Source organism: Schistocerca cancellata, chromosome 3, assembly GCF_023864275.1.
Source record: "Schistocerca cancellata isolate TAMUIC-IGC-003103 chromosome 3, iqSchCanc2.1, whole genome shotgun sequence".
Lineage (NCBI taxonomy): Eukaryota > Metazoa > Arthropoda > Insecta > Orthoptera > Acrididae > Schistocerca > Schistocerca cancellata.
This window is the reverse complement of record NC_064628.1, coordinates 32,992,873-33,064,961: the sequence shown is the minus strand read 5'-3', so window position 1 is coordinate 33,064,961 and position 72,089 is coordinate 32,992,873. Positions and strand designations below refer to the sequence as shown.

Below are 72,089 nucleotides of genomic sequence, written 5' to 3'. Positions count from 1 at the left end.
TCCCTCAGAGCTACCCATTCTTCTTCTACTGTATTTCTTTCCCCCATTTGTGACAATTGTTCCCCTATGCTCTCCCTGAAACTCTGTACAACCTCTGGTTTAATCAGTTTGTCCAGATCCCATCTGCTTAAATTCCCACCTTTTTGCAATTTCTTCAGTTTTAATCTACAGCTCATAACCAATAGATTGTGGTCAGAGTCCACATTTGCCCCTGGCAATGTCTTACAATTTAATACCTGGTTCCTAAATCTCTGTCTTACCATTATATAATCTATCTGATACCTTCTAGTATTTCCAGGATTCTTCCTTGTGTACAACCTTCTTCTATGATTCTTGAACCAAGTATTACCTATGATTATGTTATGCTCTGTGAAATAGCCCATAAGTGAGACAAAACCCTCGTTTTACCGATTGCTCCCCGTTCTGGGGTCAGTACCGTGCGGGGCTGATAGGGAAAATTGGGAAGGTCCAAAGAAGACCAGTGCATTTGTCACTGCTTCGTTTAATAAGCGCCAAAAGCTCATCCAGCTGCAGTGGCTGGCCTTACAAAAGAGACTTTGTTCATCAGAGACTGGTTTACTTTCAGAGTTCTGAGAGTGTACATCCCTTGAAGAATGACCCAATGTATTGCTTTCTCGTTCGTGTATCTCTTGAAAATACTTTGAAAGTAAAATTAGAGAGATATGAACTCACACGGAAGTTAATCAAAAACGTCCTTCCCTTGCAGTATTCGCGACAGCGGTAGACAAAGTATCCTGAACCACACGCCACAAGGTATCTTACGGAGTATTGTAAGTAGGCTGTTTATGTTTTCTTATCGGCAACGTTACGTAGCGCTAGGTATGGAAATCACTGGCTGTGCTGTGTGCAGTCTGTAGCTAGTTTGCATTGTTGTCTGCCATTGTAGTGTTGGGCAGCGGCAGCTGGATGGGAACAGCGCGTGGCGTTGCGCAGTTGGAGATGAGCCGCCATTAGTGGTGGATGTGGGGAGAGAAACGGCGGAGACTTGAAATTTGTAAGACTGGATGGCATATATGTTATGATTATTAAGGTAAATACATTGTTTGCTCTCTATTAAAATCTTTCATTTGCTAACTATGCCTATCAGTAGTTAGTGCCTTCAGTAGTTTGAATCTTTTATTTAGCTGGCAGTAGTGGCGCTCGCTGTATTGCAGTAGTTCGAGTAACGAAGATTTTTGGTGAGGTAAGTGATTTGTGAAAGGTACAGGTTAATGTTAGTCAGGGCCATTCCTTTGTAGGGATTTCTGAAAGTCAGATTGCGTTGCGCTAAAAAATATTGTGTGTCAGTTTAAGCACATTCTTGTATAAATGTTCAAAAGGGGACGTTTCAGTATGAATGCTGATGTAGTAGACATAAAATGAGTATTAGCTTCCACTATTGCCATGTCACGCCTTCAAGAGCCTGTTTCTGAATTGAAAAGCGTTTGGCACGAAACATTGCTGTTGTAAATGTTCGTGATATCTTAGACTGTAGGAAGCATGCAACCACTAATATTGATCATTTTTATGTACAATATTTCCGAATAACAAACTTCTGTAATCTCTGTTTCGTTCTTGAATGATGTACCAGAAGTACAAGGCAATAATAGGTGTGAAGTTCCAGTGGCTTCCGCATTGCCACAGTACACTTTTATGAAGTCATAGTTATGACCAACTGTACATGAAAGATGTTAAAAGTTAGGTATCGTTATCGGCAACGCCGTAATAACGTAACCGACAACTGTAGTGTGTATGAGAGAGGGCGTCGACGCGAGAAGTTGTAGCAGCAATGTGCTCTTGGGCGATGTGTGTTATGCGATCGTAACGTCCTTCGACGTAAAAGAGATGAAATTACGAAATTCCTAATGCTGTTGCAACACTTAATACTTATCTCAGTCAAATTTAGTGGGTGCAGGAACTGCATCATCTACGGGTTTATTGCAGACCAGGAATAATGGCGGACAAATAGCAGTTATAAATTTACATGAACAGTGCATACGTTTAGGAGGTAGTGTCGCGAATCCCATATGAAGAGTTAATTGATGCATCCCCTGTGATACGGGCAATTGCCCAGAATAGATCTATGCCGTCAGAAGATGAAGATGCAGCGGAGCGGCGTGCAGCTGGGAAACCCTGTCAGAGGCACAGTGGCTGCTTGCTTAGCAAGCAGTCTCAGGAGAGCGCCCTCTCGAGCTCCAGGAAGACCGCGCTCCCTCGGGAACCGGCAGCTGGTACTGGTGTGCTGCACCCGCAGTGTATGCTGCCTGCGGCTCCGACCACATACCAGCACGTTCCAGTTGAAACGTCCCCTTAGAACAATTTATACATGTCTGTGCTTAAACTGACACACAATATTTTTTTAGCGCAACGCAATCTGACTTTCAAAAATCCCTGCAAAAGAATGGCCCTGACTAACATTAATCTATACCTTTCACAAATCACTTACCTCACCAAAAATCTCCGTTACTCGAACTACTGCAATACAGCGAGCGCCACTACTGCCAGCTAAATAAAAGATTCAAACTACGGAAGGCACTAACTACTGATAGGCATAGTTAGCAAATGAAAGATTTTGATAGAGAACAAACAATGTATTTACCTTAACAGTGTTGAAAAATCATAATATACATAGCAATTCATAATATCCAGTATTACGAATTTCAAAACTCCGCCATCTCTCTCCCCACATCCACCACTGCTGGCAGCTCACCTCCAACTGCGCAACGCTACGCGCTGTTCACATCCAGCTGCCCAACACTACAATGGCAGACAACAATGCAAACTAGCCACAGACTGCACACAGCACAGGCAGTGATTTTCGTACAGAGCGCTACGTAACGTTGCCAATAAGAAAACATAAACAGCCTACTTACATAGCCCCCATGCTCCCCACAAATAATTTTACAAATTGTTTTGGGCAGTGGCCAATACAGATTTGAAATAAAATTTTCATAATTACAATATCAAAGAAATCAAATGCACACACTTATTGATACAATGTTGGTCAAAATCTAAAATGTTCTCACAGTCCATAAAGACAGTCCAGGTTGTTCATTACAGTAAAATTGCAGTGTTTTTCTCAAAGTCTGAGCAGTAAAAGAAAATGCACACGGAAGTAGTGGATTTCCATGCAGTCTTGAAGAAGTAGTATTGTCCTTCCAACGGAAAGACAGTGCTGACTCTTGACATGCTGACAGGTAATGGGCCACAACAGAGCAAACCCACAGCAGAGTCATTCGACGGTTTGAAGAATATTGGTAGGTAGGTCATCGCAGAGCAGACCGACTGTAGTCCTGGTAGAGATTATGGTATTGGTGAGTCAGCAAAGGTGTAGACCCACTGTAGTCCTTGTAGAAATAATTGTATTGGTGGGTCATCAAAGGTGTAGGCCCACTTTAGTCCTTGTAGAGATGGCCAGCAGCCATCTGCTGCGACTGTACAGGTGCACAATCACCATCGAAGAGTCTTGCAGAGAAGATAGCAAGTCCATAAACCACCACTTGTGCACGCACAAAGTTTTTGGAATTGTCCTTAGAAGTCTTGCAGACAATATAGCAAACTAGTCACAGACTGCACACAGCACAGCCAGTGATTTTCGTACAGAGCGCTACGTAACGTTGCCAATAAGAAAACATAAACAGCCTACTTACACAGTTATTTCCTTCTGACAGTATCTTTATTTTATGATGGTTGCGTCGTACTGTATTCTAACCAACGATCAACTGAGCAGCATGAACTAGCCGGTGAGCCTTACCTAATAGTACTTTTTGTTATCACTTACCATTTCTGGCGAGTTTGGGACATCGTCGCATCACGCCAACAGTGCTTACAGTAACAAACTTGAAAAGTGAGTAGCGATTTTGGAGCGCATGAGTTAACGTCTGGGGAAAGAGTCGCGAGGAATGGACACGAAGTTAAAATCGGAGTGATTTAGCAGGTGTATTGAGGGTAGTATTTCGTTGACATATAAAAATTAATAAGGCAACATGAATTCGAGACTCTTTCTAGTTGAACAGAGGTGTATTTGCGGGACCAGATGCCAGTTAATGCGATTGATACGAATGCGTGTTGTTAATCTGAACTCCGGCACAGGGAATAATTTACAGCTGCTGTTACAAGACTTATCAGATTTGTAATGCACTAACGTGAACTGACAGAGGCTTCTATGGAATAAATGAACTTAAATTTGTGAATTAGATCGATGTGAATGAGAATAACAGACATATTTACTTGTTTGAAGACCAATAAACTAAGTAAGCGGACATAGTAACTTATTGTAGAGCATGGTTCTCATTGTCTATTATTAATTTTGTTTGGCTGTTAATTATGGACAAGTCGCGAACAGTTAAGTACGTGGTTTCTTTTCTGTGTTGGACGAAGGGTCTCGCTTAAGGGTCCGATCGCCAATATTAGGTACACGGAAATTAGGTTAGAATTTCTGACGGAGAGCTTACTGTGTGAAAAGTGCACAACAAATTCTACCGTCACCTTTACGATGTGGATAGGGCCACTGGTGGATTTGTCCCAGTAGTGACAGCTCACGTTTGGGAGGTAGTACATGTTAGTGGAGAGGTATTGCTGTTGTAGTAGCCTCCACCGAAATCTCGTAGGCCACTGTGTTATGTGGAGTTGTGAGGGGCCGTCAAGGACAGTGCAGGCCCAGAAATGATCTTATCCAATGTCGCTGATAAGGACTTGCGTTATCAGGTAGGTGATCCTGGGGAACATCCAAGCAACATAGGTAAGTGGACTACTTATATTCAAGGTCATAACGAACTTGATACGAGTAACGTGATACAAAATTGGTAGGAAACCTCTGGACCAATGGGAGCATATTAAGATGGTGGGAAACCGTATGGACCAAGACGATTATAATTATCATCCTCTATAACTGGCTCAGTCGTGTAGGGCTCTTCAGGAGAGAGAGGTTCAGGTTTGTTCTAAACAATAATTCCATAATGAAACAGTTTGGAAATAATAATAATGATATAACAAATTAACTAATAGTTTATTAGTAACAATTTTTTGTCCACGTTGTTTACAATCATTTGTTGTTTTCATTTTATTCTGCTTTTCTGGCCTCATTGGACAACTACAGTCAATCATTTTCTGGTCATTTTCTTCAATAAGTTTTCTTTCCGAATTTATCAGTATCTTTTCATTCATTCTGATCTTTTTCTTGTTGTTCACTATTTTTGTCGTTCCTCATCTGTAAATACCTTTTTCATCTTTCGTACTTTTGTGCTTAAATCTTACTTATGTTTTTCAGTTCCTTTAAATTTTTTGTTTTTGGCTTTGCAAAATCGTCTAGGGTTAATTCTAGCTCTTTCATATCCTTCTTGATTTCCTTTATTCCTACTGCTTGTTGCTTCATGTTTCAAAGTTTCTCTATATTTTTATTGGTAATTTGGTTTCTGGTATCCTCATAATGTGACCAAAAAAAGAGATCTGTAATGGTCTCCAGTTTTCTGTACGCCGTTTCATTTGGACTATCCACCATTGTACATCTTTTTGATAGTTCTTATTTTTCTCTGTACATGTGGGATTTTGTCGACTCTGTTTTTCTAGATGACTTTGAAAAGAGTTTCACTTCCGTGCCACCTCTGGTAGAATCACTGTCTTCCCATATTTTAATTTAATTTTGACTAATATAAATCTTTTATACTATGTAGACCATGTTAATTTTTTGAACTGTTTTCATTTTATTAGTTTTTTATTGCCAATCCAAGCTGTATGTTACAATTTCTCCTAGATATTTAAGTTGTTTTATGTTTTTCCTTCCCTGTTATTTACTGTTGTGTGGTTGATTACTAGTGGATCTGCTACCATTATCTCAGTCTTTACGAATATCTGGAGTCCTGTTTTTCGTGCTACGTTTTGCAGGTATGTTATTTGGTTTCTGGCTTCTTGAATGTTATTAGCTGGCAACGCTAAGTCATCTGCAAATTCAAAGCAGTTTACGTCTATGTGCTCTTTCTTACTTCCAACTGTTACGTTTCTTAGGGTTTTCCCTGTACCATTCCCTCATCACGACTCGAGAGCCCAGTTGAAAAGTAATGGTGATAAACCATCTTTTGTCTTAACACTGTGTTAATCGGAAATGGCTCAGTTAATCTCCTCTGAATTTTACTTTAGATTTAGTTTATCACTTTAGTTTTAGTTTATCACTTTTATGAATTTGGGGTGGAGGCCGAAATTCCTTAGTATCTTCAGCAATGAAGATCTATGAATACAATCATAAGCTTTTTTCCAATGTAGAAAGGTTAGGACTTGTTTTTGTCTTCTTTTGTCGTAATCCTTTGCCAGTTTCAAAGTAATTATCTGTTTCAGGTAGCTTATACAGGGCCTAAATTCTTTTTGACAGTTCCAGTTCAAGTTCGAGAGAGAGAGAAATATGTGCAGAGGGAGACCAAGCGATGAATACAGTAAGCAGGTTGAAAAGGATGCAGGTTGCAGTAGTTAGTGGGGGATGAAGAGGCTTGCACAGGATAGAGTTGCATCAAACCGGTCTTCGGACTAAAGAACAACGACAACAACGACATGTTTTGAAATACTTAGCCTTTTGTTGTCAGTGAAGGTTGAAATCTGAAAAAGAATGGGTGGACGTGCCTTCTATGAACTTATTATTGCTTACGCTGCATTCCTAATTTTTACACTCTACCTCAGTTCTGCAGACCTTATAACAAAAACAGCATTGCGGCTTTCCCGTGTTCCGTACTCAACACAGTATTTATGTCTGTTCATTTGTTTTCAGTGTAGGTTGTCCGTGTTGCCAACTTTGTGAAGCACTTTTGCTGTAGCTGTGCATGTGTGTGTGTGTGTGTGTGTGTGTATTTTCTGTTCATGTGTTTCAAGTAATCACCTTTTAAAAATCGCTAAAAAAATATATATAGATGGGCACGTTGTTTCGTTTCGTGAAGAGCACAATTTTACATTTTGGAGGATTTAAATCAAGTTACCAATATTAGTACTAGCTTGAAATCTTATCTAGATCTGAGTGTACTTTGTGCTTAATTAACTAAAATTCTGGAGTTAGTATTGACATTATAGCAAGGTCAATAATATAAAACTGAAAAGCAAGGATGCGAACACACTTCCCTGGATCATGCCTGAACTTATTTCTTCATCTGTCGATGAATCCTCATGCAAGATAATACGTTGAGTCCTCCCTCATTCCAGCTGAAAATTTCGCATTATTTCCCACATTACCGTACTTTCGTTAATAATCGATGGTCAAATACTTTTCGGAAACCAAGGAAGACTGTACCTGCCTCACTTCTTGGATCCATGGTTTTCGGGATATCTTGTGAGAAAAGCGCGGGTTGGCGTGGAGGAGTTCATTGGAAGGGCCGGGATTTAGTCTCCAGTGAGTCCAGTGTCGTACGACTGCGTCACATTGGTCGCTAAGTGAAGTGCATATCTCATGCGGTAGGACTGTACCTAGTAACGCAGAGTGGTGATGAAAACAATTTTCCGGTTTACGACTGACGCCCGTGCGGCATCCTACCCAGCGCAGCAGAAACAATGACCGTAAGGAACTGCGGGCGGAAAAGAGCGGAGTGTTACGACCCTGCGAGGTCGTACGCGGCTGGCGAAATGCGCTGCCACAATAGCTGGCAGTCCGACAAAGAGTGTAAAAAAGGAACCGCAATAAACGGCGGGATGCCTCCAGGGGGCTTTTCGACTGGAGCTGGAAGCGGAGCTTTGGCGCCAGGCGCGCCCCTGGAATGCAACGGGGAGAGCTCACAATGACCCGGCAGCGATAAATCAGCCAGCCAATCAGGCCTTATGCGCGACAAAAGGCCAGCAGAGTACAGCACAGGACGGCGCGCCGCCGCTCGTATTTCACCAGAGGTGGCGACGGCCGCGGCCGCGGCAGCACCTCGCGCTGTCGATGGGTTGTTCGCTGTCGCAAGCGCGGGGCCACAAATGCCGGCCTGCCAACACCCGAGTCGCTCGTTACGTCTAAAGCCGGTACTGCACCACTCACCTATACGCGTACAAGTCAGATGCAGCGACAGAATGTGCTGCGATTTCAGCTGATGCTTCGTTCATATGGAAGTATCAAGTGATATTTCTGACTGGGTTAAGGACTTTTTGGTAGGGAGGACACAGCATGTTATCTTGGTTGCAGAGTCATCTTCAGATCTTCAGGTGTCCCCAGGCAAGTACACTACTGGCCATTAAAATTACTACATCAAGAAGAAATGCAGATGATAAACGGGAATTCATCGGACAAATATACACTCCTGGAAATTGAAATAAGAACACCGTGAATTCATTGTCCCAGGAAGGGGAAACTTTATTGACACATTCCTGGGGTCAGATACATCACATGATCACACTGACAGAACCACAGGCACATAGACACAGGCAACAGAGCATACACAATGTCGGCACTAGTACAGTGTATATCCACCTTTCGCAGCAATGCAGGCTGCTGTTCTCCCATGGAGACGATCGTAGAGATGCTGGATGTAGTCCTGTGGAACGGCTTGCCATGCCATTTCCACCTGGCACCTCAGTTGGACCAGCGTTCGTGCTGGACGTGCAGACCGCGTGAGACGACGCTTCATCCAGTCCCAAACATGCTCAATGGGGGACAGATCCGGAGATCTTGCTGGCCAGGGTAGTTGACTTACACCTTCTAGAGCACGTTGGGTGGCACGGGATACATGCGGACGTGCATTGTCCTGTTGGAACAGCAAGTTCCCTTGCCGGTCTAGGAATGGTAGAACGATGGGTTCGATGACGGTTTGGATGTACCGTGCACTATTCAGTGTCCCCTCGACGATCACCAGTGGTGTACGGCCAGTGTAGGAGATCGCTCCCCACACCATGATGCCGGGTGTTGGCCCTGTGTGCCTCGGTCGTATGCAGTCCTGATTGTGGCGCTCACCTGCACGGCGCCAAACACGCATACGACCATCATTGGCACCAAGGCAGAAGCGACTCTCATCGCTGAAGACGACACGTCTCCATTCGTCCCTCCATTCACGCCTGTCGCGACACCACTGGAGGCGGGCTGCACGATGTTGGGGCGTGAGCGGAAGACGGCCTAACGGTGTGCGGGACCGTAGCCCAGCTTCATGGAGACGGTTGCGAATGGTCCTCGCCGATACCCCAGGAGCAACAGTGTCCCTAATTTGCTGGGAAGTGGCGGTGCGGTCCCCTACGGCACTGCGTAGGATCCTACGGTCTTGGCGTGCATCCGTGCGTCGCTGCGGTCCGGTCCCAGGTCGACGGGCACGTGCACCTTCCGCCGACCACTGGCGACAACATCGATGTACTGTGGAGACCTCACGCCCCACGTGTTGAGCAATTCGGCGGTACGTCCACCCGGCCTCCCGCATACCCACTATAAGTCCTCGCTCAAAGTCCGTCAACTGCACATACGGTTCACGTCCACGCTGTCGCGGCATGCTACCAGTGTTAAAGACTGCGATGGAGCTCCGTATGCCACGGCAAACTGGCTGACACTGACGGCGGCGGTGCACAAATGCTGCGCAGCTAGCGCCATTCGACGGCCAACACCGCGGTTCCTGGTGTGTCCGCTGTGCCGTGCGTGTGATCATTGCTTGTACAGCCCTCTCGCAGTGTCCGGAGCAAGTATGGTGGGTCTGACACACCGGTGTCAATGTGTTCTTTTTTCCATTTCCAGGAGTGTATTATACTAGAACTGACATGTGATTACATTTTCACGCAATTCGGGTGCATAGATCCTGAGAAATCAGTACCCTGAACAACCACCTCTGGCCGTAATAACGACCTTGATACGCCTGGGCATTGAGTCAAACAACAGAGCTTGGATGGCGTGTACAGGTACAGCTGCCCATGCAGCTTCAACACGATACCACAGTTTATCAAGAGTAGTGACTGGCGTATTGTGACGAGCCAGAGTCTCGGCCACCATTGACCAGACGTTTTCAGTTGATGAGAGATCTGGAGAATGTGCTGGCCAGGCAGCAGTCGAACATTTTCTGTATCCAGAAAGGCCCGTACGGGACCTGCAACATGCGATCGTGAAGTATCCTGCTGAAATGTAGGGTTTCGCAGGGATCGAATGAAGGGTAGAGCCACGGGTCATAACACATCTGAAATGTAACGTCCACTGTTCAAAGTGCCGTCAATGCGAACAAGAGGTGACCTAGTCGTGTAACCAATGGAACCCCATCCCATCACGCCGGGTGATACGCCAGGATGACGAATACACGCTTCCAACGTGCGTTCACCGCAATGTCGCCAAACAAGGATGCGACCATCGTCATGCTGTAAACAGAACCTGGATTCATTCGAAAAAATGACGTTTTGCCATTCGTGCATCCAGATTTGTCGTTGAGTACACCATCGCAGGTGCTCCTGTCTGTGATGCAGCGTCAAGGATAACCGCAGCCATGGCCTCCGAGCTGATAATCCAAACTGCTGCAAACGTCGTCGAACTGTTCGTGCAGATGGTTGTTGTATTGGAAACGTCCCCATCTATTGACTCAGGGATCGAGACGTGGCTGCACGATCCGTTACAGCCATGCGAATATGATGCTTGTCATCTCGAATGCTAGTGATACGAGACCGTTGGGATGCAGCACGGCGTTCCGTATTACCCTCCTGAGCCCACCGATGCCATATTCTGCTAACAGTCATTGGATCTCGACCAACGCGAGCAGCAATGTCGCGATACGATAAACCGCAATCGCGATAGGCTACAATCCGACCTTTATCAAAGTCGGAAAAGTGATGGTACGCATTCTTCTCCTTACACGAGGCATCACAACAACGTTTCACCAGGCATCGCCGGTCAACTGCTGTTTGTGTATGAGAAATGGGTTGGAAACTTTCCTCATGTCAGCACGTTGTAGGTGTCACCACCGGCGCCAACCTTGTGTGAATGCTCTGAGAAGCTAATCATTTGCATACCACAGCATGTTCTTCCTGTCGGTTAAATTTCGCGTCTGTAGCACGTCATCTTCATGGTGTAGCAATTTTAAATGGCCAGTAGTGTATGTTTGGACCCTTGCTGTTCATGTTGCATATCAAAGACCTTACAGACAATATTAATAGTAGCCTCAGACTTTTTGCGGATGAGGTAGTATTCTGTGATGGAGTGCTGTCTGAAAGAAGCTGCATAAATATTTAGTCAAATCTAGATACGGTTTCAAGCAGGTGCAAGGACGGACAACGTACTTTAAATGTTCAGAAAGCTAAAATTGTTCATTTCACAGAATGACTGTAATAGCAATGAGTAACTGTTGGAATTGGCCGACTCTTACAAAATACCTGGGGTATGAAATGGAACGATAACATAGTCTCAGTTGTGGGTGAGGCAGGTGGTAGACTTCGGTTTATTGGTAGAACACTGGGGAAAGTAATCAATCCACAAACAAGATTGTTCGATGAACCCTCTGCCAGGCACTTAAGTGTGAATTGCCATGTAGATGAAGATGCTTAAAAATCACTCTTGCGACCGGTTCTAGAATACTGCTCAGGTGTGTGGGACTCGTACCAAATAGGGCTACCAGGGGATACTGAACGAGTACAGAGAGGGCAGCATGAATGTTTGATCCGTGGGAGAGTGTCACAGAGACACTGAAGAAACTGAACTGGAAGACTCTTGAAGATACATTTTTTAAAACTGTCCCGAGCAAGTTTATTAACAAGGTTTCAAGAATGGGCTCTAAATGGTGACTCTAGGAATACACTAGAACCCTGTACGTGTCGCTCACGTAGGGTTTGTGAGGTTAACATTAGAATAATTATTCAAACAATCATTATTCCCGCGTTACATACGTGAATGGAACGGGAAGAAGCCCTAATAACAGGTACAATGAGATATACAGGGTGTTTCAAAAATGACCGGTATATTTGAAACGGCAATAAAAACTAAACGAGCAGCGATAGAAATACACCGTTTGTTGCAATATGCGTGGGACAACAGTACATTTTCAGGCGGACAAACTTTCGAAATTACAGTAGTTACAATTTTCAACAACAGATGGCGCTGCAAGTGATGTGAAAGATATAGAAGACAACGCAGTCTGTGGGTGCGCCATTCTGTACGTCGTCTTTCTGCTGTAAGCGTGTGCTGTTCACAACGTGCAAGTGTGCTGTAGACAACATGGTTTATTCCTTAGAACAGAGGATTTTTCTGATGTTGGAATTCCACCGCCTAGAACACAGTGTTGTTGCAACAAGACGAAGTTTTCAATGGAGGTTTAATGTAACCAAAGGACCGAAAAGCGATACAATAAAGGATCTGTTTGAAAAATTTCAACGGACTGACGAACGAACGTGCTGGAAAGGTAGGGCGACCGCGTGCGGCAACCACAGAGGGCAACGCGCAGCTAGTGCAGCAGGTGATCCGCAGCGGCCTCGGGTTTCCGTTCGCCGTGTTGCAGCTGCGGTCCAAATGACGCCAACGTCCACGTATCGTCTCATGCGCCAGAGTTTACACCTCTATCCGTACAAAATTCAAACGCGGCAACCCCTCAGCGCCGCTACCATTGCTGTACGAGAGACATTCGCTAACGGTATAGTGCACAGGATTGATGACGGCGATATGCATGTGGGCAGCATTTGGTTTACTGACGAAGCTTATTTTTACCTGGACGGCTTCGTCAATAAACAGAACTGGCGCATATGGGGAACTGAAAAGCCCCATGTTGCAGTCCCATCGTCCCTGCATCCTCAAAAAGTACTGGTCTGGGCCGCCATTTCTTCCAAAGGAATCATTGGCCCATTTTTCAGATCCGAAACGATTACTGCATCACGCTATCTGGACATTCTTCGTGAATTTGTGGCGGTACAAACTGCCTTAGACGACACTGCGAACACCTCGTGGTTTATGCAGGATGGTGCCCGGCCACATCGCACGGCCGACGTCTTTAATTTCCTGAATGAATATTTCGATGATCGTGTGATTGCTTTGGGCTATCCGAAACATACAGGAGGCGGCGTGGATTGGCCTCCCTATTCGCCAGACATGAACCCCCGTGACTTCTTTCTGTGGGGACACTTGAAAGACCAGGTGTACCGCCAGAATCCAGAAACAATTGAACAGCTGAAGCAGTACATCTCATCTGCATGTGAAGCCATTCCGCCAGACACGTTGTCAAAGGTTTCGGGTAATTTCATTCAGAGACTACGCCATATTATTGCTGCGCATGGTGGATATGTGGAAAATATCGTACTATAGAGTTTCCCAGACTGCAGCGCCATCTGTTGTTGAAAATTGTAACTACTGTAATTTCGAAAGTTTGTTTGCCTGAAAATGTACTGTTGTCCCAAGCATATTGCAACAAACGGTGTGTTTCTATCGCTGCTCGTTTAGTTTTTATTGCCGTTTCAAATATACCGGTCATTTTTGAAACACCCTGTATTTGTGGATACTCTTTGAAAACCGCGTTGCGCATAGAAGTAACATATTTCGTAAAGAAGTTACAAATTAAAAAGTCATTCCTGATGCTGAAATTTTACTGCATGAGCAGCGGGTATGTAGTAAGCGCTAAACTTTCTTCCTTTCATTATTGTCTGGGGAGTGTCACTGAGAAAACGTTTCTAAAAGATGTGTAGGGTTTCTTGGAGTCGCTAAGTCCTCTCATTCTCAAATACTGGATGAATACACTCTGGATAACTTGCACATTGCGGGTTACACTGCCTCAAGATATACAGCGTGTAACAGGTATAGGTGCCGATATTTCTATTGGCGATGAGGACTGTGTATTGAGCGATATTACATCAGTATTTACGTCATTTGCAGGCTAATAATTATAGCCATTAGAAGTCGTGTATTTTTAGGTTGAGTAGAAGCTCGAGGTACATGTGGAAAGAGAGAGTCATTAACGCTTATTTTCCCCTGGACAGCAGTCAGGTGTTGGAGTGTGGACACGTGATCGTAAAACGGATAGTCTATACTCAAAGCTACAGTCCACTTAGCGTTGCTATTACGACCGTGCATAAAACATCAGGCCGTAAAATTTGGTACGAGTTTGTGGGAAGACTGTTCGGTGCAGCGAGAAACAGCCATCACACTGATGTGTGTGCGTATTAGGGTAGCACATATAAAAATGACAATCAAAACCGGTTTATAGTTAGAATCCGCTTCCTCTGGTAAAACTAGTTCGCATTGAATGCTTTTGTTACAACTAGTATTTCCTACCTATAAATAGTCTTTACTGCTATACATGTTTGAATTTCAGATAAAAGTAGTTTTAAGTTCAAACATTAAATAAACTGGTTCTACCTAGAGAAACTTAAATCCACAACCTTCTTTCGTTTGCACGTCGATCAGCTGAGCATGGAAACGAATGTTCATTTCTGAATGAAGTATAGGTTTCGAAACAAGACCCCTCTCTTTTTACGCTGACAGTTTTGCACATAGGCTGCTAAATATTAATCGTCTCCATTGTTATGTTCGCATATTTTCTTGACGTTTCACGTTTAGTTTGTCTCGACCTCCAAGACAACGGCCACATAAGCCACTTCAATGATATCGAAAACTTCGTCTACATGTAAATGGCTTCATAGACTCTTTTTTTGTCATTAAATTTCGAGTCCCACAAATATTAGTAACCTTGAATCGAACTGATCTTCTGTACTGTTTCTATGTCTTGTGTTACTTCATTTTCGTCGACTAGTTTATCGTTAAGTTTCTTTTGTCGTCATTTTGTAGTGATTTTCTTCTTTTTCGTGTTTATCGCTGTCTGATGTTCTATTTTAAAATTCTTCTTTCCATCGCGTTCTTTGATTTAGATTTGCTGTGAGAAAGACATGTGAGTCGGTCTATACGTTCTTGGTAGAAGACTATAACTCAGGGGTTGTGCACAAATGCGTGTCGACCGCCTGGTCCCACCCGAGTCAGGAGAAGCCGCTCGCCCAATCAGAATCGTTTTAATGCGTCACGTGTAACCTAAATGGAGCTCGAACTGGGTCGAAAGAGTTTTAGATGAATCACTTTGTCAAAATCCGTTTGGTGTAGTGAAAACCAGTTTTAACTGACATTCATTTTTTATCAGCAGTAAATTCTGGTTGCAACAAAGGTATTCGGTACAGTCTAGTTTTAACTAGTAAGAACGCATTCTAACAAAATAGGAATTTTCACTGTAGCATGCACACAGCTTTAATCCTTGACTTCCGTGTTAAACCTTTAACGTAAGATTGTACCTCTCAATAAGTAGATTATGAGACCATTTCCAATTTTTAAATTCGCTAAAGAATTACAGAAGATGTTCAAAACCAAATTTTTGTTCCACTGTAAGCTGTTAGATTAGCAGCTTGCAACTATACTGTGCGCCATATACAGTAGATTGGTTTCCAACCTTTTTCAGTCCTGGCAACCCCTTTTCGAAAAATATGAGACAAACACCTTTTGCACGGAAACACACACACACACACACACACACACACACACACACACACACACACACACCATTTTGATATAAGTAACGTAGCTACCTCTTTTTTCATCTGCTTTAGGTCTTAGCTCACATTCTCGTACAGCATACTATTCAGTGAGATGACAAAAGTCATGGAATAGCGAAGCGCACATACAGGGTGTTTCAAAAATGACCGGTATATTTGAAACGGCAATAAAAACTAAACGAGCAGCGATAGAAATACACCGTTTGTTGCAATATGCTTGGGACAACAGTACATGTTCAGGCAGACAAACTTTCGAAAATACAGTAGTTACAATTTTCAACAACAGATGGCGCTGCGGTCTGGGAAACTCTATAGTACAATATTTTCCACATATCCACCATGCGTAGCAATAATATGGCGTAGTCTCTGAATGAAATTACCCGAAACCTTTGACAACGTGTCTGGCGGAATGGCTTCACATGCAGATCAGATGTACTGCTTCAGCTGTTCAATTGTTTCTGGATTCTGGCGGTACACCTGGTCTTTCAAGTGTCCCCACAGAAAGAAGTCACAGGGGTTCATGTCTGGCGAATAGGGAGGCCAATCCACGCCGCCTCCTGTATGTTTCGGATAGCCCAAAGCAATCACACGATCATCGAAATATTCATTCAGGAAATTAAAGACGTCGGCCGTGCGATGTGGCCGGGCACCATCTTGCATAAACCACGAGGTGTTCGCAGTGTCGTCTAAGGCAGTTTGTACCGCCACAAATTCACGAAGAATGTCCAGATAGCGTGATGCGGTAATCGTTTCGGATCTGAAAAATGGGCCAATGATTCCTTTGGAAGAAATGGCGGCCCAGACCAGTACTTTTTGAGGATGCAGGGACGATGGGACTGCAACATGGGGCTTTTCGGTTCCCTGTATGTGCCAGTTCTGTTTATTGACGAAGCCGTCCAGGTAAAAATAAGCTTCGTCAGTAAACCAAATGCTGCCCACATGCATATCGCCGTCATCAATCCTGTGCACTATATCGTTAGCGAATGTATCTCGTGCAGCAATGGTAGCGGCGCTGAGGGGTTGCCGCGTTTGAATTTTGTACTGATAGAGGTGTAAACTCTGGCGCATGAGACGATACGTGGACGTTGACGTCATTTGGACCGCAGCTACAATACGGCGAACGGAAACCCGAGGCCGCTGTCCGATCACCTGCTGCACTAGCTGCGTGTTGCCCTCTGTGGTTGCCGTACGTGGTCGCCCTACCTTTCCAGCACGTTCATCCGTCACGTTCCCAGTCCGTTGAAATTTTTCAAACAGATCCTTTATTGTATCGCTTTTCGGTCCTTTAGTTACATTAAACCTCCGTTGAAAACTTCGTCTTGTTGCAACAACACTGTGCTCTAGGCGGTGGAAACAGAAAAATCCTCTGTTCTAAGGAATAAACCATGTTGTCTACAGCACACTTGCACGTTGTGAACAGCACACGCTTACAGCAGAAAGACGACGTACAGAATGGCGCACACACAGAGTGCGTTGCCTTCTATATCTTTCACATCACTTGCAGCGCCATCTGTTGTTGAAAATTGTAACTACTGTAATTTCGAAAGTTTGTCCGCCTGAAAATGTACTGTTGTCCCAAGCATATTGCAACAAACGGTGTATTTCTATCGCTGCTCGTTTAGTTTTCATTGCCGTTTCAAATATACCGGTCATTTTTTAAACACCCTGTATATACATTGCGGTAGTATCGCGTACACAAGGTTAAAAGGGTGGTGCACTGGAGGAGATGTCATTTTACAGTCGGGTTGAAACGTCCCCTTAGAACAATTGTACACGACTGTGGTTAAACTGATACACAATGTTTTTAGCGCAACGCAATCTGACTTTCAAAAATCCCTGCAAAAGAATGGCCCTGACTAACTTTAACCTATACCTTTCACAAATCACTTACCTCACAAAAATCTTCGTTACTGGAACTACTGCAATACAGCGAGCGCCACTACTGCCTGCTAAATAAAAGATTCAAACTACTGAAGGCACTATGGATAGTTAGCAAATGAAAGATTTTAATAGAGAACAAACACTGAATTTACCTTAATATCATCAACAGTCATAATATATGTAATTTCAAAACTCCGCCATTTCCTTCCACACATCCACCACTGCTGGCGGCTCACATCTAACTGCGCAACCCTACGCGCTGTTCACATCCAGCTGCCGCTGCCCAACACTACAATGGCAGACAACAATGCAAACTAGCCACAGGCTGCACACAGCACAGCCAGTGATTTTCATATAGAGCGCTATGTAACGTTGCCAATAAGAAAACATAAACAGCCTACTTACATAGCCCCCATGCTCACCACAAAAAATTTTACAAATTTTTTTGGCCAGTGGCCAATAATGATTTGATAAAATTTTTCATAATTACAATAACAAAGATATCAAATGCACACACTTATTAATACAATGGTGGTCAAAAGCTAAAATTTTCTCACAGTCCATAAAGGTAGTCCTGATCATTCATCATAGTAAAACCGCCGTTTCTTTTATCAAAGTCTGAGCAGTAAAAGACAATGCACACGGAAGTAGTGGATTTCCATGCAGTTTTGAAGAAGTAGTGGTGTCCTTCCAACGGAAAGACAGTGCTGACTCCTGACATGCTGACAAGTAATGGGCCACAACAGAGCAGACCCACGGCAGAGTCATTCGACGTTTTGAAGAGGATTGGTAGGTAGGTCATCACAGAGCAGACTCACTGTAGTCCTGGTAGAGAGTATGGTATTGGTGGGCCACCAGAGGTGCACACCCACTGCAGTCCTTGTAGAAAGTGTGGACAGGCCCACTGTAGTCCTGGTAGAGATGACCAGCAGCCATCTGTTGTGACTGTGTGGGTGCACAATCACCAGTGAAGAGTCTTGCAGTTAATATAACAAGTCCATAACCACCACTTGTGCACTCACAAAGTTTTTTGGAATTGGCCTTAGAAGTCTTGCAGACAATATAGCAAGTCCATAAACCACCACTCGTCCACTCAAGAAATTTTTTAAAATTGTCCTTAGAACCAGCAATGCTGTTTCCAGTCCCTTGCTGAATTAGTAACACACGTGCAAACACTAACAGTCCCAACTTCTCACATATTGTCCATATACTACGACCAACAGAAACGTGTGCAGTGAAATGTAACTTACAAGTTACTTAAATTGATGAACTGGTGTCAATTACATTGTTATAACATGAGAATACAATTACAAAGGTACAAAATACATCATTAAAGAACATAACAATACAGATAACATTTGTAGTACAGGCTTTACAAAAGAATCGAAATAGACATATACGTCAGTGTTACAGGAATTATGACATAATTAAATACATAAAAGATCAGAATAATTATTGAAACATCAACTTCACACATGAGCATTAAAACAAAACAGAATAAATAATGTCTAAGCATCTTTACGAAGAAAATAACATATTATTAATGCCAATTATATTTGAGGAGAACAGTATTCCTCATCATAGTGAATGTAGCTTAATATTAGAAGAAAAAATTCTATGAAACTACACAGAGACAGAAAGAAAACAAATACACAAGGGTACACAAACACGTAGTGGGATAACACAAAAGGAAAGGACAGGGTTTGTTTTACTGCAGTATTTTGCATGGAGATCTCCCTTCGTTCATCATTATTCCCAAAGTCCTATCTAAGCCTGCTTTCTGTATTCTGTTCACATCCTCTGTCAAAAATAGTTTTTCTCCACTGTGCACTACTTTTTTGGCCAAACTATTTTCTTATAGCTTCTTAATGCATTTCTTCCAATTCATCATAGTTAGTTTCTTATATAGTCTACCCCTTCTTAACTAACTTAAATCTACTGAGCTCAGATATATATACCAAGGGACGAGGCAATGCAGCATCACATAAAACAATTAATATAAACAGCAATGAAAAAAACGCAGATTCTTTAACCTATACCTTTCACAAATCACTTACCTCACAAAAATCTTCGTTACTGGAACTACTGCAATACAGCGAGCGCCACTACTGCCAGCTAAATAAAAGATTCAAACTACTGAAGGCACTAACTACTGATAGGGATAGTTAGCAAATGAAAGATTTTAATAGAGAACAAACACTGAATTTACCTTAATATCATCAAAAGTCATAATATATGTAATTTCAAAACTCCGCCATTTCCTTCCACACATCCACCACTGCTGGCGGCTCACCTCTAACTGCGCAACGCTACGCGCTGTTCACATCCAGCTGCCGCTGCCCAACACTACAATGGCAGACAACAATGCAAACTAGCCACAGGCTGCACACAGCACAGCCAGTGATTTTCATATAGAGCGCTATGTAACGTTGCCAATAAGAAAACATAAACAGCCTACTTACAGGGTGAGTCATTTGATTAGGTTTGCGGCGTGATTATGGCCGCACGATGGGAATTAACAAAGTTTCAATACTGTGCAGCAATTAGAGCTTGAAACTTTTTTATTTAAATGTGTGAATCTGTACTTAAATTGCTGAATGACAGAGAAGATGAAACTTCTGCATTATTTAATTCTGAAACAACTGAGTAAAACTGAACGTACTGAGCCTACTTTCTCTTTACTTTTTCTTGTCACATCAACACTGACTTACAATATTCTAGAGCAACGCAATCTGACTGCTCAAAAAAATTACAACCTGACTTCAAATAATTAATACAAAAGAATGGCCTTGAATAAGAAGCAATCTTGACAATAACCTATACATTTCATTAAGCACTTACCTCACAAAAATCTTGATTACGCGAACTACTGCAATACAGCGAGCGTCCATATTGCCAGCTAAATAAAATATTCTAACTACTAAAGCCACTAAATACTAATAGGCATGTGGTTAGTGAAGGAAAGATTTTGTTGCAAATCAAATAATGTATTTTTTATCTTAATAATGTGACATCCAGTTCAAATACGAATATAAATCGTCATTGACATCTAGTACAAAGATATATAATCATGAATAATTTTCAATCTCCAAGTCGGATACTTCCAGATCGTTAGCCTAGGCTAAGACTTTAGACCTCTGCCCTCCATCAATGCTTACTTCGCACATTTAACATCCATCACTGCTCACTGTTCACCTCCAACTGCCAAACAGTACTTCCATCACTGCTGACGACTAACTTCCAACTGACCAACACTACTGGTGATTAACTTCCAACGAGTCCGACCAGCCACAGAGTCTCTTACAAAGAAAGCGCAGTCAGAGATCCAATGGAAAGCGCTACACTGCTGCCAACACAGAAGCATTCCAGATACAAGCTAAACGTATTGGGCGTTCCATTTAAGAAATCGTAAGGTATTCAGTATTCCGAGATCCACAATCTCAAGGGGGTGTCGAGAATACCAAATTTCAGGCATTGCCTCAGACCACAAACAACGCAGTAGCCGACGGCATTCACTTTACGATCGAGAGAGGCAACGTTTGTGTAGAGTTGTAAGTGCTGACAGACAAGCAACACTGCGCGAAATATCGGCAGAAATCAATGTGGGACGTACCACGAACATATACATTAGGACAGTGCGGCGAAATTTAGCGTTAATGTGCTATGGCAGTAGACGATCAGGGCGAGTGCCTTTGCTAACAGCACAGCAACGCCTGCAGCGCCTCCTGGACTCCTGGCAGTGTCGGTTGGATTCCAGACGAGTCCCGATTTCAGTTGCTAAGAGATGATGGTAGGGCTCGAGTGTGGCGCAGATCCCGCGAAGCCATGGACCCAAGTTGTCAACAAATGGACCCGAGTTGTCAACAACGAACTGGCACTGTCGGTTGGATTCCAGATGAGTCCCGATTTCAGTTGCTAAGAGATGATGGTAGGGCTCGAGTGTGGCGCAGATCCCGCGCAGCCATAGACCCAAGTTGTCAACAAACGGACCCGAGTTGTACAACGAATTGGCACTGTCGGTTGGATTCCAGATGAGTCCCGATTTCAGTTGCTAAGAGATGATGGTAGGGCTCGTGTGTGGCGCAGATCCTGCGAAGCCATGGACCCAAGTTGTCCACAAACGGACCCAAGTTGTCAACAACGAACTGGCACTGTCGGTCGGATTCCAGATGAGTCCCGATTTCAGTTGCTAAGAGATGATGGTAGGGCTCGTGTGTGGCGCAGATCCTGCGAAGCCATGGACCCAAGTTGTCCACAAACGGACCCAAGTTGTCAACAACGAACTGGCACTGTCGGTTGGATTTTAGATGAGTCCCGATTTCAGTTGCTAAGAGATGATGGTAGGGCTCGTGTGTGGCGCAGATCCCGCGCAGCCATGGACCCAAGTTGTCAACAAACGGACCCGAGTTGTACAACGAACTGGCACTGTCGGTTGGATTCCAGATGAGTCCCGATTTCAGTTGCTAAGAGATGATGGTAGGGCTCGTGTGTGGCGCAGATCCTGTGAAGCCATGGACCCAAGTTGTCCACAAACGGACCCAAGTTGTCAACAACGAACTGGCACTGTCGGTTGGATTTTAGATGAGTCCCGATTTCAGTTGCTAAGAGATGATGGTAGGGCTCGAGTGTGGCGCAGATCCCGCGAAGCCATGGACCCAAGTTGTCAACAAACGGACCCGAGTTGTCAACAACGAACTGGCACTGTCGGTTGGATTCCAGATGAGTCCCGATTTCAGTTGCTAAGAGATGATGGTAGGGCTCGAGTGTGGCGCAGATCCTGCGAAGCCATGGACCCAAGTTGTCAACAAACGGACCCGAGTTGTCAACAACGAACTGGCACTGTCGGTTGGATTCCAGATGAGTCCCGATTTCAGTTGCTAAGAGATGATGGTAGGGCTCGAGTGTGGCGCAGATCCCGCGAAGCCATGGACCCAAGTTGTCCACAAACGGACCCAAGTTGTCAACCACGAACTGGCACTGTCGGTTGGATTTTAGATGAGTCCCGATTTCAGTTGCTAAGAGATGATGGTAGGGCTCGAGTGTGGCGCAGATCCCGCGAAGCCATGGACCCAAGTTGTCAACAAACGGACCCGAGTTGTCAACAACGAACTGGCACTGTCGGTTGGATTCCAGATGAGTCCCGATTTCAGTTGCTAAGAGATGATGGTAGGGCTCGAGTGTGGCACAGATCCCACGAAGCCATGGACCCAAGTTGTCAACAAACGGACCCGAGTTGTCAACAACGAACTGGCACTGTCGGTTGGATTCCAGATGAGTCCCGATTTCAGTTGCTAAGAGATGATGGTAGGGCTCGAGTGTGGCGCAGATCCCGCGAAGCCATGGACCCAAGTTGTCAACAAACGGACCCAAGTTGTCAACAACGAACTGCGCAACCTAGTGGTGGTTACATCCACGTATGGGGTGTGTTTACGTGGAATGTACTGTGTCCTCTGGTGCAACTGAACCGATCATGGTTATGTTCGGCTACTTGGGGACCATCTGCGCCATTCATGGAGCTTATGTTCACAAACAACGATAGAATTTTTACAGATGGTTCAAATAGCTCCAATCAGTATGGGACTTAACATCTGAGGTCATCAGTCCCCTAGACTTAAAACAGCTTAAACTTAACTAACCTAAGGACATCACACACATCCATGCCCGAGTCAGGATTCAAACCTGCGACCGTGTAAGCAGCGCGGTTCGGGACTGAAGCACCTAGAACCACACGGCCACAGCGGCAAGCTTTTATGGATGACAACGCCTCATGTTGCTTGGTCACAATTGTTCGCGATTGCTTTGAAGAACATTTTGCACAGTATGAGCGAATCATTTAGCCACCCAGATCACCCGACGTGGATCCCACCGAATATTTATGGGACATAATAGAGAGGTCAGTTCGTGCACCGACAACACTTTAAAGGAGAACTGCATTTGAGCTTTACACTTATCAGAAATACTTGTGATGTTCGGACACGATAATACTACATTTTATTTGTAGAAAGGGGGTGGTGGTAGTGTAGATGAGTTCTTTAACTGAGTTTATTAAGACGTCAATAGAAGTTGGGTCTGTGTAAAGCTCGGTTAGAGTACTGTCAACCTCAGTAAGCAACTGCGATATCCATTACCAAATGTTTCATGTAGCCCAATGTGCTTTGCAATTCCCCTGCTCGTTGTTTCCTTTTCTTGTATTGAAAATGAGTAATGTTGCTGCTCCACGTCTATCATGGAGTTGGAGTACTGTTCTAGCGACTTCAAAAATTACAGCAACGTAGGATGAACCTTTGTTGCTCATTGACCCAATTGCATTACCAATTGCATTCCTTTTCCGGAATGAACCCGAGTGTTGTTGAAATTCAGACGCCAGCATTAAAGTAACATCATTTCACTGCTTTAATTTCAAAGTTCAGTTAAGGTGTTCATAGCTGGCTACAATATTCAGATTACACAAGCACAAATTAAGAGTGCGAGTTTTGTTACCGTATTTTAGCTTACCTGTGACTGCAACTCAGCTTGGTACGTACTAAATTTTACTATTGTTAATTGTTCAGAATCATTTAATTCAAGTTCAAAGTTAAATCTCTTATTTCTAAATTGCGTAGATTCAAGTAGCTTTTGAAATGATTGTTGAGGTAGTCCAAGACTAACCGTATTTTACTGAATTTCGATGTGCTTCAGAAAGGAAGCCCACTATTAATTTCAGTCACTAAATTAACTTTCAATTTTCCGGTTTTATTAATTCTTTTGCTAAATTAAGTCAGGGTGTAGCGAAATTTATTACTTCTGACAAACTTTCAGTTTTCACACTACACGTGTCAACCTTCAGTTGCCACGCTTCTAGTGCTAATTATATGTGTAATAACCTTTCTTTTTCAGTTACTATAGTAATTGTCCTTAGGACTGGCGACCGTGATTTCCCCCAAATCTCAAATACCTAATTACCGCTAGTTAATTGTTAACGTAACGGCCGCACATTTACTTTCTTTATTAACTTTACCCCTTTTCAAAATTAATTTCCACCAGTTTCATTTGTATTTTTCTTTTCATTTAGATGTAACCCTTTCCTCCCTTTTTATCGACAGATTAACTTCGGTGACGATTGCTTTTCCCAAATTTCCATTAGGTACACGGGGTTTAATTTTTCACTGTCAATAAGGTCGATAAGTGAGGGGGAGGTTACAACCTGATGATGGATTGAAGTTTCTGAAACTCGTCATAGGCGTAAAACTTAGACTTCAGTGACTGGTTACATTGTGGTTTGCGCTGATGAGCCAAAATCGTATGACCACTGCCCACCGGGACTTTGGATGCTGCCTGGTAGCGTTCTGGGCTCGTGGCAAGGTAACGAAAGTATGTAAGCGGAGCTGACACGGACGGGGGATCGCCCCAGCGAACATATAGGCTGCAAATGGGGAAATCCATTGAGATAAACTATTTTGAAAAAGGGTAGATTATTATTACACAGAGCCTATGAACGAGTACCTCGAAAACAGCGGAGCTGGTTGAATGCTCACGGGATACTCTCTGGAGCATCTACGGAAAGAGGTAGAAGGGCATTGAAACTACCACTAAGCGCTAAATGGTTGGACGTCCACGACTCTGCACAGGATGTGCTCGGTTGGCGCCTTGTGATCTAAGAGCATCAACCTGTGTCTGAGTCCAGGTACAGCACATAGGTTTGCCTTTCAAAAAATCATTGCATCATTTTATAGTAAAAATCACGTTATCTTAGTGTATGCTACAATGTTCCATAACGTTTATTGTTTTCTGATTCCTCCGTTTCCGCAACCTCATCGCTGTATTCATCAAATACACCTTGCGACACACATATAAATATCGCAGGGAGAGAACTCCCATCGAAGTAATTGCTGTCACGTGTTGGCTAGCTTGCCTGCAGCAACTGTATGGGTTCATCACAATATGAAATATGCTTAGGCGACTGTTGCAGCAAACATAGATGGTAATATTGATTTAATCTGAGTTAAACAACATTTTCTGGCAACAGTGTCCTATTACTCTTGGTGGTGTTACTTGTTTCAGTTGTTCCAGTTCGTCATAGCTTGTGTGAAAACTAGAAACCGAGGAGTAAGGTACGACAGTGTTTGAGTAATAGCTAGTGTAACAGCAAAGGTTACAGGTGTGGAAATCATGTGCACATTGTCTAGGAACGTTAGTGATGGTGAAGATCGTAGCTCATATTCACAGCATTTTACGGGGGTAGTTATACAGGGCTATTACAAATGATTGAAGCGATTTCATAAATTCACTGTAGCTCCATTCATTGATATATGGTCACGACACACTAAAGATACGTAGAAAAACTCATAAAGTTTTGTTCGGCTGAAGCCGCACTTCAGGTTTTTGCCGTCAGAGCGCTCGAGAGCGCAGTGAGACAAAATGGCGACAGGAGCCGAGAAAGTGTATGTCGTGCTTGAAATGCACTCACATCAGTCAATCATAACAGTGCAACGACACTTCAGGACGAAGTTCAACAAAGATCCACCAACTGCTAACTCCATTCGGCGATGGTATGCGCAGTTTAAAGCTTCTGTATGCCTCTGTAAGGGGAAATCAACGGGTCGGCCTGCAGTGAGCGAAGAAACGGTTGAACGCGTGCGGGCGAGTTTCACGCGTAGCCCGCGGAAAATTGGCTCATGCCACAACTGGAGACCGACAGCGCCGACTTCATCTTTCAACAGGATGGTGCTCCACCGCACTTCCGTCATGATGTTCGGCATTTCTTAAACAGGAGATTGGAAAACCGATGGATCGGTCGTGGTGGAGATCATGATCAGCAATTCATGTCATGGCCTCCACGCTCTCCCGACTTAACCCCATGCGATTTCTTTCTGTGGGGTTATGTGAAAGATTCAGTGTTTAAACCTCCTCTACCAAGAAACGTGCCAGAACTGCGAGCTCGCATCAACGATGCTTTCGAACTCATTGATGGGGACATGCTGCGCCGAGTGTGGGAGGAACTTGATTATCGGCTTGATGTCTGCCGAATCACTAAAGGGGCACATATCGAACATTTGTGAATGCCTAAAAAAACGTTTTGTGTTTTTGTATGTATGTGCAAAGCATTGTGAAAATATCTCATATAATAAAGTAATTGTAGAGCTGTGAAATCGCTTCAATCATTTGTAATAACACTGTACATTATTACAAACTTTAACTAAAACAGTAACAGCAGTTTAAAAAAATGAGTTAAAGGTTATTACCCATTATTTCGAACTTCTCTTAGATGCTCTCGACATGTTTCTCTCTAGAAAATTACTTTTTTAAAAAATTCTAACTTGTCTATCTTTTATAGCATACTGGTGCTGTTGACATAGCTCTAGACCCTAATGTTCATGTTGAGAGCGTAGAATGGTTGGTGAAATACCTTACTATGGAAAATACGTACAGCAGTTGTACGACAATATTTGTTTCATTCATAATACGTTTTTGTAATGAGAATGAGAAATGTTTTTCAGAAACATAACCGAAATAAATTCTTCATAAGAAGCGACTTGATTTTCAAATGTTTTATATAGAATTTATCGCAAAAAACTTGTTCTCAAATATATTGTTACTCTGCACAGGATTTGGTGACCTGTGGCACCTCTGCCGAAAGAGCACAATGCTGGTGCACGCACAAGTGTTTCGGAGCACACACTGTTTATCACCACATGCTGAACATGGAGCTCCGTAGCAGACCATCCTTACGTGTTCACACGTTAACCCAATGTCATCGTCAATTGCGATTGCAGTGGGCAGGAAAACGTGTCGGCTCTTCGGGGCCGCGCAGGATTAGCCTCGCGGTCTAAGGCGCTGCAGTCATGGACGGTGCGGCTCGTCCCGGCGGAGGTTCGAGTCCTCCCTCGGGCATGGGTGTGTGTGTGTGTGACTCTTGAAATTTTCCCGGCGTATCGAATATTCCACAAGATTTGGGGATTGCAGCCGGATCTCATCGAATTCTTTCCACGATATTTCGGCTGACAACCTTAGAGCCATCTTCAGGCGAGTGTTTGACACTGGAGATTCCTAGTTTTTCTTTTGTTTTTTTTCTTTATTGTGATTTCATTCCCCTGCCCCATATGGGCAGGGGAGGGCTATCAGCAGCACAATCCGCCGCTCTTCAGCCGAGTGGAGATTGCTATTTTTTTTTTCTTTATTGAATTTCAATTCCCCCCGAAGGGGGCGGGCTGGCAGCAGCTTAGTATGCCGCTCTTCAGCCTACAGATTTTGCGAGAAAGTTCAAGAGAATAAATAATGAAAAACAGGCGATAAAATCGGAGACTTAAAGAGTAACATGGCGAAAAGAAATCGTGGAATTCAAAACAAACAACAGAGGGATGATGATGCTAATAAAATACATACGAAGCAGACAGGGAAAACAATAGACAGACAATTAAAAAACACGGCGACAGTCTGGATTCTGTTCGCAGAAGACAGAAAATTCACACCTAGCGACAGCATGGTTTCTGTTCGCAACACGAGAAAGACAAACAACACTGAATAGTCACTGGAGCACTGCACTAAAAAGTTGGCAAATGTGACATACCACAGTCGAGAGCAGGTGGGGGGAGGAGATTGCTAGTGCAAGTCGCTCTATTTATACGTAAAAGTGCCGCAGGCGCGCATGCGCAGGTTACCGTAGCATGCGCGTCACCTGTCGATTCCAAGGCCCTCTACAATATAACTGCTTCTGTGGAGCGCAAACGAATGCGTGAAAAAAGTAAATCACGCACGCAGACGTGTCCAAAAGAATAAAATGCAAAATTTCAATATTAAAATTAAATTTACTTGTCGCTCGACATGTCAGAAGCCATAAAAAGTTATCTTTTGGCTGAAATTAAAGAAATCAACGGGTCCCAGGCCTTATTCAATAAAAAGCCGCCATCACGATTAATGAGATTTTCCGCTAAACGTATTTCCACGGATTCCTTCACAACTGAATCCCAGAAGGATCTCGATGGGGCCAAGATTTTCGTGGCCGAATAAATCCATATTATGTCCTGTGGAAATACAACGTTCGGCTATGGCCGATTTACTGGGCTGTAAAAAGCGAGTGTGGCGCTCATGTTCAACGCAGCGATCGTGTACTGTGCGTGTGGTTTGACCAATGTAGGCTTTCCCACACTCGCAAGGTATTTTATAAATTCCAGCCTTCCGTAATCCCAGATCATCCTTGGCTGAGCCCAGAAGAGCACGAGTCTTTGTAGGTGGCCGGAAGATTGCTTTCACGCGATGTTTCTTTAAAATTCTGCCTACTTTCGATGAAATGTTCCCGACATATGGGAGAAATGCTCTGGACTTAAACACCTCCTTATCCTCTTGATCTTGTGGGTGGTCACGTTTTTTTCCTCCTTAAAGCAGTACTGACCTGATGTGCAGAATATCCATTATGTTGAAATACCGATTTCAAGTGCTCTAATTCGTCTGCAAGGCTGTCTTTGTCAGACACGACATGTACCCTATGCACCAGCGTTCGAAGGACGCCCATAGTTTGTGACGGGTGATGACAGCTTGACGCCTGCAGGTACAGATCCGTATGCGTGGGCTTTCGATAGACAGAATGCCCCAATGACCCATCCACCCTGCGTTTAACCATGACGTCCAGAAATGGTAGGCAACCATCCTTTTCAATTTCCATCGTAAACTGAATGTTTGTGTGGATGGAATTCAGATGTTGTAAAGACCGTGAAAGCTCTTCTTCACCGTGAGGCCACACTACAAAGATACCGTCCACGTACCGCCAGAAGACTGTTGGTTTCAACATCGCCGAACCGAGAGCCCTCTCCTCAAAGTCTTCCATATAAAAGGCGATGAGATCCGGCTGCAATCCCGAAATCTTGTGGAATGGGTGTGTGTGTTTGTCCTTCGGATAATTTGGGTTAAGTAGTGTGTAGGCTTAGGGACTGATGACCTTAGCAGTTTAGTCCCATAAGATTTCACACACATTTGAACATTTTGAACATTTGGCTCTTCGGGTCAATCACACTTTTGCTGGTGGTCATCACAAACGCTGTCTGCGAGGTGAACGGCGGCTCTAAAAGTGCGCGTAGGCTGGTGGGAGCGTTATTACGAGGGCAGTTCAATAAGTAATGCAACACATTTTTTTTCTGAAACAGGAGCTGTTTTATTCAGCATTGAAATACACCAGGTTATTCCCCAATCTTTTAGCTACACATCACTATTTTTCAACGTAATCTCCATTCAATGCTACGGCCTTACGCCACCTTGAAATGAGGGCCTGTATGCCTGCACGGTACCATTCCACTGGTCGATGTCGGAGCCAACGTCGTACTGCATCAATAACTTCTTCATCATCCGCGTAGTGCCTCCCACGGATTGCGTCCTTCATTGGGCCAAACATATGGAAATCCGACGGTGCGAGATCGGGGCTGTAGGGAGCATGAGGAAGAACAGTCCACTGAAGTTTTGTGAGCTCCTCTCGGGTGCGAAGAGTTGTGTGAGGTCTTGCGTTGTCATGAAGAAGGAGAAGTTCGTTCAGATTTTCGTGCCTACGAACACGCTGAAGTCATTTCTTCAATTTCTGAAGAGTAGCGCAATACACTTCAGAGTTGATCGTTTGACCATGGGGAAGGACATCGAACAGAATAACCCCTTCAGCGTCCCAGAAGACTGTAACCGTGACTTTACTGGCTGAGGGTATGGCTTTAAACTTTTTCTTGGTAGGGGAGTGGATGTGGCGCCACTCCATTGATTGCCGTTTTGTTTCAGGTTCGAAGTGATGAACCCATGTTTCATCACCTCTAACAATCTTTGACAAGAAATTGTCACCCTCAGCCACATGACGAGCAAGCAATTCCACACAGAAGGTTCTCCTTTGCTCTTTATGGTGTTCGGTTAGACAACGAGGGACCCAGCGGGAACAAACCTTTGAATATCCCAACTGGTGAACAATTGTGACAGCACTACCAACAGAGATGTCAAGTTGAGCACTGAGTTGTTTGATGGTGATCCGTCGATCATCTCGAACGAGTGTGTTCGCACGCTCCGCCATTGCAGGAGTCACAGCTGTGCACGGCCGGCCCGCACGCGGGAGATCAGACAGTCTTGCTTGACCTTGCGGCGATGATGACACACGCTTTGCCCAACGACTCACCGTGCTTTTGTCCACTGCCAGATCACCGTAGACATTCTGCAAGCGCCTATGAATATCTGAGATGCCCTGGTTTTCCGCCAAAAGAAACTCGATCACTGCCCGTTGTTTGCAACGCACATCCGTTACAGACGCCATTTTAACAGCTCCGTACAGCGCTTCCACCTGTCGGAAGTCAATGAAACTATACGAGACGAAGCGGGAATGTTTGAAAATATTCCACTAGTAATTTCCGGTTTTTTCAACCAAAATTGGCCGAGAAAAAAAATGTGTTGCATTACTTATTGAACTGCCCTCGTATATTGTAACAGGTGCTCAATTTGTAATCTATTTCGTCAACCTACACCTGTAATACGATAACAAGACGTGCAGAAGACATTGTAAACATCTGACACCACATAGATCGACAGATCGATAGTCAAATCGAAACCAGCTGTTTATTACCGCCATACTGTCCACTGCCCTACAGGTTTGTTTTTGTGTGATCGTGTTTCCAAATTACTGGTACGTTTGTGAAAATTTGTGAACAGTAATCAAGAAAGCCAAGAGACCCACAGAAATGGGAACACCTCAGCTCATCACAACGAGACTGCCACGCCATAAGAACAAAGTGAGTGACTTAGGAAACATTTTGATGCAATGATCAGTCCACCTTACAAAGTGAAACGTCCCCTTAGAACAATTGTACACGACTGTGCTTAAACTGACACACAATATTTTTAGCGCAACGCAATCTGACTTTCAAAAATCCCTGCAAAAGAATGGCCCTGACTAACATTAATCTATACCTTTCACAAATCACTTACCTCACCAAAAATCTCCGTTACTCGAACTACTGCAATACAGCGAGCGCCACTACTGCCAGCTAAATAAAAGATTCAAACTACGGAAGGCACTAACTACTGATAGGCATAGTTAGCAAATGAAAAATTTTAATAGAGAACAAACAATGTATTTACCTTAATAGTGTTGAAAAAGCATAATGTACATAGCAGTTCATAATATCCATTCTGTACTCAAAAATCCGCCATCTCATTTCCCACATCCACCACTGCTGGCGGCTCACCTCCAACTGCGCAACGCTACGCGCTGTTCACATCCAGCTGCCGCTGCCCAACACTACAATGGCAGACAACAATGCAAACTAGCCACAGACTGCACACAGCACAGCCAGTGATTTTCATATAGAGCGCTACGTAACGTTGCCAATAAGAAAACATAAACAGCCTACTTACATAAAGAAAACATAAACAGCCTACTTACAAAAGTAACATTGCCTCTTACTAGGTTTTCTCTTCTTCCACAGGATAACCAAAGAAGAAAGGCTGTTTAACATCTGCATGATCCTATTGTGAAACCTTAGCCTGATGATGAAGTATACCTTCAGAAAATGTCGCACAGTAAATAAATAATACATTACTTAACAATTTTTGTGACTGGTAGCGGTAATTAAAAACCTTTACATATTCCATGTACTCTCTGTTTATTTCATTCCTAAATAATTTGTATTTCTGTGTTCCTGAATTTCCCTGGACATTTTTATACTTCCTTCTTTCGTCGATCAGCTGAAGTATTTCTTCTGTTAAGCCATGGTTTCTTCGCAGTTACCTTCCTTGTATCTACGTTTCTCTTTTCAATTTCTGTGAGTGCCCTTTACAGAGATGTCCATTCCTCTTTAGCTGAACTGCCTACTAAGCAACACATTGTATCAGTATCTATAACCTTAGAGAACTTCATGTGTACCTCTTAATTCCTCAGTACTTCCCTATCCCACTTCTTTGAGCATTAATTCTCCCTTATTTGTCTCTTCATCTTACTCTTCATCATTACTACATTGTGATCTGTGTCTGTATGTACTCCTGGGTATGCCTTACAATTTAATATCTGATTTCGGAATTTCTACCTGATCATGATGTAATCTAAGTGAAATCTTCCTATATCTCCCGGCCTTTTCCAGGTATACCTTCTCCTTTTGTGTTCCTAGAACAGAGTATTCGTTATTAGCGTCTGAAATTTAATGCAGAAAATTAGTCTCTCTCATTCCTCGTACCAAGCTCATATTCTCCTGTAACCCTTCCTTCTTCCCCTTCCCCTGCAACCGCATTCCAGTTCCCTATGATTAGATTTTCATCTCCCTTTACGTACTGAACTACCCTTTCAAAATCTTCATACACATTCTGTGTCTCTTCAGCTTCTGCTTGCGGCATCGGCATATATACCTGAACTACTGTTGCCGGTGTTGATTTGCTGTTGAGAACAACCGTATCACTGAACTGTTCACATTAACTAACTCTCTACCGCACCTTCCTATTCATAACGAATCCTACTCCCGTAATGTCATTTTATACTGCTGCTGATATTACGGTATACTCATCTGACCGGAAATACTCTTTTTCTTGAAACTTTCTGGCAGATTAAAACTGTGTGCTGGACCGAGACTCGAACTCGGGACCTTTGCCTTTTGCGAGCAAGTGCTCTACCAACTGAGCTACCCAAGCACGACTGACGCCCCGTTCTCACAGCCTTAATTCCGCCAGTATCACGTCTCCTATATCTTCCACACTTGCCCTTGCAGAAGTAGCACTCCGGATACTGCGGAGACATGGCTTAGCCATTTCACTTCACTGACCCCTACTATATCTAGATTGAGCTTTATCATTTCCTTTCTCAAACTTTCTAGATTCCCTACCACGTCCAGACTTCTGACATTCACTCCCCGACTCCTAGAACGTTATCCTTTTGTTGGATATTCCATCATTTTCTAATGGTATCCTCCCCTTGGCATTCCCCTGCCGGAATCTTTTGCCAGTGGAGAGATCATCATAATATTTTCAGTTAGAAGCCACATGTCCTATGGATACACATTGCGAGTCTACTCCTGCTTTCATCCTTCATTCGCTGTCCGTTGATAATTACGACAGCAGCACTTCATCAGCTGACCGGTTTCAGCGGTTCCGAAGTTCTTGATCCTAGGCGCCGGGCCGTAATCTGGCCTTTGTCAAGCCATCAGTGGATTTCCCCATTTACGCTCCGTATTGTCACTGAGGTGATTACCTATTCGTTTCTGCTCCACTTATTTACTTTCGTTACGTGTGTTGTGCCCAGATGCCACTGTGGCAGCATTCATTCTCGCGGTGGCAGTAGTCATAGTGTTTTGGCTCATTAATGTAATTACGCGTACACTGGTTCACACTTAAGAAACCCTATGGTGTCGGCGCAGGTATAAGAGCTTCGAAGCACACCACTTAGCGTACATTGCTGAACATGGGTGTCTGCAGCAGTCGACAGAACCTGTAGTAGCAGTCTAAGGAACCTCATGTAACGCCGGAAATGCATATCCTCCTATTTCCATTTATTGTACTATAAATTTGTTTTCCTTATTTTTGTTACCTGAATATATAACATTTCTGTGTCTTCGTATATTGTAATTGTTTAACTATTTGTATATATATATATATTTATGCATTTATGTCGATGTATAATTGGTTTGTTTCGTAAATATTATTTGTATTTTTACGCTGGGTCTTGCCTAGGGAAAACTGCTATCGAACGATTACATCGATAGGTCGTGTGAAGAATCAAAGTGTGTAGGATCTTTGGTAGTGTTAACTCTGTCGCGTGGAGCGCGGGCAGAGAAAGGGAGTCTGGCTGGAGTAGCGAGTGGAGCAGGTGTGTTGTGTGAAGCTCCCGCGAGTTGCCGCGCTTTCGGGGTTTGGCAGCATGTAATTGCGCTCGACTTCCGATGATAGTTTCTGACATGGTGTCGCGGACGGGAAGCATTAGCTGGCGCACATCAAGAGCCCGTTTCGCCTGGTGACCGTGTCGAGAAGAAGGCGCGCCAACATCCAGCTTCTGCAACAGCGACGGCCGACAATGAGTGACTGTCGCCACCTCCTCGATCGACGGCTTCAAACCTTCAATCAACCAACAAGGAAGACTGGAAGCACGTAAAGTTTTAGAACTGTATGGCAGACCTCAGCTTTTCAAACTGTACCATTTTCGTAACTATAATTACAGCAACTTAGCATGAACGTTTGTTGCTCATTGTCTCAATTGCATTACCAAGCAGGGTCCCTTCCTTTTCCGGAATGAACCCGAGTGTCGTTGAAATTCAGATTAAAGTAACATCATTTCACTGCTTTAATTTCAAAGTTCAGTTAAGGTATTCATAGCTGGCTACAGTATTTAGATTACACAAGCACAAATTAAGAGTGCGAGTTTTGTTACCGTATTTTAGCTTACCTGTGACTGCAGCTCAGTTTGGTATGTACTAAATTTTACTATTGTTAATTGTTCAGAATCATTTAATTCAAGTTCAAAGTTAAATCTCTTCTTTCTAAATTGCGTAGATTCAAGTAGCTTTTGAAATGATTGTTGAGGTAGTCCAAGACTAACCGTATTTTACTGAATTTCGATGTGCTTCAGAAAGAAAGCTCACTATTAACTTCAGTCACTAAATTAACTTTCGATTTTCCTGTTTTATTAATTCTTTTGCTAAATTAAGTCAGAGTGTAGCGAAATTTATTACTTCTGACAAACTTTCAGTTTTCACACTACACGTGTCAACCTTCAGTTGCCACACTTCTAGTGCTAATTATATGTGTAATAACCTTTCTTTTTCAGTTACTATAGTAATTGTCCTTAGGACTGGCGACCGTAATTTCCCCCAAATCTCAAATATCTAATTACCGCTAGTTGATAGTTAACGTAACGGCCGCACATTTACTTTCTTTATTAACTTTACCCCTTTTTCAAAATTAATTTCCACCTGTTTCATTAGCATTTTTCCTTTCAGTTAGATGTAACCCGTTCCTCCCTCTTTACCGACAGATTAACTTCGGTGACGATTGCTTTTCCCAAATTTCCATTAGGTACACGCGGTTTAATTTTTCATTGTCATTAAGGTCGATATGTGAGGGGGAGGTTACACACATCCCTTCATACCTCACGTCTTCCCCGGTGTCGAGTGCGTCTTCCAGCAGGGTAACTGTTCATATGAGACGGCAGAATGGTGCTGCAGTTGTTTGAGCAACATGACAGTGAACTCACGATGTCTTTTCCAGCGACTCGCCTGATCTGGAACCTTCGAAACACATCTGGTACGTTCTCTGCTCCAGCTCAGCGCCCACAAACCACCCAACAGTAATTTATGGGAATTGTGCGACTTATGCGTAGACATCTTGTGCTTTATAGCTCCGGAAGCGTGCCACCGACTTGTTCAATCCGTACCATGCAGAATAACTGCAGTATTGCGTTCCAAATGTCGACCAAAACGCTATTAAGCAGGCGGTCATAACATTACTGCTAATCTGTGTATGTCTCCGTAATTGATTATGTGGTGACTCTTCCGTTGCGCATTTCTTAAAACTAGAATGCCAACATTAAAGTCTTTATCTTTTACTTCGTTGGCTTTTGGTATCTGCTCACACAGCCATCTCAACACTGGACATTTGCTTCTACACTTCATTTTGATAATGCAAAGTATAAGTTAGTTTGAGTCGTACCCTATACAAAGTTACATAAGCTTAACACAGTAATAAATTTTCGGCTGACATTCAGCACTTCACCAACAAAGCTTCGTGCAAAGTCAGTATCTCCTCTGATTTAATTCCTACAATAAATATAATTCAGGGCAATTCTGTAATAGGTATTCATGGTTTGAGACCGTGGCTGTTGCATAAAATAAATTATAGATGGAGAACAGCAATCGGCCACAAATTGGTTTTACGTTACTTCACTCAAAAAGTAGCGTTACCAGTTTCGATTTTTTTTAGAATTCATCATCAGACGGTTTCTTTTTGCTTCCATCAATGCAGATTACACACTGGTTTCCTGTGAGTTGCCGTGTAATGTCCATCTGGTGCATTAGTATTACCACTTGCTCCCCTTCTCTGTATACGTTAAATATCCTCTGTTGGTCCTATTTCGTCCGCACTTGAGCAATAACCTAGGACGGGTCTCACAAGTGTTTTGTAAGCAATGTCCTTTGGAGACTGGTTGCATTTACCCAGTATTCTACCCATAAACCGAAGTCTGCCACCTCCTTTATCCACTACCGAGCCTTTTTACATATCTGAACATTCAAAGGAAGTTTCCAATCTCTGAACCACTTCGAAATCTTATCAAGATCTGACTCAATATTTATGTAGCTGGTTTCAGACAGTACATCTTTATCATCTGCAAATAAAATCTAGCGTATCTATTAATACTGTTTTCAAGGTCATTACTATACAACCTGAATAACAAGAGCCCCAGTATAGTTCTCTGGATCACACTTGAAGTCACTTCTACATCTGTCGATGACTCTCCAACCAAGAAAACATGCTGCGTCCCCTCTATAAAATGATTTGTGAATCTAGTCAAAAGTTTTGCTTGATTCCCCGTATGATCGCACTTTTGACAGTAAGTGTAGGTGTGATACTGAGTCAAATGCTTTTCTAAAATCGAGGAACATTGATCTAGCTGAATACCTTCATATAACGCTTTCAGTATGTCATGTGAGAGAAGTGCGAGTTAGGTTTCACATGATCGATGTTTTTGGAATCCTTGCTGGTTGGCATTGAGGAGGTCATTCTGTTCGAGATACCTCATTATGTTTGAGCTCAGAATGTGTTATTAGATTTCACAACAAATCCATGACAAGGACGTTGGACGGTAGTTCTGTGGATCACTTCTGCTACCCTTCTGGTAAACAGGTACGACCTGTGCTTTTTTCCCACTACTGGTCATGGCTTTTTGTTCGAGGGATCTACGATAGATTATAGATAAAAGAGGGGCTAACTCAGCCGCAAACTCATTATAGAACCCGATAGTTATTCCATCAGGCCCTGGAGATTAGTTCACTTTTTGTGATTTCAACTTTTCTAAACACCGCTAACACTGACACTTATTGCCCTCATCTTTTCAGTGGAACGATGATTAAATCGGGGATTTCTTATGGGTTTTCCTTTGTAAAGGAACATTTGGAATAGGAGTTAAGCATTTCAGCTTTTGCTTTGCTACGCTCAATTTCAGTTCCTGTTTCATTCGCGATTGACTGACACTAACTTTCATGACGCGACCAAAATTTCTTTGGGTTTTGTGAAATATCATCTGATAGTATTATGCTACGGTAGTCATTGAAAGCCTCATGCATTGCTGTCTCGAGAGCCAAACGTTTAGCATCTCTCTATCTATAGACCTATTCTTTGTTCTGTTTATACTATGCAGTAGTCTGTGTTATTTTAGAAGTTTCCTTACAGTGACTGTATATCATGGAAGGTCTCTGTAAGTCTGTGCCTGTTCTACAGGGTACAATCTATCCAATGGATGGTCAACTATTCTTTCAAACTTGAACCGTAGTTCCTCTACATGCATCTGCCCTGAGTGATCCTAACAGAGGGCTGATTCTACTGCTTTTTTGTCTAGTTTACTGAATATATATATATATATATATATATATATATATATATATATATATATATATATATAATACTTGTTTTAGTTGTGCTCTTTAGTTTCATAATCATTGTTTCCAAAACCGTCTCATGATCACTGATACCGGTTTCTATTTGTTGCCATTAGATCCAATATACTCGTATTTCCATCATGAGTGGGATTCTGAACTATCTGTTCTAATGAGTTTTCAGAGAAGCCATTAATGATGTTTCACAGAATGTCTTATCACACCAACCAATAACAAAGCTGAAATTTTTCCAGTTGATCGTTGGATGATTAAAGTCTCCACCAATGATTACAGTATGATTGGGGAACTTACGTACCAGCGAACTTTGGTTCTCTAAAGTTTTTGTTTACATCAGGAGGTGTGTCTGGTGCTACAAGAAGGACCCAATCACCATTTTCTGCCCACTCGTCTTACTTAGACTTGACTAAACAATCTCGCATGCAGCTTCTTGCGTTTCTTGGTATACTGCGAAAAATACACCAGCTCCGTTCCTAGTTAGCCTACCCTTTCGATATGAACTTAAATTTTCCCCAAAAATCTCACCGCTTTCAATTTCAGGCTTTAGCCAGCTCTCAGTACCAAGTGTTATGTGAGAACCATTGCGTTCCAGGAGCCCTTCAAACTCTGGCACTGTGTTGCGAATGCTTTGGCAGTCAACTACTACGATTTTAGTAATCTCACATGTGGTGGAAAGGTGAGGGCGGCATTCTTTCGGATCTTACACTTACACATCTGGGTTTCCTACAACTGACCCTATTTGGACTCGGTCTAAGGCGCTGCAGTCATGGACTGTGCGACTAGTCCCGGCGGAGGTTCGAGTCCTCCCTCGAGCATGGGTGTGTGTGTTAGTCCTTAGGATAATTTAAGTTAAGTAGTGTGTAAGCTTAGGGACTGGTGACCTTAGCAGTTAAGTCCCATCAGATTTCACACACATTTTGAACTATTTGGACTGCATGAAGCACACACATACAAAGTCAGTTACCCGGGTGGCAGCCTCTGATGTGTAGTACACACCTGACCCATTTGGGGGAACTCTACAGTTCTCAACCCTATGGCGCAAATCTAGGAAATCACAACTTTGCTTGTTACAGAACCTTCGAAGTCTCTGATTCAGTCTTTCCACTCGATTCAGAACGAGGCGGCCAAGATGATTTCTGGGGAAAATTCTGCATGTTGAAACTCCGGGCCTAAGCTTAGTCTTCTTAATCTTCTTTGCCAATCAGTGGAAAGATCCAAGTACGACCTTGGAGCACAGATGAAGGCATTGTATACCAATGTGAGTCACAATCTGCAGTTGGTTGCTGGTTTTTTGAACCAACTGGGCCTTCCCGTAATTGAAGAACCTTTGAATGCGATTAGTCATACTTCTTATCAAACTGTCGAGAAAAACCTATGGGATATTCTCCCATTCCTCCACAGCGGCCCCTATGAGGCCCTGTAAGGTCTCTGGTGGGATAGAATATCTACATCTACATGGGTACTCTGAAAATCATATTTAATTTCTTAACAGAGGGTTCATCGAACCACTTTCACAATTCTCTATTATTCCAATCTCTAATAGCGCCAGAAATAACGAACACCTATATCTTTCCGTACGAGCTCTGATTTCCCTTATTTTATCGTGTGAACGTTTCTCCCTATGCAGCTCGGCGTCAACAAAATATTTTCGCATTCGGAGGAGAAAGTTGGTGATTGGAATTTCATGAGAAGGTTCCGTTGCAAAGAAAAACGCCTTTCTTCTAATGATGTTGTAACAACACTAACATTATCCTACTGTATTTGTAATAAACCTTTTTCTTCTGAATTTCAATAAATTAGTATAATCGATGTTCTGATTTCATTTCTTTTTTGTTTCATGTCATTATGTTGAAGAAGCTATAAACAAATTCCGATGTAAATTTTAATATTTATGTCAAATTTCAAGCAATGTTGTAATCGAAGGGAAGTGTACCTAATGTTCAAACTATTGTAAGATGTGAAAGTTGTATTTGTACGCCTGGTCCATACGTAGGCAATGTATTAGAATATGTGGAATGTAAAACCTTTGGTGAATACCCTGTCTGTAGGGGAGCAGGAAAAGGTGGAGGCAGGCGAGCGCGGGAAAATGCACACGGGCGCGGCATGGTATAACGGGCTCAGCAGTAGTAGTCGGAGTTGGGCATCGATCTGAGAAACACGTGCTGGATCGAGGAGGCTCTCCTGGAAAAAGTGGTTTCGTTGAGCCTCGGATGCGCTGTTTCCGACGTCTATACAGCATGGCAATATTCCATAGGCACTAAATGGAAAAGAATTGCGACGCCATGAAGAAGTAAAGTGCCGATATTTCATGAGCCATTGCTATAATTGCATGTGTGCTTTGTGGCTCGCCATCTCGCCGCCTGCCGTCCGCCTCATCGATTCGAACAGGTTGAAACTTTTAGTACTGTATTAGTGTGGACCAGTGTTACTTTTGCTACATACTGTTCAATAACAACTTAAATTTTACCAGAACTGTCCTATTAATTAATTATCCTCACAACTAACCTAGACAGGGTCCTTTCCACATGTTGTGCAATCCGAGTGTCCCAAGATGAAGATTTAAAGTTTATGTTAATAATAATTACCTGCAGACCTATCTATATTAGAATGATGTTTAAAGAACTTTGTTGTTAATGAAATACTGGACGAATAATATAGGTCTGACCAAGTTGGAAGATAATGTTGAAATTGGTTTAGTAATGAAGTTTATTTAAATTGAGACGAAAATAACGATAGTTAAATGAGCAGGAAATAAGACAAAAAGAGTGGTAAATCATATATTGGAAATCTAGAATGCTTAAGGCTCTCAATGATCAAACTTTCACTACAGTGATCATAACAGTTTCAGGGTCCCCCCCCCTTCTCCTTTCTTTCTTTTCTATTCATTTTAATCCTGAAGTGTACTGAACTGCTTTGACCAGCAAAGTTAAAGTCAATATAAAACCTAAATTTATCTGTGTTTTACCCTTCTTAAAATTGACATTGTATGTGTGTTTCAAAAGTGCTATTTCTAGGGTAATCTATGCCCGATTTCAGTTGGATCAATAGACAAAACGCAGTTTGTAGTAATCATTATAGTGTAATGTTGTGTATTTATAGCTTGTCCAAATTAGTACAGAAAGTGAAAATATTAGTTCAGTAGATTTTTCTGGTTCTAAAATTTACCATTTAATGCAGTATTACTATGTGTTGTTATGCTTGTACGTACATCCACTTGTACAAGGAAAAAACTCACTTAATGCCTAATTAGGCTGGCGACCGTATTATTAATAATTGGTAGCATCTGCTGTGTATGTTTCTTGTCCGTCCAAACGTGTAGTTGAACTTTAGACTTGCTTGGCGTATCATTGTTGTTACTGAGTGGGTGTAAGTCTGATTTTGCCTCCATTCAGGTACACGCGGTCAACATATTTACTAAAATCCTTTCTTACAAGGTGAAGCCCGTCAACTTACCATAGTACAGGCTTTAAAGAGTTAACGTACGCCCGAGCGCACACGTTACAATGTCCAGCCCAAACCCTGTATCATTTCTGTGACTCTCTCTCCCATGTTTCACGATAGTACAAAACGTGCTGCCCTTCTTTGAACTTTTCCGATGTACTCCGTTAGTCCTATGTGGTAAGGATTCCACACCGAGCAGCAGTATTCCAAAAGAGGACGGACAAGCGTAGTGCAGGCAGTCACCTTAGTAGATCTGTTACATTTTCTAAGTGACCTCCCAATAAAACGCAATCTTTGGTTGGCCTTCCCCACAACATTTTCTGTGTGTTCCTTCCAATTTAAGTTGTTTGTAATTGTAATTCCTAAGTATTTACTTGAATTTACGGCCTTTATATTTGAATGATTCATCGTGTAACCGAAGTTTAACGGATTCCTTTTAGCACTCATGTGGATGGCCTCACACTTTTCGTTATTTAGGTTCAACTGCCAATTTGCACCATTCAGATACCTTTTCTAAATCGTTTTGCAATTTGTTTTGATCTTCTGATGGCATTATTAGTCGATAAACGACAGCGTCATCTGCAAACAACCTAAGACGGCTGCTCAGATTGCCTCCCAAATCGTTTATATAGATAAGAAACAGCAAAGGGCCTATAACAAACACTACCTTGGGGAACGCTAGAAATCACTTCTGTTTTACTCGATGACTTCCCATCAGTTACTACGAACTGTGACCTCTCTGACAGGAAGTCACAAATCCAGTCACGTAACTGAGACGATATTCCATAAGCAAGGAATTTGTCTATAAGCCGCTTCTGTGGTACAGTGCAAAAGTGTTCTGGAAATCCAGAAATACGGAATCGATCTGAAATCCCTTGTCAATAGCACCCAAAACTTCATGCAAATAAAGAGCTCGTTGTTTTTCACAAGAACGATATTTTCTAAACCCATGTTGACTGTGTATCAATAGTTTAGTTTAGTTTAGTTTGGTTATGTCATATCCTGTTGATCATTTTTACGATTATTTTATAGATATTATGTGGAACAAGTAGATTACAAGATATATATACACACCTGAATAGTCGTAATATTAATATTACTGAAATTTTTAGTTCTACACATGCAACTACATTTAGAGGTACAATTTTTTTTATTTTTTACCAGTTCTGAAACAAAAACTCATCCACGGAATAGAAGCAGTTGTCCAAAAGAAATGATTTTAAGTTAGATTTAAAACTTGATCTGCTACCTGCCAGACACTTTATGTTGTTGGGCAAACGATCAAATAGTTTTGTTGCTGAATAATGTACTCCAACTGACAGCTTCAATAACGGATAGGAAAGGTCATTTTCCCCTCTAGTGTTGTACATATGAACATCACTGTTCTTCGCGAATTGAAATGGATTACTTATAACGGATTTCATGAGCGAATATATGTACTCTGATGGTGCACCTAAAATACCTAACTCCTTGAATAGGTGCCTACATAACGTCCTTGGGTGAACACCACTAATTATTCTCACTGCTCTCTTTTGTGCAACTAATACCTTATATCTAAGTGCTGAGTCGCCCAAGAAAACTATTCCATTATTGAGTGGAAATATGCGAAGTACGTTAGGAGGCTGATCTGTTTATTACCAAGGCTAGCGATTATACGAAGAGCGAAAGAAGCTGAACTTAATTGTTGTAGAAGCTCAGTAATATGCTTCTTCCTGTTCAAGTTGTCATCATTGTGAACACCCAAAAATTTGGAGAAATCTATCCTGTTAACTGAGCCCTGTTCATATGCTACATAAATTGTTGGTATGGTTCTATTCGGTGTACAGAACTGGATATAGTGAGTTTTTTCAAAATTAAGGGAGAATCCATTTTCTGAGAACCACTTAATTCTTTGAAAGACCTCCTTAACAATATCTTCAGCTGCTTTTTCTGGAATGGGATTTATTGCAACACTCGTGTCATCTTCAAAAAGTACTAGTTCTGATTGCTGAACGTTAAGTGCGAGGTCATTCACATGAATAAGGTACAGCAGAGGACCCAAAATTGAACCCCGTGGGACTCCCTTTGTGATAACTCCCCATTCACTAGGATTTACCATCCTCCAAACATTATTCGTGTTATTCAGCACAACTTTTTGCTTTCTGTTCGTTAAGTGTGATTCAAATAAGCTGTGTGTATAGCTTTCGATTCCATTAAGGCCGAGTTTTTCTAAGAGTGTGACATGATCCACACAGTCAAATGCCTTGGAAAGATCACAAAAAACACCAACTGGTGATAACTTGCTATTTAGGGCTTGTACTGTTTGATGGGTAAATGTGTAGATAGCATTCTCAGTCGAGTAACTCTTCCGGAATCCGAACTGTGACATGCTGAGTAAACTATTTTCACTCAAATGTGAGACTACTCTCGAATACATAAATTTTTCGAATCTTTTTTTCTTCGAGTTAATTCATAACGTTCGAACACAATATATCTTCCAGAATCCTGCTGAATATTGACGTTAATGAAATGGGCCTGTAATTAAGTGGATTACTCCTACTACCTTTCTTAAATATTGGTGTGACCTGTGCAACTTTCCAGTCTTTAGGTATGGATCTTTCGTCGAGCGAACGGTTGTATATGATTGTCAAATATGGAGCTAATGCATCAGCGTATTCTGAAAGGAACCTAACTGGTATACAGTCTGGACGAGAAGACTTGCTTTTATTAAGTGATTTAAGTTGCTTCACTACTCAAAAGATATTTACTTCTACGTTCTCATGTTGGCAGCTGTTCTTGATTCGGATTCTGGAATATTTACTTCGTCTTCTTTTGTGAAAGCATTTCGGCATATTGATAAATCTATCATTAGGCCATTTCTGTGACTATCTTCAACTGATCGTGTCAATAGAATCTCGTTCCAGACCCTAGACACGTCAGTTCAAAAAGGAATTAAAGAAAATAGCTGCCAGTGGCCATTGATTTATACCAATGGAGCAAGCTGAAAATTTGTGCTGGACTGGGATTCGAATCCAGGACTCCTGCTTACTAGGCAGATGTGCTGACCACTACGCCATCCGGACGCAGCGGTCACCGCGGCTGCACGGACTACCCTGGCACACCCCCCATCAGACCCAAATTCTTTCGGACATGTCCAAAAAACAGACACCACATACTCGTATTTAACTAGAGACATCAGTTTGATTCACAGCGGCATTCGTTGTGATGTCCACCTGTCTCGTTCGTAGCTCCATTAGAGTGACGATAAGAAACGTCTGATAGTATGTTATAGTTGTCCGAACCATGATGAAGCAACAGAACTCTGAAGGTAGAAACATAGACTGCTTCCGCTATGATTACAATACAAACAGCCAAATATGCTTGTATCCTGACGTATTTCTGGATTACAATGTACAGTATCAACGTTTCGTCAATATGTATCGCTTATTTTGACCACTGTAATTTGTATTGTACGTAGCTTGTAAACAATTTTCCTCCATGTTTTAGACGCTACGCAACAGAGACGTAAGACTTCGTAAGGGATATTGAACATATACAAGGGCGGCATGAATGATGACAGGTTTTTCTGAATTATGGGAAAGCGTGGCGGAAATACTGAACAGTCTAACCCGGAAGGCGCTTGAAGCGGTCTAAGACGCTGCAGTCATGGACTGTGCGGCTGGTCCCGGCGAAGGTTCGAGTCCTCTCTCTAGCATGGGTGTGTGTGTGTTTGTCCTTAGGGACTGAAGACCTTAGCAGTTAAGTCCCATAAGATTTCACACACATTTGAACATTTTTTGAACAGACGCCAATTATCCTGAGAACGCATACCCGAACAGTTAGAAATCTGCGAATACTACTTCCCTTACGTCTCAGTTCCGTCAGGAGCGCAAAGACAAAATCAGAACAATTACAGAGCGCACAGAGGCGTTTAACCAGTAGCTTTTCCCGTTATCCATAATCGAATGGAATAGGAAAAAACTCTAAATTGTGGTACAATGTGAAGTACCGTGCACTTTCTGTCTTTTGAAGGGTATGAAAGCAGATGTATAAATTAAGGGAACGCGCAAGAAAATACGGGGTTATCAGTGTGCTGCTGGCAGCTGAGTCACGTTTCTGGAGCTGCGGACGGTGACCCTCTAGAAGCTGCTGACTACAGAGCGCGTGCAGTGGTGGGGGTGTCACTGGGAGACTCCCCTGGGGATTTACGCTAATCCTGCCAAGAAGGCCGCGGCACGTGTCTTTCACCGCCGTGCCCATTGTGTTCGGGCCGTGCGCTAGTTCCCTCGAATACGGCTGTACCTGTTCGGCAGCACCACCGTCTGCCGCTCACAGGAGGTGTCGCAATTCCTTCCTGCACTGCTGCATACGTCCTTCCACAATTGCGTGCACCCGTGTCACAATTAGGATATGTTCTAAACCAGCTCTGCAACTCGCACCCCGTTGCCGCACACCACTAATCAATAAAAGGAAAATAATAATAATACATTAGAAGTATTTGTAGATTTTAAGAAGGCATATGACTGTCTCCACAGACCTTCAGTATTAAAACTTTTAAGAAATCTAGGACTACATCCAAAATTAACTAAAATAATACAACTCACTCTAACCAACACCAAATCAAAAGTGAAGTTTAGAGGAGAAATTTCGGAACCATTCCTCATAAAAACAGGCTTAAGACAAGGTGACTGCCTGTCACCATTAATTTTCAACTGTGCACTGGAATACATAATGAGAGAATGGTACAAGGACAATCCAAAGAGGATAAGAATTGGAAATGCAAAAGATGATATTAGCTTAAACTGCTTGGGATTCGCTGATGATCTTGCTCTCCTAGCCAACACCGTTCAAGAAGCCAGGCAACAAGTGAAATCACTACAAGAAATAGCAGAGAAAGTAGGCCTTAGAATATCATTTGAAAAAAAGGGAGATTATGCTAACTGATCCACCACATGCAAACAAAATTACAATAGGAGAACAGGAAATCAAAATTGTTGATAAATTTAAGTATTTAGGCGAAATAATAACATACAATCTAAATGAGAAGCCATCATGGCAAAAAAGAATAAAAAAACTGAACTATGCAAATTACATGACCAAAACTACATACAACAAAAAAAGCCTATCTGTAGATGCAAAATTAAAACACTATAAAACAGTTACACAACCAGAAATAACGTATGCAGCTGAAACTATCTTCAAAACAACTAATACAACAGAAATTGACAGAATATTAAAAATAGAAAGAAGAATAATTAGGACATGTATAAATAAACAGTATAAAATAAATGGACATTGGAGAATAGCATCAAATGAAACAGTATATAAGAAAATAGAACCAGTCATGAGCACAATCAGGAAGAAACGCATCTCATTCTTTGGACATCTGATGAGAACTCCAGAAAACAGAATTAGTAAAAAAATAATTCAAAAATTGTGGAATAGCAAGAGCGACATTAAATGGATCACAGAAATTAAGGACGATATAAAAGAACTTCAAATTACAGTAGATGACCTAAAAAACAAGACAGAGAAAACCAGAATACTGCAAGACCTGCAAACCAGACTACAAATGAAAATCAATAAAAGGAGTACAGGAAGAGTTGTCTCAGATGAAGAAAGAAACAAAATATCTGAAAGAATGAAGAAATATTGGGCAGACAGAAGAGCAAAACACCTTTCATATGAGAATAGCCTCTAATAATTATATTACCTAAATATATTAAGTTATTGTCGAACCAAATTGTATCCATTTGTAACAACTTGTTTAGAACTTTGTATTTTTGACTACAGTGGTCCAATGAAGGCCATAAAATAAATAAAAATAATAATAATAAAAACATTAGAAGTATTCCAAATTGCGAATAATGACCACAATCGGCTGTAGACGACAATGAAAATTTGTGCCGGATAGGGACTCTAACCCGGATCTCCCGATTATCGCGAAGGGTCGCCTTGCCTTACAGTTTGGCTATCCGTGCACAACTCACGGCCAGACCCAAGCCGTCAACCGTGCGTCTACGACCTTCAATCGTACATCCACTATGTACACACATCAAAAAAACAGTTGCGTGACTTCGGTTCCCAGAACTCCTGAAGATAGACGTTGACTGTGGGTATTGTACCACAGACACAGTTCCTTTGACTGTTCAGAGACGTCACTAAACCCGCCCAAAGATGTAAACAACAATATATAAGCAGAGCCTATTATACGGAGGGGTCTGACAGCCGATCAGTTCCAATCATTTCACCAGGAAGGAGGAACACTGCTCGTGTTGTCTGTAGTTGAACCATGCCTAGACGGTCAAAACCGCGGTACGATCACGTCCGCATTCTTACTTTGTGCCAGGAAGGTCTCTCAACAAGGGAAGTGTCCATGCGTCTCGGAGTGAACCAACGCGATGTTGTTAGGACGTGGGGGAGATACAGAGAGACAGCAACTGTCGATGACATGCCTCGCTAAGGCTGCAGTGGATGACCGCTACCTACGGATTATGTCTGACAGTAATGCCACCACGTTGAAAAATGCTTTTTGTGTAGCCGCAGGACGTCGTGTTACGACTCAGGCTGTGCGCAACAGGCTGCATGATGCGCAACTTCACTCCTGATGTCCAGGGCGAGGTCCATCTTTGCAACCACGACATCATGCAGCGCGGTACAGATGGGTCCAACAAAATGCCGAATGTGCCGTTCAGGAATGGTTGGTTGGTTGGTTTTGGGGATGAAAGGGACCAGACTGCTACGGTCATCGGTCCCTTTTTCCAAATACAAAGAACACCCACAGAGAATAAAAACGAGGAACAGAATAGATCACAGACGATTCAGAACAAGAGAAACTGAGACAAAGACAAGACAAAACGAACTAAAACCACACAGAGTGTGACAGTGGTTGGCCGACCATAGAAATAAAAAAGGAAAAGCCAACCACTTAGAAACACATTAAAAATCAGTTTAAAATCATAGGCCGAAGGCCAGAATCAACACAAAACAATAAAATAAAACAGAAACACTGAGATTAAATGATAAAATCCCCCTGCCCGAATAAAACGTAAAACTAAGTCAGCCATAGTGGAGTCGTCTGTTAGAAGGGCAGGGAGCGTATCAGGCAGCGCAAATGTCTGCCTGACCACAGCTAAAAGGGGGCAGGCCATCAAAATGTGGGCCACTGTCAAAGCTGCCCCACATCGACATAGAGGAGGGTCCTCCCGGCGCAGTAAATAACTGTGTGTCAGCCGGGAGTGGCCAATGCGGAGCCGGCAAAGAACTACTGAGTCCCTGCGAGTGGCTCGCAGGGATGACCGCCACACAACCGTCATCTCCTTGACATCACGGAGTTTATTGCGCGTTGTCAGTTCGCGCCATTCATCGTCCCATAGCGCCAAGATTTTGCGGCGGAAGACTGCCCGCAAATCAGTCTCTGGGAGGCCAACGTCCAGAGATGGCTTACTGGTGGCCTCTTTCGCCAGGCGGTCAACATGTTCGTTACCCGGGATACCGACATGACCGGGGGTCCACACAAAGACCACAGAGCGGCCGCAACGGGCAAGAGTATGCAGAGACTCTTGGATAGCCATCACCAGACGAGAGCGAGGGAAACACTGGTCGAGAGCTCGTAAACCGCTCAGGGAATCGCTACAGATATGAGTGTCTCATATGCCTTCAGGCACACAATCGTCGGAGGCGTGTTTGGAGGCAACCCGGTCAGGCTGAACGCCCTAGACACACTGTCCAGCGAGTGCAGCAAGGCGGCGGTTCCCTGCTGGTTTGGGGTGGCATTATGTGTGGCCGACGTACGCCGCTGGTGGTCATGGAAGGCGCATAACGGTTGTACGATACGCGAATGCCTTCCTCTGACCGATAGTGCAACCGTATCGGCAGCATATTGGCGAGGTATTCGTGTTCATGAACGACAATTCGCGCCCCCGTCGTGTACATCTTGTGAACGACTTCATTTAGGATAACGACATCGCTTGACTAGAGTGGCCAGCACGTTCTCCAGACATGAACCCTATCGGACATGCCTGGGATAGATTGAAAAGGGCTGTTTATAGATCACTCTGAGGCATCTACGTCGAATCGCCGTTGAATAATGGGACAATCTGGACCAACAGTGCCAGGATGAACTTGTTGATAGTGTGCCACGACGAATACAGGCATGCATCAATGCAAGGCGACGTGCTACTGGGTATTAGAGGCACCGGTGTGTACAGCAATCTGGACCACCACCTCAGAAAATCTCGCTGTTTGGTGGTACGACATGCAATGTGAGGTTTTCGTGAGCAATAAAAAGGGCGGAAATGATGTTTATGTTGATCTCTAGTCCAATTTTGTGTACAGGTTCCTGAACTCTCGGAACCGAGGTGATGCAAAACTTTTTTTGATGTATGTATTTTATAAGATTAAATTGTAAATGGCGCATAGCAATACAAAGAGTAACTGTAAATGGTGCAAAGACTCAAATTATATAAACGTATGTAAGTGTGTTTTTTACTTCTACTCGTAAACCTCTGGACCGATTTCAACCAAGCTTGATACACTTATCCCTTGCTGCGTGGCAACAGCCGCTGACGGGGTAAGAACCACCTACCTATCATAGTTCAGGGGATATGACATCATATAAATAAGGAGATGCGTGGAAAACTGGCGTATAATGTATAACGTTTAAAATTGTTACTTCCTTGCTGAAAATTCTATTCGCAACGCATTTTGCAGACAGTTTCCACATACGCCGCTGAATGTACCTACAAAAATATATTATCGTACGAAACATATTTCAAGAGAGATGACGTCATAAACACAGAGGTACGTGAAAAAAATGTCGAATCATGCATGAAGTTGTAATACGTTTATTCTTTGCTACTAAGTGTAGCTTCTAAGAGTCGACTTACAGAAATCCCTGACACTTGGCAGAAGTTTTGACAGCTTTCAACTGCGAAGCGCAAATGGTTGTAGGTGAAAACAATCGCCATCCACAGCCCCATGAAAAGGCGTTGCCATAGAGACGTTTAGAAAATCGCGTTGTAGACACGCGAAGCAGCTGCGCCCAGTGTACCAAAATTATCCGGAATATTATACTACAAACACAGTCCACTTTTGTTTTCGTTCCTAATAGAAAGTTGGCAAAATGAATACCCGGGCAAGGACAGGTTTGTCAGGTAGTAACATAAGGTAATCATTACATGCTTTTAACTCATAACTGTACACTATTTTCTATTTTTTTAAAAAAAAGAACATGTAGTTTCAGTTTGCTTATAGTAATAATTGTCTCTGCCTACAGTATTCCTTGGTGTACTGTGTCACCCAGTGGTGCTATTACCGCCCCCAATCCCAGATCTACATCTACCTCTACATCTACATCCATACTCCGCAAGCCACCAGACGGTGTGTGGCGGAGGGTACCTTGAGTACCTCTATCGGTTCTCACTTCTATTCCAGTCGGGTATTGTTCGTGGAAAGAAGGATTGTCGGTATGCCTCTGTGTGGGCTCTAACTTCTCTGATTTTATCCTCATGGTCTCTTCGCGAGATATACGTAGGAGGGAGCAATATGAGCATCTCTCCTGCAGAGTCTTCCACTGGAGTTTATCTATCATCTCCGTAACGCTTTCGCGATTACTAAATGATCCTGGAACGAAGCACGCTGCTCTCCGTTGGATCTTCTCTGTCTCTTCTATCAACCCTATCTGGTACGGATCCCACACTGCTGAGCAGTATTCAAGCAGTGGGCGAACAAGCGTACTGTAACCTACTTCCTTTGTTTTCGGATTGTATTTCCTTAGAATTCTTCCAATGAATCTCAGTCTGTCATCTGCTTTACCGACGATGAACTTTATATGATCATTTCACTTTAAATCACTCCTAATGCGTACTCCCAGATAATTTATGGAATTAACTGCTTGGAGTTGCTGACCTGCTATACTGTAGCTAAATGATAAGGGATCTTTCTTTCTATGTATTCGCAGCACATTACACTTGTCTACATTGAGATTCAGTTGCCATTCCCTGTACCATGCGTCAATTCGCTGCAGATCCTCCTGCATTTCAGTACAATTTTCCATTGTTACAACCTCTCGATATACCACAGCATCATCCGCAAAAAGCCTCAGTGAACTTCCGATGTCAACCACAAGGTCATTTATGAATATTGTGAATAGCAACGGTCCTACGACACTCCCCTGCGGCACACCTGAAATCACTCTTACTTCGGAAGACTTCTCTCCATTGAGAATGACATGCTGCGTTCTGTTATCCAGGAACTCTTCAATCCAATCACACAATTGGTCTGATAGTCCATATGCTCTTACTTTGTTCATTAAACGACTGTGGGTAACTGTATCGAACGCCTTGCGGAAGTCAAGAAACAAGGCATCTACCTGTGAACCCGTGTCTATGGCCCTATAGCTTCGTGGACGAATAGCGCGAGCTGGGTTTCACACGATCGTCTTTTTCGTAACCCATGCTGATTCCTACAGAGTAGATTTCTAGTCTCCAGAAAAATCATTATTCTCGAACATAATACGTGTTCCAAAATTCTGCAACTGATCGATGTTAGAGATATAGATCTATGGTTCTGCATATGTGTTCGACGTCCGTTCTTGAAAACGGGGATGACCTGTGCCCTTTTCCAACCCTTTGGAACGCTACGCTCTTCTAGAGACCTACGGTACATCGCTGCAAGAAGGGGGGCAAGTTCCTTCGCGTACTCTGTGTAAAATCGAACTGGTATCCTATCAGGTCCAGCGGCCTTTCCTCTTTTGAGCGATTTTAATTGTTTTTCTATCCCTCTGTCATCTATTTCGATATCTATCATTTTGTCATCTGTACGACAGTCTAGCGAAGGAGCTACAGTGCAGTCTTCCTCTGTGAAACAGCTTTGGAAAAAGACATTTAAAGTCGAGCGACACCCACGCCTCGCTCTTCCCAGATTATCGTTGCTGCACGGAATGATCGTTAAGGCACCAATGGCTTCAGAGTTCGTCTTCTCGAAGTTTTGCTTTTGCAGTACATTCCGCAATCTCTTCGTTATAAGTCGTCTGTTTCGGTTTCCCGATGTAGATAGAGGAGAATAAGTAACTTATCCATTATGGGTGGAAAACTGCGGCTGTTAACTTTATAGGTTTTCATAAATGGCGTGGTGGTAGAACATTTACTTTCCCATTACCGATTTCGATTCGCTTGGCGACTCGTCATCAGGTTGCTAAGAGCTGTACCGTCTGCTGACGAGTCACTGTGTGACGTCCCCCCTCCGCCGCGTGCTGGTGTTGTCGACGCCGTGGAGCTGTTACTGCTACAGCTCGGTCGGTGGAGTCGAGACGGGATGCGCGATGATGGAGGTCTCCGTCAGTTAGCGAGAGACAAGATCTGGAAAAGCTCTTAAGAAATCGTTCCTCGCGTAACGATTAAAGTCTGATTGCGAGTCCGCAAAGTTTCCTTATTAATGCGGACTCTTCGACCATAAATATAATAGACTGGCCCTGACGTCATTTTCGTGGCTCCAACATCTCTGGGCTAAAGTCACGTGAATGTTGGCAAAACATGGTTGTTTCGTGTTGCGCTTATGGCTGTACTCAGCGTTTTTTCGGGGGAAATGGCATTACATTTCACGTGTGTTTCTATGATAATGCAGATGCGTTTATTGAAATCTGCTGAAGTGACTTTTATTTGTTTTTTACACTTGAAATAGAGTATCACGTAAATTAAAGCGTTGAAAGTGATGCCTGTAAAGTCAGACTCATATTACATTTTGGAAAGTATCTGTGATAATTCGGTTACAGAAGTAAGTATAAGCGTTCCTCGTTCCTACTCATAGGTTCCCTAAGGATGAAAACCGAAGACAGCTTTGGATACAGGTCCTGAAACGGAAAAACTTTAAGCCATCTGCACATAGGCGCCTTTTTGTATATACAAGTGAGAATATAATAAGGTAAGAGCACCTATAGTCGACTCATGAAGAGCATTTTTTTCTACCTTCTAATACTATTAAATAAATGTAGACTCCAAAATTATTTTCTGAAACTTCAGAGTCTCACCATTCATCTAAAATATTTTTTTAAACTGATAGTTTAAACTTTTGTAAAAATAGTAGGAACTGAACCTTTGAAGTGCACCTAAAACTGATACTCTAAAATGGACCTGCTCCTAAAGTCGACAATTTTAGGACCTATAGTTGACATAATTCCCATATCCCATTTTCTTTTATAAGTGACTAGAGCTCAAAACGCGGCGAATCCAATATTTAAAGTTTTGACACGAGCCCACTCTTATTGTTTAAAAGAATTTTAACGACGTTTTACTTTAACTGATAGTTTATAGTAATTTAGTCCCGCTGCCCACCAGAGGGGCCTTCGATACATTTTTTAGATTTTATAAATGGTACTGTGAACAAATCCAGGTCAAATGTAGTTCTGACATAATTTTTCGCAAATAAAAAAGTAATTTTTGTTGGAAGTGTTTGGCAGTCAATTGAGAAATGTGGGTAAAATACGATACAAACACAGGATGTCAGACCGCTCATTTGAAATCCCGCCACGTTTTGCCAACAGTCACTTGGTTTATGTTGGAGCCACACCAGCCCTATAGCTTCTGCACAGCAAGGCCAGTCTACTAGTATCTATGGTCGAAGTGCGAACTGCGCACTCTGATTGTCTCTTATGGTTCGAAATTGAATTGTTATTTGCCCGGTTAACACTTTCGTGCAGTAATTGATGAATCTTCCCTCATGCGCATCGTCCACATCACCAAAAGCGAGGAAAAAGTTCAATTGAAGATCGTATTGGTCGTTGTTTGTTCGTTGCTAAGTAAAATTGTTCGCTCTATACGACGCGAGATGCACAGATACTCTTTAACAATGTCTTAATTATCTTGCATCGTAATATTATGTATGTACAAACATTCTTTGTCACAACACAGTCCACGAATTTACTTCCAAATTAAATAGTCACTCTTCATTAGATTTTGATGAGCAATTACCAAATACGTAAATAAATTATACACAACTGCAACCAGTCACTTTTTCATTAATAATGCTTTATTACATTAACCGGTTTTCGAACCCTTTCAGGTTCATCTTCAGATGATTTCGGGAGAATCCGGGAAGTTACATCATTACTGGTAGTAGCATAATGCTGGGTGCTGGTTCTATGGCAGAAAGATGGGTCACACTTTAATGTATCGCCATGACTATACCTTATCTGTCGATATAGATGTAAATTTAGTTTTTACTTACTGCGACAGTATAGGCGGCTTTTTTCGTATCTGTCTGCCTCCATTTTGATGTCCAGAACACTTTCACACGAACTATATTAGTTCACACTTTAACAGTGCTGGATGCTGGTAAAGTGTCACTGTTAAAGTGTAAACTAATATAGTTCGTGTGAAAGTGTTCTGGACATCAAAATGGAGGCAGATAGATACGAAAAAAGCCGCCTATACTGTCGCAGTAAGTAAAAACTAAATTTACATCTATATCGACAGATAAGGTATAGTCATGGCGATACATTAAAGTGTGACCCATCTTTCTGCCATAGAACCAGCACCCAGCATTATGCTACTACCAGTAATGATGTAACTTCCCGGATTCTCCCGAAATCATCTGAAGATGAACCTGAAAGGGTTCGAAAACCGGTTAATGTAATAAAGCATTATTAATGAATAAGTGACTGGTTGCAGTTGTGTATAATTTATTTACATTAATATACAGTCACGGTTCTAAAATATCCGTAATGGATAAGCATAATTACCAAATATTTATAGAATGATGGAGGCGACACGTTGAATTTCCACTTTTGATGAACAATTTTATTGTTCCTTTTCGCTAAATACTTTATAGACATCACGCCACACGCACACGCGGTTAATTAGCACTGGCAGTTCTGTTAGTTTCAAGTGTCGTGACAATTACGACAGCTTTAACCATCGGCGTAATTGTATCTTCTTCATGTATTCGTGTCAATGTCTCCCACTCGAGACTATACACGTATTATAGTCTTTTGAAACTTTGTCCATTCCTTTCTATAAGCGCCGGCCGGTGTGGCCGTGCGGTTCTAGACGCTTCAGTCTGGAACCGCGTGACCGCTACGGTCGCAGGCTCGAATCCTGCCTCGGACATGGATGTGTGTGATGTCCTTAGGTGAGTTAGGTTTAATTAGTTCTAAGTTCTAGGCGACTGATGACCTCAGCAGTTAAGTCGCATAGTGCTCAGAGTCATTTGAACCATTTGAACCTTTCTATAAGTTCACTTATTGAATGTTGAGTCCAATATTGCCTACTTCCGTTAATAAAGCCCAACAACTCGGTATGCACAGTCAGCATACTATTTCGGTCCAAGTCCCTGGTCTGAATATCAGTTCACAAAATCCGTGCGTCTACGTCACGCAACAATGACTCTTGAAAGTAAAACGATCTCGTCGCGCTCCGTTCGCTCAACTATGGCAAGAGCTGCTCTCGTATGTCTTGATAGCACGATAGCTAGCAAGCGACTTTTTCCGTGAATGAGTATCGTAGACGCAATGAATTTCTTCGTTGCGTTTACAACTCTCTTCCACATAAAAGTTATCTCTGACCGACTTTTCTTTGGACTTAACAAAAATGTTCTAATGTGTGTGAAATCTTATGGGACTTAACTGCTAAGATCATCAGTCCCTAAGCTTACACACTACTTAACCCAAATTATCTTAAGGACAAACACACACACCCATGTCCGAGGGAGGACTCGAACCTCCGCCGGGACCAGCCGCACAGTCCATGACTGCAGCGCCTTAGACCGCTCGTTGGACTTAACTTCCATGGTATTAATTTGCAATTATTACTTAGATGTTTGACAAATAACTAAAGATGACCTTTCTTTCTTCTTCCTTTCTACCAAAATGCTTAATGTTGGTGTTTATCAAGACTTTCTGGTGTTATATCATCGGCAAAGTTGTCGTACCCTTCAGGATAACGTTTCCCTACTTTACATCATGATGGTCTTTCCTAATTGGGTTTTGGGGTTCATTAAGGCGTTACAACTAGGAGACTTCAAACCGGTAATGAGAAAATAAAAAGTGACTGGTTGCATTCAGAACCCGTGGAAACGATGCCGAAGTCAGTGCCGTTCAGGACTGACAATCACGCTTGTATGCTAAAGGGAGCGCGGCAAAGTGGTCAGAGAAATGGGACTCATTCTTCCCGAGCCCTCAAGGGTCCGGAAAAGGATGGGACTCTTTCCTCCCATTTAACGCAGGTAGACGTGTTTCTTCGCAGCTGGTGACGACCCGCCAACCCATCGGGCGAGTAGGCTGCAGCTGGAGCGTGTGGCCATTCCGCGGAACCATTGGCGCTTTTTCTGTCCAGAAGACGGTGCTCATTCTGGCCCATTCTTCAATCTAAGCTCTATGAAAAGGCAGGAAGTTATAGCAGAAGGTGTAAGACTTTTACGAATTTATCGTGAATATGGTTAAAGGTGACTTAGGGATTTCATTTTTTACTGTCAAGTTCCGTTAGACCGCCAAAAGTCAGTAAAATGGCTGGATGTAGATTAGTAGAATAGCAACGAAACACAGAAGCCGGCTGAAATTTCTCCTAGACACAACAAAAGAAGTGTGTCATGAGGTTATTCTTCAATTTAGATTGGAAACTGCGAGGATTGCGGCTAAGTTCTTTAACATGCAGGAGAATTCTGTGCGTCTTTCTGCACAGGAGTGAGGGAGGTGTGATCCAAATGCAGACTGAATTTCTGTCTAGCATTAACTGGATAAAAGCTGCTAATTCTTGGGAACAAACTCATGTTGTTAAAAGCAAACACCATTAAAGAATTATTTTCAACCATAATGGCTATGTTTGTGAACCGTGACTGTGTGGGATAATTATTTGTTTCAAGTTTCTGCTACCAGTCACTTTTTATTTTATGCTTAATTTAACACACTGCAACGCGTATCGAACATGTTCAGACTGTTTATTTTTAAGTAACATTTCTCTATGTATGTATGTATGTATAAACGCCTGAAGATGAACAGAACATGTTCGAAACACGTTGCATTATGTTAAATTAAGCATAAAATAAAAAGTGACTGGTAGCAGAAACTTGAAATAAATAATTAACCATTAAAGAAAATGCATGTTGAGAATGTCACTTCGTTTAGCGTTACCTAGGGTGCAGCACGAGGAGACGAACTGTTTCACACATCAAAAATATTTGTATATTTGATTTACTTATGTATTTTTAAACATATTTACAAAATTTCGCCATTTACATCCTAATTGTAATTTTATATCCTAACCTGTACATATAAAACCACAATATTATTTTTAATGTTTTTTGTATTTTTAAATAAATTTACAAAATTTCGTCATTTGTATCCCATTATGTATGCGTATTATTATTACTGATTTTTTTGCCCTTAAAGAGCGCAGTTGGACTACATTGTCAATTCCTTTTGCTGCCTTCCTTGCTGCCCAAACTTCCCTCATTCGCTCGCTGTGTTTCTGTTTCCGGTCCTCTGCCCATGCTTCTTGTCGGATTCGTGTCTTCTTCTTCATCTTCGTTGCCGTTTTGGTTGCCCATATTTCTTTCATCTTCCGGCTTTGATCTTGTTTGCGTTCTTCGGTCCATTTTACGCCTGTTCTTTTGTCTCAGTATATCTCATGTAGTTTACTTTCCTTAATGATGTTTCTGAATTTTGTTCTGTCGTTTATTATGTCTGGTGTGATGTTGAGTTGGTTCAGGTAGTTTTTTACCTCTACCACACATTTGTTGTTCTAGTGGTTACCCAGGCAAAGATCTGTTTGGTGATGATGATGATGAGCGTTTGGCGTCATTGGCCGGGAGGCCCCTCGCGGGGCAGGTCCGGCCGCCTTGGCGCAGGTCTTATTACATTCGGCGCCACATTGGGCGACCTGCACGCCGGATGGGGATGAAAGGATGATGAACACAACACAACACCCAGTCCCTGAGCGGAGAAAATCTCCGACCCAGCCGGGAATCGAACCCGGGCCCGGAGGACGGCAATCCGTCACGCTGACCACTCAGCTACTGGGGCGGACATCTGTTTGGTCAGCCTGTGTGATGGCATTCTGTATAAGTGTCCATAGAATTGTAGTCTGTGTTTTCTAATCTGTTCTGTGATTGTCTCCGTATGTTTGTATAGTTCCTCTTTAGGTTTCTTGATCCATATTCCATTGCTGTTAGTTGCACCAAATATTTTCTTAAGTATTTTCCGTTCTACTTTTTCTAGTTGTCTCATATGTGTAGTGTGGTCTCTCCTGCATACAGTACTTCGGGGACCACCACCGTGTTACAGTGGCGTAATTTCGCATTTTGTGAGACGGACTTCTTGTTGTAATGATTCCACACTACTTTGTATGCCTTGTCCAGTTTAGTTTTTCGTTCTTCGTTTGAGTCTCTGTTATGTCCGCTCATTTGTAGTGTTTCACCGAGGTATTTGAAGTTTGCCGTTTTGTAAATCGTGCCGTACTTTGTGTTCAGGGATGAGAGTTTTTTTGTCGTTCCGTAAGAGATCAGTAGTCCACTTTTGGAAGCGATTTCGTGTAGTTTTTCATTAGCTTATTTTGTTTCGTTTATACCTTTCGTGACATTCGCCAAATCGTCTGCAAAAGTAGGCATTTAATCTGTAGGTTTCCTAAGGTTATCCCCTGTTGTGATATTTCCCATTCTTTTGTTACCTTATCTAACGCTAGATTGAAAAGGAGAGGTGAGAGGCCATCGCCTTGTCGGGCACCTGTTCGAATTTCAAGGGGCTCTGATAGTTTCCCACAGGACTTTACTTTTGAGGTCGTGCTGGTCAAGGTTTGCTCTATGATAGTCCGTGTTTTGTTGTCTTCTTTGTATTCAGCTAGAATTTTCAAGAGAGTTTTCCGGTCGATAGAGTCGTACGCATTTTTGAAGTCGACAAAGGTAATGATCAGGTTCTGTCTGTGTTGTAAAATCATTTTCAGGTTCCAAATTTGTTCCGCACAAGACCGCCCTTCACGGAAGGCTGCTTGGTATTCCCCAATCAAGTGGTCAATCTGGCATTCTAGACTGTTTAGTAAAGCTTTAGATAGGATCTTGTATGTGACCGATATTAAGGTTATTCCTCTGTAGTTATTCGGGTCAGTCTTGTCACCTTCTTTGTGTAGTGGGTGTATCAGGGCAGTTTTCCAGTTGTCAGGAATTTTCATGGTCTCCCAGATACCATCAAAGATCCTGTGGATGTCTTTCTTGATTTCTGGGTCTTGTAACTTCCAGATTTCCGCGATTATGCCATCTTCTCCTGCTGCTCTATGATTCTTGAGTGGCTTGATTATTTCTTTAACTTCTTCTAGGGTTGGAGATTCACTATCTGGATTGTATGTGCTCTTTTCTGTCATCAATTCTTCCATAGGGGTGTCCGTGTTGAGGAGTTTTTCAAATTACTTTGCCAGAATGTCGAAATTGTATTTGGTATTGCTTTATAGGGTTCCATCCGGTCTTCTGAAGCACAAGTTGGGTGCTTGGTATCCAGTTATATTTTCGCTGAACGTTCTGTAGAATTTTCTTGTATTGTTCTTCGTGAAGTCCGATTCGATCTCCGTCAGTCACCGTTTATCATATTGTCGTTTTTCACTGCGAATGATTTTGCTTGATTGTGTCTGTGTTTTCAGGAAGTTCATCCAATTTTCTGGGGATTTACGGCTACTAAATTTCTACCATGCACTGATTCGTTGGTCAGAAGCTTTGTCACATGTGTGGTTCCACCAACGGTGTTTCCTTGTGATTGGTGCTTGTGCTAGTTTCATGGCCTCTCGGATTCCTCCTGAAAGTTGTGTCTAGTCTGTCGTTTTCTCCATTTTAATTTTGTCTAATATTTGTGTCTGGTTTAAAGTAAGGTATTCTGGATCTGGTCTAACAATTTTGTTCTACTAGAGCTTTTCCTTGGGCAAAAGACGAATCCTGATCTGTAGTAGGTGATGGTCTGAGTCGAAGTAGCCTTTACGTCTATGTTTAAAATTTCTTTTGGTGAGTCTTTCTGGACTATTATGTGCTCGATTTGTAGTTCTTGCTTTCCACTGGGAAATTTCCATGTGGTAAGTTTCCTTGTTGGTTTCTTGAATTTTGGTGATATAATGGCGAGGTCGCGGATTTTTCAAAAATCTATCAGCTGTTTTCCATTTTTGTTTGTGTCCTTGTGTGGAGTATGTTTTCCCGTGGTATGTCTGTATTCCTATACTTTTACGAGTTTAGCGTTGAAGTCTACCAGAGTTATTTTGACTCTATGTGCAGGAATTTTCCTGATAGTTTCTTCCATTGTCGTCCAGAAGTCATCAATTTCGTCCGGGTTTTTCCTATTGTAGTCATTAGTCGGTGCATGTGCGTTGATTACTGTGTAGGATTTGTTGACTGATTTCACTGTGATGGTGTTGATTCTTTCGTTTGGTGACGAAAAGTCGATTATGCTGTCCGTGATGGACCTGTGTACTGCAAATCCTGTGCCAAAAAGCCGTAGGCTTTCCAGTTGTCTCGATGGTTTTCCTTTGTATATTCTTAAGTTCTCCGTGTTGAAATGGTCTTCGTCTGTGAATCGTGTTTCTTGCAGTGCACATATTTTGATTTGAAATTTTTCGCGAGTGTCTGTGAGTTGTTTCATCTTTCCTGTCTGTCTTCATCACTGAGTTCACGTTGAGTGTGCCGATGTAGAGTTTACATTTGGTCTTGAGGGAGTTTGAGAAACTCCGATTCTTCTCATGATGTCCGTGAGCCCCCCGGAATCCGATGCTCACGACGATCCCAGTCTATTGACTGGGGACCGGGGTTATAAGATGTTTTCTCGTTGTACCACCATAATGTTTAGTAGCTGGATATATGACATGCTGCCGAGTACAAACTGACTTTCCAGATCAGGAGGTTGGTTGAGGCCGCCACCGACATGTGGAACAGACGTCTTTTGTAGCCGCCCACTGTGGGAACAGACGCTACTAATAGTTTTGGTCCGCCCCGAGTATTTCATTTCCTTGGTGCCACATATATCTAGGAGGCATTCCCCTATGCGCCACCTGGCGAGGCCCTCGGTTGCGGGTCTACCAACCGCCCCGAGATTATATATATAATCCCTGATTTTATTTTGAACCTATTTCACATACTGAAATCTGAAAATTTTTCGCTTTTGAAATTCACCACTGGCAGTACCATGAATTTCAAGGCTGGAGAGTTTCCTTCCTTTTTCCTGCTTTTTGTCGAATTTATTGCGATTTTAAAGTCGAGCTGAATTTGCTTCATCATCTCAAGAAGCCTGTAAAAGTGTGGGCTGCAGGAGTAGAAATATTATATTTGCTGTGGAAACTTTAAAAAGCATTGCTGGATCTTCGTCTATTACAGCTTAGTTGTGCCCAATAGATGGAGGAAAGAGTGCATTTTCTTCCATGTAAGTTTCCATCAATTAATCGCAAAAGTTTGCAGTTTTTCCGGTGCAGGCATCACTGACATGAACTTCCCAACAAAACAGTCACCTACTATATCAGGATCCAGTATCGGCAAACCAGATACATAAGGCAGAAACGTTCCAAATTCGTTTCTTGCCGAATAGTCACGTGTAAGTCCCAATGTTTGTATTTTTCGCTACCAGCACTAAGTTAAATCAAATGTGCACCATTGTATTTTTACATCAGTCCAAACGTCACTTCCAGCTTTCATTATGTTGTCTTCAAAGTCTGAAAACATCGTAATTGGCGAAAATTTCAGACCTACATCATTATATTTATCGATAACTGCTTGAAAGACATACTGATACGCAAAGTTTTCTTGTCATTCAGTAAACAAAAAAAAAAAACATTGAAATAAAATGTCCTTTAACTAGGTAGATTACTGTAAACAGCTGAAAAAAAAAAGCTGTAAGCAACACTTGAATGTTCCACCAACATATAATGTGTCACATTGAGTAACTATTGTAAGATTTTCAGATTCACAAAATATTATAACTCTTTTCTCGTCATTGTTTGCTAACAAGAAAGTTGTCCCGTCTGTAGTTTAGACATTTAACGTATGATAAGATCATGAATTTCTTCAACACTCGTTGGTAATTTCGGAAGAATTTTTCGCCTAGCTTTGTAAACAGATTTACGGAAGCTGTCGACATACCTGATTGTCAATTAGTTTTGATGGTCTCTCACGAATATATTCTCTGGGTATTCTCTTCCTATTACAAATTATTTTTTACCTCCGAACTCTGTCACAAGGTATTTCCACGTGACTGGCTCTTCTTGAATCTCCACAACATCCAGATCCTCAACAGAAACAATTTTAATAAAGCTTCTGCAAGCATTAACGTTGCACAAGCATCGCCCTACATCACTTTTCAACAATTTTTAAAACCAACTGTGTTACCTTTCAGTTGAAACATTTTCTCTCCCATTCTACTTACTGAAAGTGCAAGCACGTAGGAGGACATGTTCACTCTAAAATGGTCTGCCGTGCACTGAGAAATGATGCAGAAAATTGCTGGGAGGTCTCGGGGCATTTACCTGCAGACGATTAGGCTAGTTCGGGAGGGAGGGGTCCTGTTACCCGCTAACCTACCTGGTTTCGGGAGGAATGGGTTCCGCGCCCTGCTAAAGGCAACTCGGAGAGTCCTGGAAATTCTCTCACAATGTCTAACAAATTTAGGTCTAACAGTTAGGACTTAATCCCAAGTGTAGGACTAATCTAGAGCTTTAAACATAGGCTCATCAATACACGTCGGCCACATGAAACAGGAAGGAAAATTAGTGTGAACGTCCCGTCGCTAATGAGATCATTAGAGACGGAGCACAAGCTCGGATTAGGGAAGAGGGGGGGGGGGGGGAAGGAAAAAGGCCTTGCCCTTTCAAAAGAACCATCCCGGAATTTGTCTTAAGGGGCTCCGGAAAGGCTCAAAATCATGAAAAGTTCAATTTTTACTTTTTTGCGTTTTCTGAGTCTGCAGACTATTACCTTTTAATAGATATATAATTTATTCAATCCCGAAGACTACAACTATTTTTAAATTTTTTTTGAAATGTGTTCTACATGGGCGTGACCCACTGTGGCGCTGTTAAACTGCTGTCAAATAGTGTTATTATTAACGTCCGTGTTCATCAGGTACATTTTAGTGATGTGAGATAAAGTATGTGTTGTGGCTAAACCACTGTTGAAAAAGTGTATTCACGGAAAAACTCAAAACCCCAATGAAAGTGTAAATAGTGTTATATGGTCGAGAATCCCCAAGACTGTATTTGTTGAAATAGAAACACTTCACTTTGGTGTGTATGATGCTGTTGCGACTTTCAATGATCGCAACATTGTAAGGTGCAAGGTATCTAGAAATATGGGAATGAAGATAGGTTCTAACATGGTACGAGCGATGCTTGCTTTAGAGAAGGAACGCCTTAGGGCTGCAGACAGGGCTGTAAAGAGTCTAGAAATACAAACAACAGTAAACAGGAGGAGGAACAAGAGGAAGCTGGAGGAGGAGTTTGCAGAGGATGAAGATAATCCATCATATGGACCTGGAATGCACTAAAAAGTTAATCCAATCTTTGTCGCTCGATTCCCAAAGCTTTTATTTTCTCATACTAATTACATGTTTTCTAAGGATCTTCCAAACATATTTGTTTCAAACTTTCAGTAAATGTTACACAGTACCTTCTGCATAATTTAACACAGCCTTTTTCCAAAAAACTGTATATTTTTGAATATATAAATAAAAAATTGCAAAAAAATGTTGTGAATTTTCATTACAATTGAAAAAAAATCATCTTTAATAACTGAACTAAAATTTTGTAAAATCCCTGTGTTAAGTTGTAGCCAATATTCCAATAAATAATCTGTAAAAAGTTCAACTTCCTACCTCAAATACTTTGTGAGGAAAGATGTAATTTATAAGTGTTATTTTAACATTGCAAGTATAGGGCGTTCCGGAGCCCCTTAAGCGATTTAGCGAGATCACGGAAAACCTGAATCTGGATGGCCGGACGGGGATTTGAACCATCGTCCTCCGGAATGCGAGACCAGTGTGGTAACCACTGTGGCACCGCGCTAGATAAAGCAAGCCGACTAAATAACTCTACAAAAATTAAAAATATAGCAACAGCATTGCAAGGAAGTCGTTTAGCAGTTGAAGAAATTTTTATTGACTTGCTTGAGCTCAGTGAACTAGTATTCATGTAGCAACTTGTGCTTTTCATTTTGTGACACTGATTATTAGCATCGATTTCAGCGTCGTCTAAAAGACACCAGAGCCAGTCTTTGTTTCCTTGTTTGTTGACTAAAGGTGGATGGGGCTGCGCCTGTCGTGTACAGATGCAGGTGGAAATGGCCACTGCACGTAAGCAACTGGAAGCTGTGTTGGTCGCTGTCGACAGGTTTCAGGCTGCTGCCCTGGCCTGCGGTAGCGTTGGGGCACCTGAGGCGAATACTTTGTCGGTACTGGAGTCTATAGCGTCGTCTGTGTTCCCTGATGCCTCTGCGCCTCCCGACTCGAACGCCACGGCCGGTCATCGGTTACCTGACAGTGATTCGCAAACAGTGACAGGTTAAAAAAAAAAAAAAAAAAAGGTTCAAATGGCTCTGAGCACTATGGGACTTAACATCTTACGTCATCAGTCCCCTAGAACTTAGAACTACTTAAACCTAACTAACCTAAGCACATCACACACATCCATGCCCGAGGCAGGGTTCGAACCTGCGACCGTAGCAGTCACGCGGTTCCGGACTGAAGCGCCTAGAACCGCACGGCCACCGCGGCCGGCACAGTGACAGGATCGCTAATCTCTGATCAGAAGGCAAAACTAGGTAACGGTCACATGCCTTACGCCTCAAAGCCAGGACAGAGATATTGTCCGCTGCTGAATGTACGGGATGTCTCGCCTGTTGGGACTTGGCTGATCTTCCTGGAAGGTCAGGACAAGTGCGGAGTGCGGCTGGTCGTTATTGGGATCTCCAACGTTAGGCAAGTGATGGCGCCCCTCAGGGAAATAGCGGACACGCCTGGAAATAAAGCCAGCGTCCACTTTGCTTGCTTGCCGGGGATTCTCGTCCGAGATGTGGAGGAGGCTCTGCCAGCAGTGACCGAGCGCACTGGGATCATTTGACTGCAAATAGTGGCGCCTGTTGGCACAAATAACGCCTGGTGCATGGTCTCAGAGGTCATCCTTGGCTCCTACAGGCTTCTGGCCGACTTGGTGAAGGCAGATAACTGGGTGGAAGCGGAGCTACCATTTTGTAGCATCATCATCTGTTGGACCGTGGAGTTCCCACGTATGAACAGGTGACTTCTGTTATGAGAGCTTGTACAAGAGTCGATAATGAACTATTAATAGTTTCCGCCATGTTGGGTTAAAGGAAGGTATCAGAGCAACTCAGAAGGGTCGTACTTGTTTTATTACCATTAGGTTACATCACTACACCAATATTATGGAAATTCTCTGTGAATTCAAGGGGGAATCCGTGGAGAGAAGAGACTCTATTATTAAGATTAGAGAACCGGCGTTTGCGACTGACAGCAGAGCGATTCTACTGCCACCAATGCATAACTACCGAGCGAGGTTTAGACACTGGACTGGCATTCGGGAGGACGACGGTTCAATCCCGCGTCCGGTCATCCTGATTTAGGTTTTCCGTGATTTCCCTAAATCACTCCAGGCAAATTCCGGGATGGTTCCTCTGAAAGGGCACGGCCGACTTCCTTCCCCAACCTTCCCTAATCCGATGAGACCGATGACCACGCTGTCTGGTCTCCTTCCCCAACCAACCAACCAACCAACCAACCAACCAATGCATAACTCCAGGAACTACCGTGAAGACAACATAAAATAAATTAGGTCTCTTACGGAGGCATGCAGAAGTAGTTTATCCTTCGCTCCATTACGAGAGGAATAGGAAACGCACCGACTAACAGTGGTACAACCAACCCTTCGTGATGAAGTGTATAGTAGCATGCTGAGTGTGTGTCTAGACGCAGATGTAGATAGTCAACAGTTCAAACTTGTTGTCTGCCATTATATAGCGTGGGCGCGAGTTATTGGCTCTTATTAGATGAGAGCTGTAGTTGGCGCTATGTTCATGTTTGACAGTTGGTGACATATGTTTCGATTTTTTGTTTACATTTTTACGTGAGTTGTTTATCTACGAGAGGTTAGTATTTTCTTGTACGTTAATGCATTAGTGGAGGCATAAAATCATATTATCGCTCTGTAATTTTTCTATATTTCTACAACAATTGCTTTTCCTGCCACGAAATAATTGTTACATTGTTTTTAGGTTTTAAATTTTCATAGGTGACAGCTTTTTTGATCGTTTGAGTAAGAATGTGGTTCCAGTACATGAATCAAGCTGGAAGGCTTTTGTGTGAAACAGTAAATTAATTTCAATTTTAAACAAAACTAGTTTAGACCACAATTTGTATATGCAGTCGATTATACTTTTATAACTAGGCAGACCACCTCCGTTTTCTTAACAGAAGTAAGATTAATGTTTAATGTCCCGTCGCTCATAAGCTCATTAGAAATGAAGCACAATCTCAGATAATATGACAGGGAAGGAAAACAACCGTGTCCTGCTTAAAAGAATCATCCCATGTTCAAGTCACACCAATAGCCGAGAAAAGAAAAAGGAATAACCCTCTTGAGTTACAGACCCATATTGCTAACGTTTATTCGCAGTAGGATTTTGCAGCATATACTGTGTTCGGATATTATGAGCTATCTCGAAGAAAACGATTTATTTACAAACAGCCAACATGGATTGAGACAATATCGTTCTTGTGAAACACAACTAGCTCTTTATTCTCGCAAAGTTGGGTTGCGTTGGGTTGTTTGGGGAAGGAGACCAAACAGCGAGGTCATCGGATTAGGGAAGGATGGGGAAGGATGTGGGCCATGCCCTTTCAAAGGAACCACGCCGGCATTTGCCTGGAGTGATTAGGAAAATCACGGAAAACCTAAATCAGGAATTGAACCGTCGTCCTCTTGCTAATTCATGAGTGCTACTGACAAGAGCTGTCAAATTAATTCCTTATTTTTAGATTCCCAGAAGACTTTTGACACCGTTACTCACAGGCAATTTCTAATCAGGTTGTGTGCCTATGGCTGTCGTTTCAATTGTGCGACTGGATTCTTGATTCTTTGTGAGAAAGGTCACACTTCGTAGTAACTGACAGAAAGGCATTTAGAAAACTTATATGTATGGTGTGAAAAGTAGATATTCAGATAATGAAAAGTGTGAAGTCATCCACATGGGCACCAAAAGGAACCCGTTAAAATTCTGTTACACGATAAATCACACAAATCTAAAGGCTGTAAATTCAACTGAATGGTTAGGCATTATAATTACGAAAAAATTTGGTCGGAAGGTCACATAGATATGTTGTGTAAAAGCCAACCAAAGATTTATTGACAGAAAAGGCAACAGGTTTACTAAAGGGACTGCCTACACTACGCTTGTAAGTCCTCTTGTGGAGTACCGCAGTGCGGTGTGCGATCCGCATAAGACAGCGCCGACAGAGGACATCGAAAAAGTGCAAAAAAGGGAAACTCGTTTTCTACTACCGCGAAACAGAGAGAGCGCCAAGGATATGATACGTGAATTTGGGTGGCAGTCATTAAAACAAAAGCTCTTTTTTTTCAGCAGGATCTTCTCATGAAATTTCAGTCACCAATTTTCTTCTCAGAGTGTGATGATGCTTAGTTTGTGGGTCATCAGCGCCCGTACCAAGTCTTCAGAGTGTGAAAATACTTTGTTGGTGCCCACCAACATAAACAGAAATGATCATCGCACAGAAATACTTAAGTGTTTATTTTTCCTGGGCGCGGTTCGAGAGTAGAATCATAGAGAAATAGCTTGGAAGTGGATCGGTGAACCCTCTTCCAGACACTTAAATGTGAATTGTAGAGTAATCATGCAGATATGTTAAGCTATTTAGAGCATCGCGGAGAAGCTAAATCTGTATGTTCCTATGGGAAACCGAACCACTGTCTTCGCAAATCCGAGTTCAGAGTGAGATGTGACGAGGTACATCATTATTATGATTTCCACCTAATAATTCATTCTGATGGATAACTGTATAATTCGGGGAAAGGCGTTGTTCATCCAGACAAACGTCGGTAGCGGTCCTTCACATTCGCAAGCTTCTACAGATGTACGTAGGTACCATCCAAAACCATAGGTGACAATCGGCTCTTCGTAGCGACCTGTTTTACTCATCTCGTACTGCAGCTGTCATGCATAGAAGCTATTCGAACCAGTAGGGGACTAACAAATCCCGGCAGAGTAGCTGCCATTCAGCGAAATCGAGCTTGGAAGCGAGTAGTGCTGCACGCAAGTGGATAAAAAAAACGGCCCCTTCTTACACTTATAAGTGACGCGCGTGTGCTTTCCGCGATGGACTGGCGGACTTTCCTCACCTCGCGTACGCAGATGAGAGCTGTAAACAAGTGCAGAGAGATCGGTTACAGGGTCAGACGCCAGCTGCGCCAGCACCCGCGTCCTGTTTCCGCGGTCAGGGATTCCCGTGGTGGCTGACCCATCCTGCGGGTTTTCCGCCAGATCTCTTCCGGCTTACAGCGCGGCTTCAGCCTCCAGATGCACTCTACGTCACTCAGGGCTAGTCGCACACATCAACAAGTGTTGGCAGCGTCCGTAACCAGGACCAATTAGCCTGTGATCGCCAGCCAGTTCCTTAACCTGATGGGACAGCAGAAGGCGCAGAGAATAGCTAACGGTAAAGATAATCTTTCAAGATATTATTCTTAATTACAATGAGTCATTCGAAATCAACGGCCTTATAAAGGTCTTCTCTAGAACTATCGCCGGCCGCGGTGGTCTAGCGGTTCTAGGCGCTCAGTCCGGAACCGCGCGACTGCTACGGTCGCAGGTTCGAATCCTGCCTCGGGCATGGATGTGTGTGATGTCCTTAGGTTAGTTAGGTTTAAGTAGTTCTAAGTTCTAGGGGACTGATGACCACAGATGTTGAGTCCCATAGTGCTCAGAGCCATTTGAACCATTTTTTCTAGAACTATCCGTGCATTACGGACTACGCCCATCAATGTAGCTCCTGCATCTTTTCTAGTATCTACCCACCTTCTTAATAGTCCTCGAACTCCCTCTCATATTGAATGTAGAGAGAGTCTTTTCCCTCATGAATTCTCAGTGGACAGAAGAAAGGAATAGGTTATCAGAAATCAGTTACTGCAATGATGCAAATACAGTACAATATGAAAAATGTAAGTTGCAGTGAATTTCATAAACTGATTGAGAACCAGATTAAGTTCCTTTCATCTATTCAAGGTTCTGAGAAATACGATTGGTATAATAAAAGCTCTAATGATGACAATACAACTTCGTGTACTGAATAATGTAATGCATATTCTTATTTTTTGTAATAAATGCTTTCTTAATGAAGCAGTCCTTCCTAAACTCTGGATCATTAATTAAATGCACATTTCCCTTAGCTTATGGGCATGAGGACTCCTTGTTCCTTTTATTTCCTTCGATCGGCTACGGTGACCGTAAGTTTTGTCCTGGTTTTGGATTCCGAGATTATGGCAACCCTATACAGAAAAGTCAAGCAGCCTTCGGTGAAATTAGCAGCAAGGGTGGTAATATTAAGAATGCAATCAGAATTCCACTGGTAAATGTAGGCGAAAGAGGGTAGGCGGAAAGAGTACACCGAATGCATCTGTGAGGGGCAGGACTTGCCTGAATACGACAGAAGGAAAAATAAGTGTCGATAGTAAACAGACAGAAATCCAGTATTGAAGTCACTAGGTTTATATGGGGATCCAAGAACCGGGTTTAGTAAACCAATTTCACAGTACCGATTGTGATTGGTCACGCAAACACTCAAAAATCAGGTCTAGAAATTCGTTTGTAGCGCAAGTTTTCCACTTCCACGATCGATTTTCCCTACCACATAATCACACAACCGTTTCTGAAATGTGCTTTGGTTTCAAAATATTAGCCTAATGTGGACGACGTGACTTACTGTGTAGTAAAGGAGAAGCATAAACATTAGACTGAGAATGAAACTGCCTACCTCTAGTATTTAAGTGCAGAGAAACAGAAATCGTGCTGAATGAAATGGAACAGCTGTCTTGCAGATGTCATATTTAATCTGCTTCAAACCTTCACATGTAAACACAACGGAAAAAACCGGCTTCCGAAATTCGATTTTTGTCTTTCGGAAATGTGTTGCATTTAAACGTAATGATTCAGAATTTAAAAGAGATGTGGCGGGTTTAAGATAAAATAAGGCAGACGGGATAGATAACATTCCGCCAGAATTCCTAAAATCACTAGGGGAAGCGGCAACAAAACAACTGTTTAAGACAGTGCGCAGAATGTAACAGACTTTTGAAAAACGTTATACACTCTAGTCTGAAGATAACAAGAGCTGACAAGTGCAAGAATTATCGCACAATCAGCTTAACAGTATCCATGCAGGATCTGTTAGTTGACCATCAGTTTGGTTTTAGGCAAGGTAAATGGCAGTTCTGAAGTTGCTGTTAACAATGGAAGACTAAAGAAAACACAAACAAGTTCAAAGCATTTGTCGACCTCGTAAAAGCATTCGTTCATGTAAAATGGTACAAGACGTTCGAAATTCTGAGAAAAATGGGGGTAAGCTAAAGAGAAAGACGAGCAATGCATGATATGTACCAGAACCAAGAGGGAAAAAAAGGGTGGAAGACCAAGAAAGAAGTGATCGGATAAAATGTCCACGAGTGAAATTAACATTCAAGTTGAAAGGGCATCAATGATAAGATTCGCTGACGACTTTGCTATCCTCAGTGGCAAAAGAAGTAGAATCACAGGAACTGTTGGATGGAATGAATTCTAATTAGTACAGAATATGGACTGAGAGTAAATCGAAGAAAGACGAAGGTAGTGAGAAGTAGAAGAGATGAGAATAGTAATAAACTTAACTTCAGAATCTGGGACTACGAAGTACGCGAAGTTCTGGAATTTATCTACTTAGGTACAAAAATAACCCATGATGGATGGAACAAGGAAGACATAAAGGCAGATTTTCAGTGGCAAAGAGAGCATTCCTGGCCAAGAGAAGTCTACTAGTATCAAACATAGGCCTTGAGGAAGAGATTTCTGAGAATGTACGTTTGGTGCTCAGCATTGTATGGTAATGAAACATGGGCTGTGGAAAAACCGGAACAGAAGAGAATCGAAACATTTGAGATGTGATGCTACAGAAGAATGTGGAAAATTAGGTTGTTTGATAAGGTAACGAGTCAGGAGGTTCTCTGGAGAACTGGAGAGGAAAGGAATATATGGAGAACACTGAAAAGAAGAAGGGACAGGAGGATACAATATCTGTTAAGATATCAGTGAATAACTTGCATTTTACTAGAGGGGAGCTACAGACGGCAAAATCTGTAGAGGAAGAGAGAGATTGCAATATATCCAGCAAATGCAGGGTGGCGCACGAAATGTGTTACCATTTTGTTTTTGAATATAAACTTTATTGTCAATACAATTTGAAAGGAACATATACTACAATGAAGAGCCGTCCATGGGGATTTGTTCTAACTCAGCACATGCTCACGTTTCCTAACTTCCTTCAAACGAACACTGAAGTTAGTGATTACCCTACGGCACATGTCTTCCGTAATTTCACTGCAGGCTTGAATAATAAGTCTTCTGAGCTCCATTAAATCACGTGGACGTTTCGGGAAAATTTTTTCCTTTAGGTACCCCCAAAGAAAAAAGTCACATGGATTGAGGTCTGGACTATTGGGGGGCCAATTATGTCCGTCACTGAAGCGACCTGGAAACTTGAGTGAAATGATCCGCATGTCGAAATGCTCATGTAAAACCTCCAACACA

The 72,089-nt window shown here is 42.5% G+C and overlaps 1 non-coding gene across 1 annotated transcript; it reads right to left on the bottom strand.

Annotated features, from left to right (window-relative positions):
- Nucleotides 1–44,298: 44,298 nt before the first annotated feature.
- On the bottom strand, nucleotides 44,299–44,371 carry Trnat-agu (transfer RNA threonine (anticodon AGU)). Its single transcript has one exon. It is a non-coding gene; the product is annotated as a tRNA-Thr (tRNA).
- Between the last annotated feature and the right edge of the window lie 27,718 nt (nucleotides 44,372–72,089).